The sequence below is a fragment of the Marmota monax genome, unplaced genomic scaffold, assembly GCF_021218885.2.
Source record: "Marmota monax isolate L192 unplaced genomic scaffold, Marmota_monax_Labrador192_F-V1.1 WCK01_AAM20220418_F8-fsc00053, whole genome shotgun sequence".
Taxonomy (NCBI): domain Eukaryota; kingdom Metazoa; phylum Chordata; class Mammalia; order Rodentia; family Sciuridae; genus Marmota; species Marmota monax.
Genome location: NW_026693153.1, coordinates 9,464,274 through 9,525,221, shown reverse-complemented (window position 1 = coordinate 9,525,221; position 60,948 = coordinate 9,464,274). Strand labels below are relative to the sequence as shown.

The 60,948-nt window shown below is 33.7% G+C and overlaps 2 protein-coding genes and 1 pseudogene across 2 annotated transcripts; all 3 read left to right on the top strand.

Annotated features, from left to right (window-relative positions):
• The first annotated feature begins 8,425 nt into the window (after nt 1-8,425).
• LOC124100058 (olfactory receptor 5AC1-like) lies at nt 8,426-9,349 on the top strand. Its single transcript, XM_046455368.1, has one exon. It carries the CDS (start codon nt 8,426-8,428, stop codon nt 9,347-9,349), a length of 924 nt encoding a protein of 307 aa, XP_046311324.1.
• A 13,322-nt stretch (nt 9,350-22,671) lies between these two features.
• LOC124100037 (sarcolemmal membrane-associated protein-like) lies at nt 22,672-26,233 on the top strand (annotated as a pseudogene).
• A 32,341-nt stretch (nt 26,234-58,574) lies between these two features.
• On the top strand, nt 58,575-59,498 carry LOC124100065 (olfactory receptor 5AC1-like). Its single transcript, XM_046455377.1, has one exon. The coding sequence runs from the start codon at nt 58,575-58,577 to the stop codon at nt 59,496-59,498; it is 924 nt and encodes a 307-aa protein (XP_046311333.1).
• Nucleotides 59,499-60,948: the final 1,450 nt, after the last annotated feature.

Sequence of the window (60,948 nt, the reverse complement as noted above, 5' to 3'; positions counted from 1 at the left end):
TTTTCCCCACTTCTGACTGTTTGCTTCGTTGTTCAGAGCTTTGTATGTTGAAGCAATCCCACTCATCTAGTTTGGTTGTTGCTGTCTATGCTGTAGCTCAGGTCCATAAAGCCTTTGTAAACGACATCAAAAAGGTTTTCACTATTGTTTTCTTCTAATATTTTAATGTTTTTAAAAATTCATATTTAGTCTTTAAACCATATTGAGTTTGTTTTTTATATGGTATGAAATAATGGTTCAATTTCATTCTTTCGCATGTGTATATTCAGTTTCCCTAAAACTTTTTGGGAAGAGACTGATCTTTTCCCATTGTATGTTCTTGGCACCATTGTTGAAAAACTAATTGTTATAAATACTTGGGTGTGGGGACAAGTACATGGTGTACTGCATACATGGCATACGTTAAGGGAATCTGAGTGGTAAACCACTCCCTCATGCTAGGTGTGTAAGCAGCAAACCCCTTACCCCGCAGGCACATCACTGGGTGAGAGGCTGCATGTTGCAGTCCCTGCACTTGCTCCATGGCCCACTCCTTAATTGGTTACTACAGGGACAGTTGGCCAGAAATTGTATTGGTGGCTGCTTGTAATCTGCTTAGCTACTGCCTGAGTAGACATACATGGTAACTGCAGCAATAAAATTAGATCTGCTTCCTGCTTGGTCTCTGGAGGTCTTGAATAGCAACTCCACAGCCACACTCTCCTCTACCCAGTTCCGTGGACCTCCTCACTGGACGAGAGAGAGCCCAGGCACTTGAGTGTATTTCTGGGACTTCTTTTTCTTCCATTGATTGATGTATGTGTTTTTCTGGCAGTACCATTCTGCTTTGATTACCATAGCTTTATTAAATGTTTCAAATTCTGGGAGTGTGGTTACTTCAACTTTATTCTTTCTTTTTTTTTTTTTTTTTCTCAAAAGTGCTTTCACTCTGAGGTCTTGTTGGATTCCATACAAATTTCTGGATAGTTTTTCTATCTTCCTGAAAACTGATTGAAGTTATTTTAGAGATTGCACTGAATCTTTAGATTATTTTTTATAGCAAGATCATTGCCATAATATTAATTCTTCTCATTCATGACCATATAGTATCTTTCTTTTACTTCTGTATTTTTCAATTTCTTTCATAAATGTTTTATATTTTATAGTATTAAGACTTTTTAAAGGTTAAATTATTCCTAAATATTTTCTGCTGTGATTGAAAATGGAGTTATTTTCTTATTTCTTTTTTCAGCTAGTTTATTGTTAGTATATAGAAGTGCTACTCATTTTCATTGGTTGATTTTGTACCCTGCAAGTTTACTGAATTGCTCTATGAGTTCTAATAGTTTTTTATTAGGATATTTAGTATTTTCTCCTTATAAAATCATATTAGCTAACAGAGATAGTATCACTTCTTTCTTTCCTTTATGTATTCCTTTTATTTATTTTTGTCACAGTTTTTTACTGGAGCATTGTATTTGTACATAATGATGGAATTTGTTGCCATGTATTTGTACATGCACACAATATAAAAATAGAATTTTGTTAGTATCACTCCCCAGAACTTCCCTCCTCCCTTCCCACCTCCTCTCCCTTAGTCCTTTTCCTCTACTGATCTCCCTTCGATTTTTAGGGAGTTTTGATTTTCCCTCTCTAACTTTCATATATGAAAGAAAACATATGCCCCTTGACCTTCTGAGTTTGACTTATTTCACTGAACATTATGGTTTCTAGTTCCATCCATTTTCCTGCAAATAACATGATTTCATTTTTCTTTATGGCTGAATAAAACACTATTGTATATATACTACATTTTCTTTATTCATTCATCCATTGATGGATACCTAGACTGGTTCTATAGTTTTGCTATTTTGAATTGTGTGTCTATAAACATGGATATGCAGGTATCACTGTGGTATGATGACTAGTTTCATTTTTTTACATATGGATAACCAGTTTCCCTAGCACTGTTTGTTAAAAAGGCTGTCTTTTCTCCAATGTATGTTTTTGGTACCTTTGTCAAGAATCAAATGACTATAGATGAGTGATTTTATCTCTGTGTCTTCTATTCTATACCATTGATTTTTGTGTCTGTTTTTATGCCAGTATCATACAATTTTTACTATAGTTTTGTAGTATAATTTGAAAACAGGTATTGTGATGTCTCTAGAATACATTTCTTGGCTTATAATTGCTTTGGCTCTTTCTTTTTTGGCTTTTTAAATTTGTTCTAATTAATTATACATGACAGTAGAATGCACTTTGACATATCATACATAAATTAATTAAAATTTGTCATTCTTTTGGTTGTACATGATGCAGAATCACACCAGTCATGTAATCATATATGTACATAGGGTAACAATGTCTGATTCATTCTAGTACCTTTACTACCCCCATACCCCCTCCTCTCCCTTCACTCTCCTCTACCTAATCCAAAGTAATTCTATTCTTCCTAGACGCCCCTCCCCCTCTTAGTGTGAATTAGCATCTGCATATCAGAAAAAGCATTTAACCTTTGGGTTTTTTGGGGATCAGCTTATTTCACTTAGCATGATATTCTCCAGTTCCATCAATTCACCAGCATATGCCAGCATTTCATTCTTATTTAAGGCTGAGTAATATTCCATTGTGTATATATACCACATTTTCTTTATCCATTCATATGCTGAAGTATGCCTAGGTTGGTCCCTTAGTTTGTCTAATATGAGTTGAGCTGCTATAAATATTGATGTAGTTGCATCACTGTAGTAGGCTGATTTTAAGTCCTTTGAGTATAAACCAATGAGTGAGATAGCTAAGTCAAATGGTGGTTCCATTCCAAGTTTCTGAGGAATTTCCATACTGCTTTCCAGAGTGGTTGAACCAATTTGCAATCCCACAAGCAATGTATGAGTGTGCCTTTCCCCAACATCTTCACCAACACTTATCATTGTTTGTATTATTAATAGCTGCCATTCTGACTGGAGTGAGATGAAGTCTTAGTTTTGATTTGAAGTTCTCTAATTGCTAGAGATGTTGAACTTTTTTTCATGTATTTGTTGATCTATTGTATTTCTTCTTCTGTGAAGTGTCTATTGAGTTCCTTAGCCCATTTGTTGATTGGATTGTGTGTGTGTGTGTGTGTTTTGAGAGTTTAATATATCCTTGAGATTAATGTTCTATCTGAGATGCATGTGGTAAATGTGTTCTCCCATTCTATAGGTTTTCTCTTCATGTTATTTATTGTTTCCTTGATGAGAAGAAACTCTTTAGTCCATCCCATTTATTGATTCTTGATTTTATTTCTTGCACTTTAGGAGTTTTGTTAAAGAAGGATCAACATGTTGAAGATTTGGGCCTACATTTTCTTCTATTATGCACAGTGTTTCTGTTTTAGTGCCTAAGTCACTTTGACTTATGTTTTGTGTAGGGTTAGAGGTAGGGGTTTTAATTTCATTTTGTTCCATGTAGATTTCCAGTTCTCCCAATACCATTTGTTGAATAGGCTATCTTTTCTCCAATGAATGTTTTTGTGTCTTTGTCTAGTATGAGATAGAGAAAAATAACCAAAACTCAAATGTGTTCTGTTTGACTGAAGTATTAGAGGCAATGCACCTAACCCTTTCAAAAGTGTGTGCTCTCATTCAACTTCATAATGTCTAGAAGCAGGTGCTCAAATTTTAGTGAATTGATACCCAAAGCATTCCTTGATGAGTTGAAGTGTAGTTGCAATTATTAAAGCTAACTTTATGACATTAAAAAATCTTGCATAAAACCTCTGCTTTGTTTATTTCTAAACAATGTTGGGTTTTATTTATTTATTTTAGTTCATCTTCCTTCCACATAAGTTCAAATTTTCTCATTAAATTATCTCCATATAATTTTGTTTGAAATTGTATCAAATTTATATATTAATTTGTTAAAAACACTTTATGAGATCAAGCTATTCTAAATGGTAAAATTAAGAATTTTCACATATGATACCTCTGAGTATCATATGTGAAAACAATCTGTCATATTTCTTGCACAGTTGAATCATAGCATCTCTGCATAGATACAGATATAAACATATTAGTACCTGAATAATTAATTCTCTCATATATAAACATAGAATATTTTTCATTTATTCATGTCCTCTCAATTTCTCAAATGTTTTATGTTTTTCAGTGTTCAGATTTTACCACTTGGTTACATTTATTCTTAAATTTTTTCTGATATGATTGCCAATAGGGCTATTTTCTTAACTTCTTTTCGTATCAGAGTATATTATCTTTATATACACATATATGTGTAGATGTATAGGTACCTCTCTCTGTCTCTCTTCCAGTTCCTTATACACTTGCCCATTCACATAGATACATATTTTCATTTCTTTTTGTTAATGTAAAGTTTGGGATATATGCAATGTAAATTGGTACAATTTCCCCAGAGCGTACACTGCAAATTTGTAACAAATACCTCAATAAGGTGCACATACTTTGACAAATCATGTGCAAATTTAAGAATTTGCATATTTTTAAGAAAAACCACCAGATTGGGTTGGTGTGGTGGTGCATGCCTGTAATCTCAGCGGCTTGGGAGACTGAGACAGGAGGATTGTGAGTTCAAAGCCAACCTCAGCGACATTGCTGTGCTAAGCAACTCAATAAGACCCTGTCTCTAGATAAAATACAAAATAGGGCTGGGGATGTGGTTCAGTGGTTGATTTCCCCTCAATTCAATCCCTGGTAACTCCCCCACCCCAAATCACCAGATTGGAAAAAAGAATCACATTTGCAAACAAAAGATTTAAATGTGTAAAACCTGTATTAGCAAATAAAGATACTTTATGAAAAATTATGAACAGTGATATAAAAATTTTGTTTTTTAAACGCTATGTAAAAACAGTACAAATACATACATAAGTAAAAGTGGAATAAATAAACATGAAAAATTTTCTATTTACCAGGGATTTGTGAGATCATTTCCTTTTATTATGTTTGCACTCTTCTAAATTTTCAAATTTTCTACAATTAATCTGTAGTGCTTTTGTTTTCAGAAGAAAGAAAAAGAGTTATAAATTAATAGTTGAAAGTAGGTAATGGGTATCAGAAGTCATTTGTTGATTAGTCTACAATGCCCAATAGATTGACCTTATCCTACAGGGAAATTTTAGGTGGCATTGAGGGACTTTCAGCATTAAAATCACAATCAGGGTTGAAGATGGAGAGAAATAAATACCAGTTACTCCAAATGGCATTTGTAAAAACAAAATAAAACAAAAAAAAATAAATGTGGGAGGAGCAATTATATTTGATATCTTTGTTCTTGAACCTTAAGAGTTCTTCATGAAAATTTAAATCTTCTCGAATTCATGTATCTTCTTGTTGGAATTGGGTGAGTGTAAAATGCTTTATTCATTGTCACTTTATTTCTTTTAAAGTTATATCATTTCAGCCTCAGGGTTTCTAATGAACTATTAAAATATTAAATTAAAAACTATTCCAAATAATTTACCTATCTCATGGAACAGAGAACAGCTCTGAACTCAAATACTAAATAAATATTTTAATCAAATTCCTCTGAATCCTGATAAAAATACAGCTCTATATTTGTGTAATGAAAATTTGAATTTGTGATTGAGTTTCTGAATCTGTATGTTTAAACACTATTTTATGTTGTTTACTTAATAGCAATGAAGAATCACTGTCTCACAAATGATGGGTAGAAAAGAACTTTGGGAAATTCGGAATTCCAGATGCAAACCTTAAAGCCAGGTTGGAGTTGAAATTGAGACTTAAAATCTAAAATTTTTAAAATTTTGTTTGACAGTGTTCTTATTCATGATAATTGTAAGTTATACACTGAAACACTGATTATTTTATTTTTGTCTTTAAAAAATGAATTTCACTCTGAATTTAGCTTTAGAAACCTCACAGAATCAAGATTTTCTAGAAACTGGCAATGGCAAGGATTTTTGGTAGAAAAGGAGAGAGTTCTTTATTTTCCTCCTCATATGGTTCTTGTTTCTAGATATCCTAGAAATATGCAGAAAGGAAGAATTCTCCACATCTGCAGCAAACATCATCATTGTATTCTTTGTAGATATAAAATAAGGATAATCTAATACTGCTGAAGATTCAAGAGAAGCACATTTTCTCCATGATCACTGCAAACATTCCTGGCTCCTCTGTTGGTACATTTTACTAATAAAAACCTCAAATGAAATTTCTTGTTGTACTCCCATTGACTATGAAGAACTGGTTTCCACAGAATAGGTCCTCTTCCTAAGGATGGGATGGGGGCAGGTACTTTTCTGTATGAAATATCTCACTTTTGTATATTTTTACTATTCTGAGATTATTATTCTCAGAACTGGGTTTTCAGCGACCTTCTTTTTGTGCCTTTTTGAGTTACAAGGAGGGTCCTGTAAGATATTAGTTTTATGCAATCACAAACTCAAGGAATGAAGTGTTAGGCTACATTTATACAGAGCTGGTGACTAAGCCATAGAAGTGAAAATATTTTTCAGTATTATACACATTAGTTGGATCTGTACTATGAACCTGGGAGTTGTGAATCCAAGCATTGTAAATAATATTTTAAATAGTTGTAAACTTAGACTTTCTATTTTTCATAGGTTGCTCCTATTTTAGGTCATCAAGATAGAGATTGGGCATATAAAACACATATTTCTAGAATCATGCATAATTTTTCATTAAGAAAATGTACTTCTGTAATCTCAGCTACTCTGGAGGCTGAGGCAGGAGGTTTGAGAATTACAAGTTCAAGTACAGCATGGGAAAATTAGTGAGAATCTGTCTCAAAATATTTTTTTAAAAAGTATATGTGTTGTGGGGGGAGGTTACAGGTATATCTCAGTGATTAAACATCCTGGGCTCAATCCCCAGTACAAAAAGCAAAACAACAACAATTAAAAAATCCTTGGTATGTTGACTTAGACCCCCACCTCCCCACCCCAGTGTTTCTGTGGGATCTTTTCTTCTCATATATTTCCCTCATTTATTTAACTTATGGATATGTTTCAGCTTTTGTGGTTTTTTTTCTCTTTTTTTCTGCCTTTCCTGTCTTTATGTTCATTATTGTCCTTTGGTTTAATCATTCTGGTTTAATCTTTCCTCCATTTTTGATTTCGTATTTAAATAAAAGTTATAATTTTGACATTTAGATTGAAAAAGATGGATGTTGTTTCTACTAGGGTGTCTTCTGTAATGCTTCATTCTAATTTGAATGTGATAGTCTCATTCACAATGTTAAAAAAAGAGGGAATAAAAAATTCTTACAATTGCTTTAGTATTTTGTTCCTTTGAAATATTAAGACATTCTTAGTAAAGGGCTGAATACTGTCTACACTGATCTTTAATGATACTCATAGAAGGATCCAAAGTCTACAAATAAATTGGCTAGAGTTTTTATTTTTAGTTTTTCTTAAAATAGCACTTATTCTAGTATTGCAAGGTTAACATCAGAGTTACAAGTCTGTGAGCCTGACCTAAGAATGACAGTGCTCTAACTTAAAACTACTAAATAGATATTTGTTAACCAAATGAGTAAGTAATTGTGTTCACCTATGAAGGTATTTGGAGGAAACTACTAAAAATTGTGTTAGGAATATGGCAAGTTTTGAGGAATTTATAAGGTTAATTTATATGGTTTAATTAACCTTCTGGGATGGTTTTTGGGGAACATATAATCAAGTAACATAAAGTTAACAGACTGAAAAGCATGAAAATAGAAACTTAACTCAGTGTCTATTGTTTGGCTCATTCATATCTTGGAGAAAAGAATGATATATCCTTATTACCAAAGGAGAACCCTTGTTTTATTGATTAGGAAAGACATGAAAGAGTTCCTGGAAAGAGAGATAACATTCACACTTTGAACCAGAGTCTTGTTTTCATAGATTTTAACATAAAAAGTAAATTGTCTTTTTTATTCTCTCTTTTTTGGGGAGGGATACTAGGAATGAACTAAGGGGCACTCACTAAGCCACACCCCAAACCCTTTTTTGTATTTTATTTAGAGACAGGATCTCACTGAGTTGCTTACTGCTTCACTGTTGCCAAGCCTGGCTGAGATTACAGGCATGTGCCACTGTGCCCAGCAACTGTTTTTTTAAGTCTTAATTCCGTAAAACATTTCCTCGTTAATACATTCAATTTTAATGTATTTGTGAATGACAAGTTTTCAGACCAAATCCCTTAGTGTTTATAGCTTTTTCCACAATTGTTTTAAGTAACCATATGCATTTAAAACACCTTATTTCAAAAGTTATTTATAAAGTACATAAGAGCTTTCCATGTGCTCTTAAAAGAAGCATTGAAACTTTATATTTCATTATATTCATTTTCATGAGCAAATTATAGTGGAAACAAAGTAATTCCATTTGCACTCCATATCATTTTGTATAAGGCTTGATTAATGTTTTCAACCTCTCTCATTGCAGTGATTAGCCTGAGTAGATATGATGGAGACAAATGAGACACAGGTGACTGAGTTCGTTCTCACAGGACTCACAGACCATCCAGGGCTGCAGGTGCCCCTGTTCCTGGTCTTCCTTGTGATCTACCTCATCACCATGGTGGGCAACCTTGGCCTGATTGCTCTCATCTGGAAGGACCCCCACCTTCACACCCCCATGTACTTATTCCTCAGTAGTTTAGCCATGGCTGATGCGTGTACTTCATCCTCTGTGACCCCCAAGATGCTTATCAACATTTTATCTAAGAATCATAAGATATCCTTGGTTGAGTGCTTCATCCAGTATTATTTTTTTTGTTACAGTGCAACCACAGAAATTTTTCTCCTGTCAGTGATGGCCTATGATCGCTATGTAGCCATATGCAATCCCTTGCTTTACCCAGTGGTGATGTCGAACAGACTCTGCACTTGGCTGATAAGTATGTCATATGTAATTGGTTTTCTGCACCCCATAATTCACGTAGGATTATTACATAGATTGACTTTCTGTAGGTCCAACGTAATAGACCATTTCTACTGTGAAATCTTGCCACTGTTTACAATTTCTTGCACTGACCCATCTATTAATGCATTAGTGATTTTTATATTTGCCACTTCCATACAAGAGTTTTCCCTTCTGAGTATCATAGTCTCTTATGCCCGTGTCCTCTTTGCCATCCTGAAAAAGAAGTCTGAGAGGGGCAGAAGCAAAGCCTTCTCTACCTGTGGGGCCCATCTTCTTTCTGTGTCTTTGTTCTATGGCACTCTCTTCTTCATGTATGTGCGCCCTGGGTCAGGTCCAGATAAATATCAAAATAAAATGTATTCACTGTTCTACACCATTATAATTCCCCTGCTAAATCCTTTTATTTATAGCCTGAGAAACAAGGAAGTTTTAGGTGCATTGAGGAAGGTGATGAAGAAATAAATATTATTCAGGAAACTTTCCTTATTCTTTCTATTTTACAATTTTAAAAAAATAAATCCCAATATATTGTAATTTTTTGGCTCACAGTAAGAACTTAAAATGTATTGTTCAATGAATGAATGAAAAAGTTAGGCTAGACATGTTTGTCTTAATTATAAAACATTATGATCATTGTACTTTAAGAATAGATCTGAATTGTGGTTGTTTTAAATCCATACTCAAAGATGAAACTGAGATCACTGCATCACAAGTCTTTGTAAGATGAATGAACTATTTTGTTTCTAGATATACATATTTGATACTCTCTTGAACTTAACATTCTTTTAAGACTCAGCCTGTTTATGTCTTTCATTTATAGAGTACTTATGTTCTCCTAATTCTTGAACAAAGTATTTTTCCAGTTCTTACTTTAATAGATCATCGTCATTGCAAAGACAATACATAAGTAAATTTGTTGAGTAAAGATACCAAAAAATATCCCTTTGAATAATTTAGAATGAACATTTTTATGTGATTTAAGTATGATATTGAAAAGCAACTTGTATTTTATGACAGTCATTAAAATATATAAAATAACTAAGATACTTATGATAATTTAGTTATATTTGACATTATTCATATAAATAGGTTTGAGTTCTTTCAATACTTCTACCTGTATTTTACTTAGTAAACTTGCTTAGAAATCTGTTCCTGAATTCAGTTATTTTTTTTTGTTAGAGTTGTCAGTTGTCTAAAATACCAGCTATATTTGATCATCTGTCAGTTAAATAAGTGAAATTGATATTTTTCCCTTAGAAAAGCTTTGTTTTTTTCCAGTCTTCTTGAACATTCTTTAATATCCTGACTTTATTTTATGTGACCTTTTCAATATGTATAATAAAAGGGAATGTTTTGCCTCATATATGACACATTCTTTTAATCCCTGGAGTTTTAAAAAAAATTATCAGAAGGAATAGCTATTTGTTGATTGCTTTAACCAGTGCCCAAGGTGGGGCAGGCTGGCTTCAGACACAATTCCTTTGGGGATTATTTCTTCAGAATAGGGATATCACTACATCTGTACTGTGCCTTGGGCTGTATGGTATCCAATCCCAGCGGTTCACTCCTTGTGGTTACAGAATCTCTCTAGAAGCTCCTGTCTTCTCTTCTTACTAGTCAAGCTCCATTGCAGAGGCTACTAATATTTTTTAATGTGCCATACAGACAGATTCATCTTGGATATACAATTATTATGTATCAGCATATAAACCCTCTGTGACCTCTATACCTTCATTATTTCAATAATAATTTCTGTTTATTTATGGTGTGACCTGAAGATTATAGTATTACATGCTATATGTCTTCTGCAGCCAGGATCATATAAAGCAAGCTGTCAACCTCATATCCTCCCTGAGTAAGATAGCTACATATAGTTCTATAGTTAATGGGGAAAATATCTATGCATATGTTCAACAATGGAAATTTAATTTCCTGTTTAAACAAGCTTGTTTTCATGGTTTCTTGGGTGGGAAAAAACTATCTCTTGATTTTTTTTTTTAACAAAGACAGTCTTAGGAGTGACTTTCTAAATTTATTTATGTCTTCCTAGTTATATCTTTCACTGAGTTTGGGGGACTGACATCTGGTCTTTCTAGTTATGCCTTTCTTGGCTTTAAACTGGTCACTCTGTTAGAAACAGGATTTGATACTATAGCATTGGTGGGAAATGTTTACCTCTGGTGGTAGAGAGATTATGATGGCAGTAGTTGGGAGGAACAGGGTTGTGGGTTTTAATTTCACTTTGGAGATTTTGAATTGGAAGAGGCAAATTAGATAGGTATAAGGTAGTGTGTTTTCTGTTGCTACTGTTATAAATTATCAAATATTTATTGACTTAAACATCACAAATTTATTATATTACATTTCTGAAGTGCTTAGTTTTGAACTGGATTTCACTGGGCTCAAATTAGCATTGGTAGGGACGTATTCTTCTCTGTAAGTTCTAGGAAAGAATTTATTTTCTTTTCAAGATTCTAGTGGCCAAGTACACATTTTAACTCCTGAACCTCTTAATCTGTCCTCAAAACCAGCACTGGTGCATCTCCTTGTGCCTGTCTTCTGTCACATCTCCATTTGATCCTGACTCTTCTACCATCATCTTCCTCTCTATGGCTCCATGTGCTAACACTGAACCTTCCTAGATACTTAAGAATAATCTGTGAATTTTAAGTTTACTAGCTAACAATATTAATGGCACTGCAAATATTAATTCCCCCTTTCCATGCAGCCTAATGTATTCCCAGGTTATCGAGATTTAGGGTGTGTACATCTGTGGGTGGTCAGTTAGTCTGACCATCATAGGTAGAAAAGAACAGTATTTTCTAGATTCCAAATTACTGGACCAGAGAGAAATAATTTCTGTCTATGCTCCTTCCTTTCCTGACTACCTAAAAATAAACTTGGTTTCACAGAATGTGTAGGGGGAGATCGTTGGATTTAGCTTTGGAGCTGTTCCCCTTCACATTGCATGATAAAACCCTGGAAATACCTCAAGATGAAAAGCAGCCATGAGACCCACTTGTTCAAAGAATGAGAAGACTGCATAATAGTGGGTGGGTTAGATCATGTAGGTGGAGGACATATTAGAGACCCTGGAAAATGGACTAGAGGAATGAGGACAGAGAGACGGAAGAGTCTTGGAGGGCAGCCAGGACTTATCCCAATCAAGAAAGGCCAGATCACAAGTTCCAACATGACTGACTTTTGTTGGAAAATTGAGCAGCATGCCCAGTCCATAGGAGTCAAAGAGCGTTAATAGGGTAGAAAAAAAGATTGGACTATAGTATTTTACTGAGTGCTGAGAGGAGAATATGGAGATACACAGAAAACCAAAGTCTTAAGGTTACTGTGTTCCAAGTGCCCACTAAATATGAATATGAATATAAGTAGGTACACATATACATATATGTGTGTGGGTGTTTAGACATTTAGAATGTCTCCAAAAAACTTGTGTCTTAGGCAGAAATATTTAGAGGTGAAAAGACTGAATTATGGGAACTCCGATTTCATCAGTGGATTAATATAATTCAATGGATCAATTATTTGGTTAGATTTCTGGGTGGTGGTAAAATCTCCTGGCAAGTTGGCATGGCTGGAGGAATTAGGTCACTGGAGGCGTGGCCTTGGGGAATATATCTCCCTGGTTCTTCCTTATCTTTCTCTCTGTTTCCTGGCTGCTGTGAGCTCTGCATCGTCTTCCATGTGATACTTCTACTCAGGCCTAAAGCGGTGTAGCCAGCTGATCATAGACTGAAACCTCTAAAACCTTAAGCCAAAATAAGCCTTTCCACTTCTCAATTGTTTTTGTCAGTTATTTAGGTCACAGTGGTGAAAAGGTGACTAACATGATACACAAAAGCCTAATGTCCATAAGAATGTATGCAGGAAAACATAGATATTTACATTTTTTTTTGCAATGGGGAATGATTCAATATCTATTAATGAGCAAATTTTTAAAATATGAGGGATATAATTGTATATTATATTTATATGCATAAATGTGAATCTGTTAATGATTATACAGTGAAAATTTAAGCATGGAAGCCAAAACACCTGAAAACATCCATCTAAGTATCTATGGTTTGATGTAAAATCAGCTGTAGGAGTTGGGTGAGTGTAGGCTTAGCACAAAATTTTGGGTGGGGCTAGAGTTAGGGTTAGGTAATAAAAAGGTATTATCAGGAAACATGAATATTTATAAGAATGTATGTGTGAAATCATTTAGGGAAACATATAGGAATGTACGTTTTTTGGAATGAGGAATAATTCAATGTTGTTTTACAAACACATTTCTCAATATGAGGTATGAAAATGTAAATAATATATATGCATTAATGCGAATCTCTTTATGAGTATACAGTGAAAATTCAAGCATGAAGCCAAAACATCTGAAAATATCTATCTAAGTATCTAAGGTTTTATGTAAATCAGCTGCAGGTGTTAAGATAAATGTAGCTTAGCAGCAAGTTTCAGGAGGAGATAGGGTAAGAGTTAGGGAAAAAAGCTTATACCAGGAAACATGAATATTCATAAGAATGTACGTGTGAAAACATCAAGGAAAACAAACAGATAAGTAGATTTTTTACAATGAAGAATGGTTCAATGTTGTTTGTACCAATACATTTTTTAAACAACTGTAAATTATATGCATATGCATAAATGTGAATCAGTTTATGATTATACAGTGAAAATTGAGTTATGGAAGCCAAAATCCCAATAAATATCCATCTAAATAACCTTGGTTTCACCTAAAGTCAGCTGCAGTCTTTGGGATAAGTGTAGGCTTAGCACCAAATTTTGGGAGGGGCTAGAGTTAGGGTTAGGAAATTAAAAATTATATCAGGAAACATGAATATTCATTAGAAAGTACATGTGAAAAAATGTACGAAAACATATAGAAATGTACATTTTTGGCAATGGGAAATGGTCCAATGTTGGTCACACTAACACATTTTTAAAAATAGTACGTATGCAAATGTAACTGCCATATATGCATCATCTGAAACTCTTTTTATTATGTAGTGAAAATTCAAACATGGAAACCAAAACGCTTGAAAACATCCATGTCAGTATGTATAGTTTCATGTAAATTCAGCTGTAGTTGTTGCGGTAAAGGTAGACTTAGCACTGAATTTTGGGTGGGGCTAGGGTTAGGGACATGGAATAAAAACGTATATCAGGAAACATGAATGTCTATAAGAATGTTCACATGACAACAAGTAGGATAACCTATCGAAATGTACATTTTTGCAATGGGGAATTGTTGGTCATATGTACACATATTTTCAAGACTTGTTATGAAAATGTAAATGACCTATATGTACACATATGAATCTGTTTATGACTATACAATGAAAATTCAATCATGGATATAAAAATGCACAAAAACATCCATCTAAGAATCTATGGTTTCATGTAAAATTGTCTGTAGGTGTTGTAACAGGAGGATTAGCACCAAATGTCTTATGGAGCTAGGATTTGAGTTACAGAATGAAAAGATATAAGAGGAAACATGAATTACATAAGTATGTTCAAGTGAAAGCCTGTAGGAAAACACATGAAAATATCCATTTTTTTTTGCAATAGGGAATGGTTAAATTTGGTCTTCAAAACACGTTTTTTTTTTTTTTTAATATGAGCGATGCATATGTAAATCATATATGTGCATACTTGTGAATCAGTTAATGTTTAAACAGTGAAAATTCAGGAATGGGAGTCAAAGCACCAGTAAACATCTATCTATGTATATATGATTTCATGTAAAATCACCTGAAGGTGTAAGGTTCTGCTTAGCACCAAATTATAAGTGGGGAAGGGATAGGGTAAAGGAATTAAAAGAATACCGGGAAACATGAATATTCATGTTAATGTGAATCTATGTGTAAAAACATGTAGGAAAACACATAAAATGTACATTTTTTTTGCAATGTGAAATGGTTGAATGTGTTCATTTTTTTCAATAGGAGGTATGCAAATGTAAAAAATATATATGTATACATGTGAATCAGTTTATGGTTCCACAGTGAAAATTCAAGCATGGAAACCAAAATGTCTGGAAACATCCTTCTAAGTGTCATGGGTCATGTAAATTCAGCTACATATATTCGGGTAAAGGTAGGGCTCAGCACCAAAACTTGGATGGAGCTAGTTATGATTAGAGAATAAAAAGTTATATTAGGAAAAATGAATATTCATAAAAATATTTTCGTGAAATTATATAGGAAAACTTATAGAAAAATACATTTTTTTGCAACGGAAATTGGTTCAATGTTATTTGTATGAACATATTTTAAATATGAGGCATGCAACTATGTGTTATATTTACATGAATAAATCTGAATCTGTTTATGGTTATATAGTGAAAATTGAATCATGGGAGCCAAAACACTAACATTCACCTAAATAAGCTGTAGGCATTTGTGTACGCATTTGGGTAGCACCAAATTTACTGTGGGGCTGACGATATTTTTAGGGAATAAAAAGTATATCAGGAATAGTGAATATTCATAAAAATGAATATTCAGCCCAAACACCTGTAAACATCCATCTGTGAAAAATAATGTAGAAAAACTTATATAAATGTACATTTTTTACAATGGGGATTGGTTCATTGCTGGTTTCATGAACATATTTTTTATATGAGGGATGCATCAATTATATTTACATGCCTAAAAGTGAATCTGTTCATATTATATAGTGAAAATTGAGTCATGGAAGGAAAGTGCCCATAAACATCCATCTAAGTATGTATGGTTTCATGTAAAATCAACTGCAGGTATTGGAGTAAGTTTAGGGTGAGCACTGAATTTCTTGTGGGGCTAGGATTGGGGTTAGGAAATGAAAAGGTATATTAGGAACATTAATATTCAAAAGTATGTTCAAGTGAAAAAATGCAGGAAAACATATAGGAATATACATTTTTTTTTGCAATAGGGAATGGTTAAATTTGGTTTTAAGAACACATTTTTTAAAAAATACGAGGAATAAATATATAAATGATCTAGGTGCATACTTGTGAATCAGTTAATGATTACACAGTAAAAATTCAGGGATGGAAGCCCAAACACCTGTAAACATCCATCTGTGTATCTATACATATCTATACATCTATGTATCTAAGGTTTCATATAAAATCCACTACAGATGTTTGGGTAAGGGTTTGCTTAGCACTGAATTTCAAATGGAATTAAGGTCAGGGTTAGGGAATGAAAAGGTATACCAAAATACATGAGTATTCATAAGAGTGTGTGTGAAAACATGTAGGAAAACACATAGAAATGTATAGTGAAAATTGAATCATGGGAACCATGATGCAATGGGGAATGGGTGAACATTGGTCATATGAACACATTTTTTTCCAATAGGAGGTATGAGAATGTAAATAGCACATATGCATACACATAGATCTGTTCATGACTATACAGTGAGAATTCAAGCTTGGAAGCCAAAATGCCTGAAAACTACCATCTATGTATGTATGGTTTCATTTAAATTCAGCTGCAGTTGTTGGGGTAATGTAGGCTTAGCACCAAATTTTGGGTGGGGTTGAAAAACCAGCCTCTACCTCAGAGCAAAGCCTGTCCAAGGAAGGGACATGACCTTTGTTCTTGAAAAGACCCCACAGAGCACTCCTAGGCACATTCCCACCCTGCTAAGTTGTTTATCTACAAATAACAGGAGAGATCTGCTGCACCAGCTGTCCCTGACTCAGTCAGGCTAGGTGGAGACCCATAGTAACCCCCTAGCAGCCACCAATCAGCATGAGACAGGGAAATACCTGGGATGCCAGATGACCCTCCCAGTAGTTTATGGTGGTTGATAACGTGTTGGGAAACCATGTAGTTCAGCAGGAACACTCCTTTTGGTTTAAACCAATCAGTTCAAACGAATCCCCCTCTTGTAGTAACCAATCACCCCTACCCAACTTGTTCCAGCCAATGAATGTGCTAATCATGTTTTAGAGTTGTTATTTGATTTTCCCGTGGTGTGTGATGATTTGCTAAGAGATGCTATGATGTCTGTGAAGTCCCTGCCTTCCCCAAAGAGTGTATAAAACTACTGCAAACCCTGGGCTCCGGCCTCTCAGCGTCACCAGTTGCTGTGTGTGGAGGACCCAGCTAGCTCGCAATAAAGGACTCTTTGCTGTTTACATCGATCTTGGTCTCTGGTGGTCTTTTGGGGGTCCCTAATTCGAGGATAACAGGGTTAGGGTTAGAGTTAGGGATTGGAAAGGTATATCAGGAAATATAAATATTCATAAGTATGTCTGAAATCATGGAGGAAAACTTATAGAAACGTCATATTTGGCAATGGGGTATGGTTCAATATTGGTTTGAACAAACACATTTTAATATATGAGAGATGCAACTGTGAAGTATATTTAAATGTATAAATGTAAATCTGTTTATGACCATTCAGTAAAAAATCATGGAAGCCAAAACACCAGAAAACATCTAAGTATCTATATTTTCATGTAAAGTCAGCTGCAGGTGTTGGGGTAAGGGTAGTCTTAGTATCAAGTTTCAGGTGGGGCAAGGGTTAGGGTTAGGGAATGAAAAGGTATTTAGGAAAACTATTCATAAGAACCTATGTGGGGAAACATATAGAAATGTACATTTTTTTTGCAATGCAGAATGGTTCAATGTGGTCATATGAATACATTTTTTTTCAATAAAGGTTATTCAAATGTAAATGATCTATATGCATACACATGAATCTGTTTATGACTATACAATGAAAATTCAAGCATGGAAGCCAAAACGACCAAAAACACCCATCAGAGTACCTCTGGTTTTATGTAAATTCAGCTGCTGAGTTTTGGGTGGGGCTAGGGTTATGGGTAGGGATTGAAAAGGTATATTAGGAAACATGAATATTCATAAGTATGTTCAAGTGAAAACATGTAGGAAAAATATAGAGATATATAGTTTTTTGCCATGAGGAATGGTTCAATGTTGGTTGAAGAACATATTTTTAAATATGAGGGATGCATATATAAATGATATATGTGAACACATGTGCATCAGTAATTATTTTACAGTGAAAATTCTGGGATGGAAGCCAAAAGGCCTATAAACATCCATCTATGTATCTAGAGTTTCATGTAAAATCAGCCGCAGGTGTTTGGTAAGCGTTTTCTTAGCAATGAATTTTGGGTGGGGGTAGGGTTAGGGTTAGTTACTGCACAGTTATATCAGAGAACATAATATTCATTAGAATGTATGTGTGAAACCATGAAGGAAAACATATAATAATGTACATGTTTTGCCATGGGAAATGGTTCAATATTAGTTGAAGAAACACATTTTGCAAATACGAGAGATATTACTGTATATTGTATTCAATGCATAAATGTGAATCTGTTTATAATTATACAGTGAAAATTGAGTCACGGAAGCCCAAACTATCAACATCTATCTAATCGTGTATGGCTCTGGTACAATCAGAGGCAGGTGTTTGGATATGGTTAGGGTTAACATTGAATTTTGTGTAGGGCTAGGGTTAGGGTTAGGGAATGAAAATGTATATCAGGAAACATGAATATTCATAAGAATGTATGTGGGAAAACATGTAGGAAAACACTAGAAATGTACATTTTTTTTTGCACTGGGGAATGGTTCAATGTTGGTCGTATAAACACATTTTTTTTTCAATACATGAATCTGTTTCTGTCTATACAGTGAAAATTCAAGCTTAAAAGCCAGAATGCCTGAAGACTTCCATCTATGTATGTATGTTTCATTTAAATTCAGCTGCAGTTATTGGGGTAACCATAGGCTTAGCATTGAATTTCGGGTGGGGTTAGGGTTAGAATTAGTGATTAAAAAGATATGTGAAGAAACATGAATATTCATAAGTATATATATATATATATGTGAAATTATGTAGGAAAACATAGAAATGTACATATTTTGCAATAGGGGATGGTTCAATGCTCATCAAACAAATGTATTTTAATATATGAGGGATGCAACTGTAAAGTATATTTAAATGTGTAAATGTGAATCAGTTTATGATTATACAATGAAAATGTAGTCATGGAAGCCAAAAGTCTGATGAACATTCATCTAAATATGTATGGCTTCATGTACAATTTGCTGCAGTTCTTGGAGTAAATGGAGGCTTAGCACTGAATTTTGGGTGGGGATAGTATTGGGGTTAGGGTATAAAAAGTTATATCAGAAAACATGAATATTCATAAAAATGTTCATGTGCAAATATATAGGAAAACCTATAGAAATGTATATTTTTTTTGCAATGGGGAATGGTTCAATGGTTGTCTTATTAACAAATTTTTTTCAATACAATGTATGAAAATGAAAATTATATATATATAATTCATATATATATAATTCATATATATATATATATATATATATATATATATATATATATATATATATATGAATCTGTGTATAAATACACAGTGAAAGTTTGAGCATAGAAGCCAAAATTCCCCTAAATGTCAATGTAAGTGTCTTTGGTTTCATGTACATTTGTACATTCAGTTGCGTGTGTTGGGGTAAAGGTAGGCTTAGTACTTAATTTTGGGTTGGTCTGTGTTTAGGGTAGAGAATGAAAAGGTATAACAGGAAACATGAATGTTCATAAGAATGTTCACTTTAAAACATGTAAGAAAACACAAAAATGTACATTGTGTGCAATCAGGAATATTTGAATTTTGTACATACAAACACTATTTTAAAATATGAGGGATGCATACGTAAATGATATCTATGTATGCATGTGAATCTGTTAATGATTATACAGTGTAAATTCAGGCATCATTAAGCATTCATCTAAATATCTGTGGTTTTATATAAAATCAGCTGTAGTTGTTTTGGTAAAGTTTGATTAGCACTGAATTTCAGGTGGTCTAAGGTTAGCATTACAGATTGAAAAGGTATATCAGGAAATTGAATATTCATAAGTATATATGTCTGAAAACATAAGAAAACATAAAAATGTACAAATTTTGCAATGGAGAATAGTTCTTTGTTGTTCAAACATTTTTTTAATATGAGGGATACAACTGTAAATTATATTTACACACATAAAAGTGAATTTATTTATGATTATACAGTGAAAATTGAGTCAAGGAAGCAAAAATGCCCATAAACATCTACCTACGTATCTGTGGTAGCAGGGATTGATGGCACAAGCCTGTAATCCCAGCAGCTCAGGAGGCTAAGACAGGAGGATTACGAGTTCAAAGCAGCCTCAATAACTCAGTGAGACCCTGTCTCTAAATAAAATACAAAATATTTTTGTATTTTGGGATGTGGCTCAGTGATTGAGTATCCCTGAGTTCAAAACCTGGTACCCCCAGCCCTCACAAAAAAGTACCTATGGTTTCATGTAAAATCAGCTGCAGTTGTTGTGGTGTGAATAGGTTTCTCTCTGAAGTTTGGGTGGGATTAGGGTTAGAGAGTAAATAGGTATATCAGGAAACATGAATATTCATAAGAATGGATGCCTTTAAACCTGTAGGAAACTTACATTTTATGATTTGGATGTTTGGTGTCCCCCAAAAGCTCTGTGTGAGACAAGAAGGTACAGAGGAGAAATGATTAGGTTTTAAGAGTCTTAACCCAATCCGTGAATTAATTCCCTGGTAGGGATTAACTGAGTGGTAACTGAAGTGGTAGGGCCTGGCTGGAGGAGGTGGGAATTTGGGCGTGGGTTTGGGCTATATATTTTGAATCTGGTGAGTGGAGACTCTCACTTTCTCTGATCATCATGTGGACTGGTTCCCTCTGCCACACTTTTTCACCATGCTTTTCTGCTTCACATAGAGCCCTGAGGAACGGAGCTGGCCTTCTATAGACTAAGACCTCTGAAAACTGTGAGCCTCCAAATAATTTTTCTCTTCTACAATTAGTGCTTGTTGGGACCTTTAGTCACAGAAGCATAAAAGCTGACTAAAACAATATAAAAATGTACATTTTTTGCAATGGTGAATGGTTTAATGTTGGTTATACGAACACATTTTTTTAAATATAAGGGATGCAAATGTAAAAGATATATATGAGAAGAAATATAATTGATCAAGAAATATATGAAAAAATGTTCAACATCTTTAGCAATTAGAGAAATGCAAATCAAAAATATTCTAAGATTTCATCTCACCCTAGTCAGAATGGCAATTATCAAGAATACAAACAACAATAAATGTTGGAGAGGATATGGGGGAAAAGATACACTCATACATTGCTGGTGGGAATGCAAATTGGTGCAGCCATCTCCATATGGAAAGCGATATGGAGATTCCTCAGAAAACTTGGAATGGAGCCACCATCTGACCCAGCTATCTCACTCCTAGGTTTATACCCAAAGGACTTAAAAATCAGCATACTACAGTGATATAGCCACATCAATGTTCATAGTGATTCAACTCACAATAGCTGTGGAACCAGCCTAGGTGCCCTTCAACAGATGAATGGATAAAAAAATGTGATGTGTGTGTGTGTGTGTGTGTGTGTGTGTGTGTGTGAGAGAGAGAGAGAGAGAGAGAGAGAGAGAGAGAGAGAGAGAGAGAGAGAGTATTATTCAGCCTTAAAGAAGAATGAAATTATGGCATTTGCAGGTAAATGGATGTAGCTGGAGAATATCATGCTACGTGCAATAAGACAATCCCACAAAACCAAAGGCCAAAATTCTTTTTCTGATATGCAGATGCTAATTCACAATAAGGGTGGGACTAGGAAAGAATAGAGTTATTTTAGATTAGATAAAGGGGAGTGAAAGGAGGGGAGGGGGTCTGAGGGTAGGAAGGATATTACTTTATGTATATATATGACAGTATAACCAATGGGATTCTACAAAATGTACAATCAGAAAAATGAGAAATTATACTCCATTTATGTATGATATATCAAAGTGCATAAGTGTATTCTAATGTCATGTATAACTAATTAGAACAAATAAAAGTTTTTTTAAAAAAGTGAATTCTTTACTTTGGATTAGTGGCAGGAACGTGCAATATTAATGTTCTAACTATGATTCCTGAAACATATTTAAGATAAAGTTTATTAGCATATATTGGGATCAGATGCTTAGGCTTATCAAAATCTAAAAATCAGGTATAACGAAAAATACGGATTAAAAGGGTTAGAAACACCTAGGATTTAGCACAAGTTTTGGCTCCCTAGATATTTTGGAATGAGTGAATATTTTAGCAAATGATTAAATACCAGACACATAAATGGATGAATGGAAGGACGTGTGGATGATGAAATGACTATAATTCTTAATTAGTTTCACATAATACTAGACTCCTAGAAGATGCAAATTGGTGGTGGGAATGCAAAATGGTGCAACCATTATGGAAAGTGATATGGAGATTCCTGAGAAATCTGAGGGAAGAATGAAAAATGAGGGAACTTTGGATTGAAGGGAAGAATGAAGAGAAGAATGAAGGAACTTTGGATTGTGCAGAGGGGAATGAGGGGAGAGGAGGAGTTGTGGGGATTGGAAGGACAGTGGAATTAGATGGACATTATGTCCATATACATGTATGATTACACTGCTGGTGTGACTCTACACCATGTTCAAGCAGAGAAAGGAGAAATTGTGCTCCATTTGTGTACAATGTGTCAAAATGTGTCCTACTGTCACAAATAACTAATTAGAATAAATTAAAAAATAAATCCCATGAAGTTCAGCCCTATTATCACTGTTCCTCTAGCCAGGCTCCTTCTAGCCCTGACTTTCTGCAATCATCCTTTAGGACATATTTTACTTCAAAACTTTTCAGTGCAGATAGCTTACATTCTTTGAGAGTTATGGCCACATCAGGGAACTGTCAATGTTTTCTTGAAGGTGAGTGACTTAATTTTCATTGTGCAAGCATAGGGCAGCTTTCTGAGAACAAAAGTTTAGATCAGGTATCTGGGAGATAGTTTCAGGGTGCATCTTTATCCACCAAGTGAGTAAAAGTTCACATAAAACATTCATCCAATGTGGCTTTCTAAGATCATCCACTCTGGAGTCAATTCTTTGAATTCCAGCTTTTACTGCTTGCTTAGATAAGTCACTTAGTATGCCTCCACTGCTCAGTGTTTAATCTGTAATATTGGGGTAATAAAGGTAGCTTTTTATAGATAGAGTTTCTACCTAGATTAAATGCTTAAATATGTTGAAAGCCCAAGAGCTGTGCCTTGCACATATTGACCATTATTTTTATTATTGTTTTGTCTTAGCCAATAAACCAACTCAGGACCTCCATCCTCTTAATGGAGCATTTGCTTTGTGCTCTGAAGGATTCAGAGTAAGTCAATATTGCTGTTTTTATCCCAGGACATTTGTGAGGAAGTTAGGGTTAGTTAGGGCTGTTGTTTGCGACCAAGAAGCTGAGAAAAGTAATGGTAACACTTGATGATGGATTGCATCAGGGCTTACCTGTTCCCTTATGCCTCTCCTTATAGCTGACCCCCGTCAGAAGGCTGTGTATTACTGTAGGAGCAATGCTGATCCGGGCAAAAGGAACTTGACCAGATCTTGTCCAACATGCTGAAAATGAATGAGCCATCTCATGAATATCCTGTCCTGATGATCCACACCTGTGCCCTGTTCCCCATGTCTGTGATCTTCCTAGATCTGGGTTATTCCATCCCTGCTCCTACCTCACCCTGTTCCTATCCCCCACTCCTACCCTAGTCTTCTTAAATACCTCTTGGCTCACTAGGTCTCTATGGCTGATCCCCCAAACTCTTCCCACTTCCATGGCTGACTCTGAGAACTTTTCTCATAGGTTGTATGTCCCTGTGACCATTCTGTTCTCTAGACACTTTCCTACTCCAATAAGTCTGCCTCTTCTGCCTCATCTGTGGACTATCTTGTCCGCCTATGACATTGGACTTTCTCCTTGCCACAGTCTGGCTGCAGCAAAATAACCGGCGGGGGGGGGGGGGGGGTGACGAACAACTTGTGTAGATTGATACAGCAGGAGTAGGAGCCCTTTATTGTAGGACAGGAGGGGTATTTATACATTCCACACAGCTTATCTTAATTAACATAAATTAGATACAGCAGCCAACCAATAAGAAATCTCCACACTTAATGGCTCGCTGGCATTACTTCACAAACCACTCCCTCTGGCAAAATGCCAGGCGCCATCCAGACTTGTTTACAGACCTTAACACTCCTGATGTCTAAAGTAATGTGTCTTCTTCCACTCCCAGCTGCTTCCTGGTATTATTGCTTCTTTTAAGCCTAATGTTCAAACTTCAACATGTGAGGGAGCAGAACTCGTCACCAATAGCCAGCGGTATCACTAGCTACAGCAAGTAAACAAAAATGCTTTGATTTAAATCTCTTTTGGAAGAAGAAGTAGAAGAAAAAAGCCTATAAAAATCAAGTTGAGGAATCTGCTAAACATATACAAGTTCTTCAAGCCTATCTGCAGAAATTACACATTGGCATAGAGAATCTCCAGGAAGAGAAAGACTGTAAAATCACAAGCACTAGAGATGAATTGCTTAGCTCCCCAGATGAAATTTTGCTGCTTCGTGAGGCAGCTGCACAGGCTGCTTCTAAGCAGGACACTGACATTACTTCTTTACAAGATGAGTTTAAGTAGGTGGTGGTGGTGGTGGTGGTGGACAGTGGCACCTGAGTATGAGAAGGAAACTCACAAGTCTGCAGAACAGTTTTCAGCTTTGGTGTCAACAGTATGAAGACCAGCAGAGAGCAGAAGCAACAAGGTTGCAAGGTGAACTGGAGAAGTTGAAAAAGGAAGGGAATGTATTGGAAACAGAGTGCCCTTCTCTATAAAAGAAAAATGTTTTACTATCATCAGAACTGCAGTGGCAAGAAAAAGAAATACTCAATTCTGAGAAACAGAGTTTAGAGTTTACCAGTGATCACAGCATCCTTCAGGTGACTAGGAAAGAACTGGAGAAGTTCTTCAAGTGGGGTCCTTGAAAGAGCAGCATCTTCAGGATTCAGCTGATTTAAAAACTCTTCTCAGTAAGGCTGAAAACCAAGCAAAGGATGTACAGAAAGTCTGAAGAGACACAGTCTGCACCCTCAGAACTGAAGTGAAAGTTTGAAATGATGGAGCAGGAAAAGCAACCAATCACACACGAACTCAAACAACGTAAAGACAACCTGAAGCTGCTCTGAGAGAAAGGAAATAATTCTTCCATATTACAACCCCTCCCAGCCATATTCATTGGCCTATTCCTGGCTTTCCTGTTTTGGTCCATTGTGGTAGAGAAAGAAACCCTGGCTCTGGATGTGTGAGGGTGGCCTTAGGCCTGAGCCTAAGCAACTCCATTTTAAAAACTCTAGTTTGAAACCTGCAGTCTCACCAGTCTCACCTAATGGAGCCCTCCAGTATGGCCCTCAGACATAAATAAGTCACTTCCCCCCACCCTGAGAAGCCTCTGTCAGGTTGTCCTCACCTGATAAGAGGAAAAGATGAAAAGATCAGGGTGGGGACCACCCCAGGGTAAATGATGTTACTGATAAATCTGGTGGTAGCTGATGAGGATTGAAAGGGGGGCAGTCAAAAGCCCCCAAATTTAGTATAAATAATAGAGCAAATGAACATATATTCAACCAGCTGACACTGATTCACACAAGGTTGAGAGCCTGATGAGGACCTGGATTGACATTCCAACTCTTCTCATCTGCTTTGAACCTCTGCGTTGTTCTCACCACTCTCAAATTCTGCAGCCACATCTTGATCCTGGTGAGAGGCATAACTTCTCCCTAGGACCACCTTATCAGTTGTCCATCAGCTCCACCCCAGGAGAAGCCTGCCTTGGTTCCTGATCTGATCACCAGGGTCTGAGTGATTGTGCATCTGCTGGACCTAGAGTCTAAGGCTTGAGACTTTTGATCTGGCACTTGAACTTAGTATGCAGAGGGAATGTCTGTTATGAGCCTGTCATGATTAGGTGTGTTTGCAATGCTTAGAATTAATCTAGAATTGATTATGTCTATTGCAGTGCCTAGCATTAAGAATTGTCATTTTCTTGATTAAGAACCTATAGAGTGAGATTGTATTGAGTGATTTGAGTGAATAAAGCATGGAAAAGGGCAGAAGCGCATGGACATTATTTATTTTTCCCCCGGACTACATAAGTTGCACCTTTTGCCCATCACAAAGGGATGCCCAAGTTGGCTGCCCTGTTTGTGGTGACAGCCATCGTGCTGTAAGTGCCAGATCTGTTCAGAGCTTCAGGAGAGCGTTTCTTGAATCCATACACCATCCTCCGTTTAAAAGCTGGCATCACACTCATGCTGGAGACAAATAGAACCATCACACTCATGCTGGAGACAAACAGAAGAATCCTCTTTTACCTCCTAAAACAGAAGAAGTGCAAGTATACAATGTAGGGTCATTTCTTTAAATTATATAAAATGTATCTGTTTATAGAGAAAATATAAAATTGTTACTTTATTCTACCATAAGCAATAATTTGTTTGCAATTTTTCGTGTAATTTTTAAATGAGTATGTTGAGATTCCTAATATTATGGTGACCAAATGTAGGCTTCCTGGTACATCGAATTATTTATACCATTAAATTTATGAGTATTACTGCTGTCATGTATTAAAAAAGAAAATGAAAGCGAAAGAAGCATTAAAATTAGAAATAAGGAAAAAAAATTATGTATATTTTACTTTGAATTCTAATGGCCAGATAATTTACTTTTATGATTTGATAACTACCCAAACCAAACATGCATAGGCAGAGAGGCCCTGTGTACTCAGTACCTATAGGTTTGAGGTGTGTGTATATGTGTGTGTATATGTGTGTGTGTGTATTTTTTAACATATTTACACTATTTTTAATTGTTATAAAACCACTGAGCTATTGGGAACAAGACATAGAGACAACTTTCTGTGGGTTTTATTTTAAGGAAAATACTTTTGAAAAATATTCCATTTTAATGATAATTTTGGGGACATGTGCACGCTTGTTCAGCTTTAATGTGAATTGAAGACGTGGAGGACAACAACTCTGCAAAGCTTTCTATGACAATGTGTATTTTCTTGAGCAACCTGAAGTATATCTGAGAATGAAACATAGTAATTACACAATTTCAGTGCAGTCAACCACACTGTTATGTCAATTGGAATGTAATTTTATTGAACCTCATGTGTTTAAAGAGATATTTTCTTTTCAAGTCAAGGTAATTTCTCATATACAACAATTTAGAGAGCATGATTTTTTTCTATCATTTGTTCCTCCAAGCATGTTTCATTGAAGAAAGAATTATATTTCTTTAGATAAGCTTTTATTGACTTAATTTGGTTATGATATTTCAGAGCTAATTCATGTTCAAGGTGAACTGTTACTGAACATCAGCTTTCCTGGTTGTGAATGCAAGTGGTTATTTTCTTTTCATTGTTATTAATTGGAACTTTCTGTTAATTAGAAACGTTATTCTCAAGATTAATAGTCTCCATGTACAGTGATATACCTAAATGCTGCTTGATTTTATATATTTAAAACACAGAAGTCAAAGTTTCGCTATGGTTTTGTGCAACACCATAGTTACTTCAGTAAAGTTTATTTGGGTCATAGGATACCTAAAATATCACATAGTTAGAATTTTCAGTCAGTAAAGACTGGGAGGGAAAGTTAGTGAATTGACTTGAATGTTCTGTGGGAATACACAGGTCTAGCCAAATATTGAAATAGGAGTTTAGGATATAATTTGCCTTGTGATGTTTGACAGTTATTGTTTATACTTAAAGATTATATTTTAATTTATTTGTGATTGTTGTGAAAATCACTAGATTTATGGAAGAATTAGTCACAAGTGACTTGTAGAAAATACTGTCATATAATTCATTTCATCATTTTTTTGTTGTTGTTGCAGGAAGCCACTTCACCACAAAATGCTAATATGCCAGTGGTACCCAGTACCTCTTGTATATAGGTTATTACAAATATTGTTCTGAAATCCTTCACTTCAGAATTAAATTTTTAAAATAAATTATTGTTTGACATTTATTTTGTAAAGATATAAAGTGCAATAGAATTTCTGAGTACAAATTAAACTATTTGCACTAACACATTTGATGTGCATGATTTAATAAAATAACTTTACTCTCCCTATTAAAAAGTGTGGTTTGCACAAATTATTGGGTATTAGAATCACCTGGGGAGCTTGTACAACCAGATAAACCACCAACTGCATCTATTATCCAAAGTAATGATGTCAATTTTCTTGGTTTGAGATCACTTTGTTTAAAATAATTGTAATACATGTATGAAGATGTGAGAAAAAAAGAATAGCATCACTCTAGATTAAGTAGATTGTGTATATATGTGACTGCATGACCAATGTGATTCTGCAACCTGCATACTCAGAAAAATGAGATATTATATCCCATCTGGTTCAAATGTATGATATGTCAAGATCACTGTACTGTCATGTGTAACTAAGCAAAACAAACTTAAAAAAATAATAAAATAAAATAATTGATGAAACAAAATTTTTATAATGCAATACATTTAGGGAATACCATGCTCATAATCCATGAATTGCTTTCCTTTAAAATTGGAAAAAGAACAAAGTCTCTCATCTATCTTCCCAGGGCCTTGGAGATCTGATGGATGCTGACTTCCCTGGCACCACCTTCCACTTTCTGACTTTTCCCTTTGCAGATCAGCCCATATAGAGTTTTTGGTTTGTCTCATGATCAAGTCCCTCTCATAATCATATCCTATAGTGATGTAGGCCATATAGTTAACAAGCATCCACTGTCATTACTTTTTAGAAATAAAAACTCCAGGGCCCCAAACCAGAACTTCTGAAATAAATATACATTTTAAAAATATTTATATGAAATTTATTGTCATTGCTGTTTAGGAAGCAAGACATGGATCAAATCCAATTAAAGTACTGATCTTTTGTTTTCTTTAGCTACTCATTCTAACAATTGCCGAATAAGTGTCAGATTGAAGTGGGGAAGCTAGTATGTCTGGAATTTAAGTTGCAGTTTGCATGAGGAGGACCCCTTTATTTGAGGTTAGCTCCTGAAGGGAATCTAATTCTTGCTCTTGTTAAAATGATGTGCTGATGAGCTCAGATTGCAACATACTAATCAAAACACTCAGAATGGTATTTTTGGTAAATAAACTGTAGTTTCCATAAACATGTTTTAAGTATCCTTTGTGAGATAAAATAAAGAAATAAAGTGGAATTTTTAAATTAAAATTAGAACTGTTACAATGACTGATGTTTATAATTACATCATTCTCATGCTTGTGGAACAAACTGAACTTCTTATACATATCCAAATCCACAGGCTCAGTAGAACAACTTCACTGGTCCTATAGGGAACTCTCAGGTAATTTTTAGGGGACGTAAAAATCTTTACTCCTTGCACTTATGGATAAAAATGTCAGAGTTATATAACTGGTTGGCTCTGTGTACAAGAAAACCCACATAAATAGAATTTTATTGAGGCTGGGAAATTAAACCTCTGAAACAAATGAGTAGGCAAAGAATTGTATGCTCATTATTTTCTATTTTGTGCTATTGTCTTTTTTTTCTGTTTTATAAAACCTAATACTTTTAAAGGACCTTAATTCTTTCAATTTATTGGTAAGACAGAAATATTTTCTGTAGTTTTAAAATTCTTTGTAGGAAAGGTAAAAAAAAAACCTGTGTAACTTGTAACAATTTAGATTGGGTTTGAAAAATAACAAAAAGCAGGGTCAAAATTGGAAAACAGTGTGCTCTCTTTTATATTTAAATTCATGCTGACCTTTGGAGAAGCAAAAATGCTGTAAGACTGATTTCTTCTCTGTAGTGATATGTTTATTATCTAGTTAATCTAAATATAATGATTTTATTTCAAGATCTTGAACTTTAAATAATTTACATGTGGGTTTAGAGTTATAATTCATACTAATTCTTATATAAGAAATATTTTGAAAAATTCTAGTAAAATGATCCATAGGGTTTAGTTAATCATGCATGCTGATTAAAATGTTCAAGGTATCACTTTAATATGAGTTCTATGCTATCACCAGAATGTAAAAATATTTTGTTGAGTACTTTATATGTATTTATCTGGAAACATGATGAAAATGTTCTTTCATTGCTCTTTTCAGTGTGTGTGATTTAAGAAATAACTACATAAAAACTGAATTTGAACATTTTGAATTATCAAGTGAAAAGGAATTGTGTGGAGAGTATTTTGCTCCAAATAGAGCACATCATACTGTAATTATTGGTACTTTTTATTTATATTGCCTTTTCCAGGATCCTGTAATTGATTACCATGTATTTTACTAAATATGCTTGTGGGGGATCAAAATGCTATCAATTTAAAGAAGCAAGATTTCTAGAGACAGTTTACTTCAGTCACTGTAACAATAAAGATTAAGAAACTTGAAAATTTTTATTGTTTTTATTTGATTTTTACCACATGATGTTTTGATATACATGTATGTAGTGAAGTGATTGATCAAGTCAAACAAATTAGCACTCAATCATATTCATAGAGTTACATTTTTTGTAGCTGTTGGTGGTGAGAACACTTAAAACCTACTCTCTGGGCATAATACCAGTATTTAATTAAATATTTTTAATCACTAAATTATAATTTTCATGTTGTGCTCATATTAAAGATAAAGCAATTTTTAAATTTGGTAATACTAGTTTAATTATGAAAAACAATTTTCTAGCAACATTTTAAATCAAATATCTCTTTTGTACTCAAATTCCTTGAAGGAAAAAACAACTGCATTTTGCATAGAAGAAAAAGTTGATTGACAACTTTTAATTAATTTCAGAGAAAAGACAATCACCCTCATAAAAATCTCTGAGCCTTTCCCTTTATTTCATGTTCAGCCTTTGTTGGATACTTCCTCTTTCCCCTCTGACTTTTAAAAATAGATAGTTTGAAAATTTTTTCGTCTTAATTGAGGCATTATAATTTTACATAATATTGGGATTTAAGAGTTATGCACATGTATCTCAGTTATTTTCTGCCTTTTTTCTTCCTTCTTCTTGTTTTCTTTTCATCCACCTGAAATTCCCATTCTACTTGATTTTCCTCTCTTCTCTCTTTTTTAAACTTTTATAGAAGTGGTCTACAGGAAAATATATTCTCATGAAGATAAAAATGCCAACTGTTCTCTAATCACTTAGAATGAGTGATTCATTTTCTTCACTGTTGTTCTACTTGCTTCCTATGCACTTAAAAAAAATGGTTACATTCTGGGCACTGTGGTGCATTCCTGTAATCCCAGCAGCTCCAGAGGCTGAAACCAGAGGATGATAAGTTCAAAGCCATACTCAGCAAACGTGAGGCAGAAAGCAACTCAGTGAGACCCTGTCTCTAAATAAATACAAAATAGGGCTGGGGATGTGGCTCCCTAGGGCCCCTGAGTTCAATTCCCCGTATCCTAAATGAATAAATAAATAAAATTATTACATGCTTTTTAAAGGGACAGTCAATTTCAGTCAAATTTTGTTTAACTACCTCTATGCTTCATATTGTTAACTCTTCCTTTGTGCAAAGTATTCATTTCATCTTTGCTTTTATATGCCGGTGATCACTACTTGTTTCTTTTCCACTAGCAAAATTCTAACCAGATAATTGATTATTGAATATTCCAATAGAAAATATGAGCTCCATTATTGAGACTAGAGGTTATCAATATAATAACAACAACAATAAATTTTACAGTGTAGGTATTTATATATCACTGTTTAGAAATCCAATCTAAATGCCACCATAAGAAAACTCTTCTTTCCTGAGTGGTTATTTATTATATTATACTGCTCATACTCAAATAGAACATCTGAGTGAGCATGTGGATATCATGTTAAAAACTCTTCACAATTTTCCTCTAATAATAAAAAATGAAGTCCCCAAACTAGCTTTTTTAAATCCTGTGTAATCTTACTTGCCTTTCTGGTCAATTGTGTCCCCTCCCTGCCTCACTTTTTGCAGGTAAATCACACAACTTTTTATTTATCCACAATCCAGATTACAATATCACTTGCCTGTTTCAGGAATCCACAGACATCACCAGGTTAGAAATAAAGACTCCTAAGCCCTAGCCAATAACTACTGAAACAGAATCTGCATTTAAACAAGATCTCCAGGAAATTTATAGGTATTGAAGTTTTTGAAGCAGAGTTATGTGCTACCCCATTGTCTTTCTTCTTCTTTGGTCCTCACTTTAACCTACCCTGTTACAATTTCTCTGTAGATTTCTGCAAAAACTGGTAGAGCTATATTTAAGGCTAGAGATTTAGGTACAGTCTCATGTACACAACTTTATTTGGGGTCAATTTCTGAAGGAAATATAGACATTTGGTCTTATTAAAATCATTTGTTAAGGGAAAAATAGTAGAGTGAATTATAAGAACTTTCTAGCTTCTTTGTGATTTGGAATTAAAACAGAAAAAAAAGCTAGTCAGCAAATGAGGGATAATGTGAAGTTCAATATTGGCAGTTAGATATCTATAGAGCTCCAGAGATTCTGGTCTTTGCAGCGGAGATTGAGAAAGTGCATAAGTGCTACGACTACAGCAGTAGAGCCACAGCATGGCAGAGGGGTTACTTGAAGGGAAAGAGAGGAAGACATAGAAGATAAGTTGGGTGTGGAAACAGCTGCAGAACAAAAAGGAAATCTGAACTTAGCTAATCTGGTACTTCAGAAAAGCTGTATAGCAGACTGGTACTTAAGAAATGTTCCACATTTCTCAATTAACAAATGGGGTACAGTGGTTGAGGTCATACCTGTGATTGCTATTTTGGAAATATAAGTCTCTGTATTTTTCTTCCCTGGAGATCATAGCAAACATTACTACTATCTTGTCCTTGCCAGAATCTACCTTGTGGCTCAGCATAGTGCTAGCAGAATGCCAATGAAGGAGGCACAGAGAAGAATGCATGTGGCAAAATTTTAATCAAAGATGTAAAAGATTGTAGCTTCCTCTTCCTCTGTTTCTGGAGGCTCAGGAGATCCGATGAAGGCTGCCAGGAAATATGAGGAGTAAGTGTACGCATCAGGGGACTGGAACTCCCTTAGCCCTATTCGTGGGCAATAGACTCTCTGGTACCTCCTATGCAGCTCCACTCATGGTGATTGATTGTTTCACCCTGCAAGGGTGTTTTGGGGATATTACTAAAACCCACTTGGGAATGTGTTGATCTCATCTGCCAGAGTAAACTCCAGGTGATGGAATTTCCTATTCTGTGCTACCATATACTTATAAGCAGGGAAGCTGAGAATCATTTCTACCAGCTCTGGTCCCAAACTAGTCCAGTGGTGCCTACAAAACAACCCAAAGGAGGAAGGAGGAAATAAACATAGCTCTTGCTCTCTGTAAAGGATGTATAGCCCAAAAAGACATAAAAAGAAGAAATGATTGGTGAAAGTAGTGAATGTCCACACTTGTTCACAATTTTAACTCCCTTACCCGAAACAAATTCTTTCATTTTTCTTTAAGACCTTAATTGTATTTACAGATTGGTGTGTGTGTGTGTGTGTGTGTGTATGTGTGTGTGTGCGTATGTGTGTGTTCTTTTTTCTTTTATTATTACTTTTTCTGATCTATTGTGGTTTTTTGTTTGTTTTTTACTTTCTGTTTCTCTTTTTTTCCTCTTTCTGATAAATGCTCAATAACGAGTACCTTGTAAAGAGGGGGAGATGAATAACAGTAATAATAACAAATAGCAATGAACCAGATACACCATTAAAATTAGAAGCAAATATTCTTTTACTCTTAGCCTCTCTTTCTTTATTCTTTTGTTTTTCATTTTACCATTCTTTCTTCTTCGTTCCCTTTAATTTTTTTATGTACTGTAATGTTTCCTTTTGCCTTCATCCTCCCATTTTATTTTCCCTTAGTAATCATATTTTTAATAAATTTTTTTTATCTCATGTAATTTCTGCCCTCACCATTCCTGTGTTTGATGTATCAATATTGTGGATGTCAAAATTGATACTTGAATTTTACTTTAATGCTGTGTGTGTGGTTCACTGCTATTAGTTATTATTGTTATTCATCTCCCCTTTTCTGAAAGGTAAAGGGTATTCACCATGGGAATTTTGAGTTTGTGTGGTAAATGTTATCTTACTCAGCTATACATGTAGCCCAGATTATGTACAGTACACATTGTTCCAGCCCAAACACAATTAAACTTCAATGAATACTATAATACAAAAAGGAGGGGATATAAAAGCCCCAGATGGTTACCAGTTTACAAAAAGATATGACTGTTGAGAATCTGTAGACATACTCCTGGATATTCACCCATTTTTACTTCAGAGAGAAACAACATAGTCTATGTAGAGCATATCTATGAGTGGCTTCAGGACAGATGGCTCTCATATGTGTTCTGAACTGTGCACTTTTCATAATAGAAAAATAGTGACACAGGTTGGGCCAATATACTCTACTGTCTATAACATATATGCCTTATCCACTAGAGGTACTCCATGTCCACCTCACTCAAGACAGAATGGCGATTATCAAGAACACAAGTAACAATAAATATTAATGAGGGTGTGGGGAAAAGGGTATAATTATACATTGATGGTGACTGCAAATTGGTGCAAACACTCTGGAATGAAGTATGGAGATTGCTCAAAAAACTAGGAATAGAACCACCATTTGACCCAGTTATACCACTCCTCAGTATATATCCAAAGGAGTTAAATCAGCATACTACAGTAACCCAGCCACATCAATGTTTATAGCAGCTCAATTCATAACAGCTAACCTATGAAACCAACCTAGGTACTCTTCAACAGATGAAAGGTTAAAGAAAAAGAATCATATATACATAACAGAATATTATTCAGCCATAAAGAAGAATGACTTTATAACATTTACTGGTAAATTGAAGGATCTGGAGACTATCATGCTAAGTGAAATAAAACAATCCAAAAAACCAAAGTTCAATTGGTCTCTTTGATATGTGGATTTTAACACACAACAAAGGGGGAGGAGAAGAACAGAAGTTGATAGGCGATAGGTAAAGGGAAGTGATGGGGGATAGGAAAAACAGTGAAATAAACCTGACATAAATTTCCTATATACACATATGAATAAACCACAGTGAATCTCAACATTGTGTTCATCCACAAGATAGGGGCCCTAATTGAAATAAGATATACTCCATGTTTGTACACATATGTCAAAATAGACTCAATAGTCATCTATAACTAAAAAGAGGAGCAAAAAAAAAGAGATCCCCAAGTCTATAAAACATACAGAGAATATGGGAAAATCAGGTTCTGACATAGCATCCACTGTCAAAACACACTAAACATCACCCAAGAAGTAAGACGGAAACTGTACCATGAAACCCACTTGGAAATATAGTCAACATTTTGTAATAATCCAATAAAGCAGGACACATCATCAACACAGGGTGTGTTCTAAATAGGCCCTTAAATAAAAGTGAAGGAGAAGCAGAGATTTCAACATAGAATGCCAACTAATATGACAAACCAAGTAACCTGATACCTCCTAAATTTTATAATTTGTTAGCAATGTGCTCCAAATATGTTGCATAGGATGAAATACTGGAGAAGGCATTTAAAAAATAATTATAAAAATATTAATGAATTCCAAGAGATCAAAAAAACAAACAAACAAACAAACTACTGAACAAATTAAGGAAGGCAATACAAGGTATGAATGAGAAGTATAATATGGAGAGATTTTGAAAAAGAACCAAAAGGAAGCCTGGGAAATAAAAACCTCATAATGTTAAATAAAAACCTAAGTGGAAAGCATAAGCAATAGACTGGATCAAAAAGAAGACAGAATTTCTTGTCTGGAGACAAGGTGGATGTGCTAGAATACTTAGACCAAAATAAAGAAAAAACAACAACAACAACTAATAACACAATATGCAAGAGTTCTTGGACAATAGTAAAAGACCAAACTTAAGACTCATAAGTCTTGAACAAGGAGTGTAGATATAGGCCAGGGTCATAAAACAAATCTATTTACTGAAATTAAATCAGAAAAATTCCCAAATCGACAAATAGACATGAGCAGAAAAGAACCTCTAAGTGACATACTATAGTTAAAATGTCAAAATTCAAAACAAAGAAGGGATACTAAATACTGCAAGAGAGAAACCCAAAGTTACTTACAAGGACAAACCCATCAGAATGACAACAGAATTTTTAGATCAGATGAATCAAACATTCAGAACAATACATGTTTTGTATAAATGAATGTCTGCTAAATCATATCAGAATTGTCACCTGTGGTACAAAAAAGTGGCATATATTATAATCCCCATTGTTAAAATTAGAACTGCCAATATAACTTAATATTTATGATCCCAAAGTTTGAAACATCCAGTGGGAAAAATAAACTTCTCTGTAGTGTCCAAATAGAAAATGCCCATTAGAAAATTCTCACATTGTCCTAATGGGAATCTACTGACTTGCTTGAGGGATTTAGTTCACCACTCCTCCCTTTGGCAAAAGCACCTAGTCCTATAATTGGCTGATTCTATCTGAAGGCAAATTTATATACATGATATTCCTCAGTTTGGGATATTAAACCTCCAAAATGAATCTGTGTGAGCAATTTCTATCCCTATTTTTTTGGTCACTCCTGTATTATAATTTCATTTTTTATAGAATATAATTCTTTTTTATTAGTTGCTCATGACAGTACAATGATCTTGATATATCATACATTTGAATCAAATGGGGTATAATTTCTCATTTTTCCAAGTGTACAGGTTCAGAATCCCATTGGTTATACGGCCACATATATACATACAGCAATACTAGGGTCTATTTTATTCTGCTGCCCTTCCTATCCCCCCTTCCCCACCCTCCCCTCCCATCACCTCTCTGTACCCAATCTAATGTGACACATTTCTCTCTTTTTTTCCTTCCCCCTCACATCATCATACATGTATTTTGTATAACAATGAGGATCTCCTTCCATCTTCTGTGCAATTCCCCTTAATTGCATTTTTAAAAAATCTTATAAAGCTTAAAAATGATCTCTACAATGTCTTTCAAGGCATGGATATGAGTTAAATAATTTCTATAGTATTCATTGTTTATTATGAGGAAAGTTAAAAATTTTGTTCAATTTAATATAATTTATGATTGGGTTTTCAAGATGCTCAAATGGACAAATGGAAATGAAAAAATTGTAATTGAATAATCAGTGTATGACATTTTCATGACTAAAGTCTGGATAAGCAAAATAACTAGCTTATTATCTTCATAACGTAACCATAATGACTTGATGAGATACATAGACCAGAAATTTAATTTAAAACTGAGCTTCAAAAGTCGATCGTATTATTTTTTATGTAAATTACCTCTCTTGACTTTTATAACAAGATTCACTCTGTAATTAAATATATATTCTGATTGAAATATTCAGTTATCAAATATTAGTTTCTCTATTCTTTCACTGACTTTCAAAATATTTTTATTTAATATACATATGAATACATACATATATTTCATAATTATGTACATTATATACATGTTCTAATACACACACATTTTCATAGGAAAAAATGCATAAATTACCCCTTCAGTATTCTTTCCAGCATGAATTACTTCAAAAATATGCACAAACAAAACTTGAGAATTTTCAGGTATTTTGTGTTTTGAGATTATATTAAAGCCTACATCAAATTAAAATACATTTAATTGCCAGGTATGGTGGCACACACCTGTAATCCCAGCGGCTCAGGAGGCTGAGGCAGAAGAATGGCGAGTTCAAAGCCAGGTTCAAAAAAAGCAAGGTGCTAAGCAACTGAGTGAGAACCTGTCTGTAAGTAAAATACAAAACAGGCCTGGAGATGTGGCTCAGTGGTCAAGTACCCCTGAGTTCAATCCCTGTCTCCCCACAAATATATTTAATCACTGGAATTATTGGTGTTAGTTACTTATACAGCTTGTTTCTGCTTAATGTCTTCTCCCAATATTATTTGCTAAAAGAAAACTAATTTTATTTATTGGCAATGAAAGCACTTTCAAGTAGAGCTGCTAAGTAAAAAAAATACAAAGAAGGCTAAAATATAAGTAGAGATTTTCTTCAGTGCAGATTTCCAAATCAGGAGTTGCAAGATCAATTAATTTTAGATTAGGTAGAGGGGAGTGAAGGGAGGGGAGGGGACAGCTGATAGGAAGGATAGTAGAATGAAACACATTATCACCTTATGTACATATATAACTGCATGACCAATGTAATTCTACAACATGTAAAATCAGAAAAATGAGAAGTTATACCCCATTTATGTATGATATATCAAAGTGCATAAATGCATTCTACTGTCATGTACAACTAAATAAAACGAAACAAAACAAAAATAAAAACAACAATCCACTGTTCCACTGGAGGCAAAAGAACAAGATCTTTAATAACTTTATAAGGAGAAAGGACATATGTATAGCTGCAACACTATTTGAAGGTAAGCAGGATGAAATTAATACAGCTCTTTGGAAACTGGTACAGATTAGGGTGGTTATAAACGTTGCAAATCCTTTGAAATGTCCTTGTCAAAGGCAAACTGGCTACTCAGATAACTTTTAAGCTTGGCAGGGTATTGGAAAGTTGTTCCACTTGGCTGTTTCAGTTCACAGTGTGATGTCTATGAGGCAGCACACTTTTCCACAAATATTTAAGACTTGAAAACAATAATTTTCTCCTTTGACTTCCTTACACCCATTTTGACATTTGTATTAACAAAACCAATAACATTTCTAGTGTAAGTTGGTTCTAATCACTGGAATAACAAAGAAAAGGCAGATTTAAATACAGAAAAAAACTTTCAGACAGTGTTAGTATATTAATGTACAACAGAAATCTTGCATATAAAATTTAAAGTTGAATCTTTCTTTCATACACAAATTCCCAAGGAAATTAAATTTCGAATTTTGAGTAAGAGAGAGAATTCACATCTTTGGAATGCAAGGTTAAGACAGATACATATTCTAAACCCTCTGAGCTCTGAGGCTTTCCTCTTCTTTCCTTGGCTTATTGTTTTGACACTTGTTATTAAATGAACATACTTTGCATTCTCTTCCTATTTTTTCCCCTTTTTTCTTTCTTTTCAAAACTCAAAATTTTCCTTCCAATGCTTCTGTTCTTTTTCTCCTCTCCCTGCCTTTCTCTGTTATACTTTGGAATACTTTTACTAATTTTTTACCAAAACATTTTATAGTTGACCATGGCAATAGAGAAATGCCATCTAAGTGTGAGTGCTTGCTGCAGTGCTACCTGCTTCCCCCAAACTTTTGACCTTTCTCTAGCTATTTGGGTATATATACCCAAATTTAGTCATCTCACTAAAGCCATTACAGATCTTTCATTTTCAAAGTTAGCAATCTCTGTTTCCTCCATGTCTCACTGGAACTTTTGTTTTGACATTTGGCACTTTACTTCACTTTCTCCTTACACTTCTCTCTCTTTATGTTCAGGTCAAGTCATTCAATTTTTCAGTTTTCCTACTGCTTCCCTGATCACTCTGCTCAGTACTTTTTAGATGTTTCTCCCTGGTCTCTTTCTTGTTTGAGCGAGGACTTGTGGGTATAACACAAATTGAGTTTATTGAATAGATATTGTCTCTAACATAGAAAACATAGGGAGACTGGAGGAATGAACTGTAAAAATAAGTAGAAACAGGATGAGGCAATGCAGCCAGCCAATCCAAAATCATTTCCCTACACGAGCTCAATGAAACCTTCTGTTGCTGCTGTTGAATGTCATGGCTCATGCTATCAATTCCATTGTTGAGTGCTGAACACATTTGTTGGAGCCTTAATCTCTTTTCCTGCAGCTGCAAAATGTTCTTTGGTCCCTCTTCTTTTGTTTCTCACTCTTCAAATTCCAAATGAATTGTGGGTTGATTTGACAGGCCATACCTGGAAAAAGCCTCTTATTCTAAGAGCTACAGTTTTGGAAATGTAAGTTTCTTCATTTAGGGGGACAGAGTACCAGTCCTTCACCAAGATTTATGGGATACAAAAGTTTATCAACCCTGGTCAATCTCATAAGCGACACATGCATATTTTAAAACCCAATTGATTTAACTTTTTCGGGTTTATTTATTCTCTCTCCACTTTCATATTTGGCACTCTCTTCAAGGTATAAGACACTCATAAGTACACCATTACCCCAATTACACCTTTATCTATTTTTTAACAATAAAATTGCAGTACTACTAATTACATGTCACCTAAATTTTCAGTGGCTGTTTCTTCCACATATCTGCCAAAGAATCTGATCTCTTAATCTCATTTTAAGTCACTTCTTCATATCTAATATGTCTTAGAATAATATGAATTGCTTGCATAGTCAGAATTTATTTTTTGAATTAATTTACCTCTGCTCTTCATCAAAATCTTACAACATGTGGATGAGCCTCTTTCCTTGCAATGTGAACCACTTGAACAGTACTTGAAACATATGCATTCCTAGACCTCAGTTTTGAGCTAAAATTTCCAAACGTACTGTAGTTGCTCACAGTCCATGTTTTGATAATGAATGAATCTCACCAGATAATTCTGATAAGTAATCTGATTGGCATCTCTGGAAAATAGAACTTCTTAATCAATATCTCAGACTCCAGTTTGTTCCCTTTGTAGCCTATTTTCATTCAGAATAATTATTTAAAATGCAACATACATGCCACTGGGTAATCTATAAATTTTTAGTGTATGAGTATAGTTTGGTGAACAATTTAATGTTTTCCACATGGTTTTGAAGGCATTTTCTAGTCCCAAACTTACAATGATTATTTTCCTAGACCTTGCATTCATGTGTGAGAATTGGGATTTTCCCAGCACACTCCAGAGTGTCTATATACATTTAGCACACACTTAGAATAAGTTTCCTTTTTTTTCTAAATATCTTTATTTTTGAATATTAACTGAACTGAGATAATTTCTTTTGCTCATTCCTTCAATTCTATCCAAGTGGTTTCTGTAAATCATTGCATAGTAAATAAATGAAAGGGCAGGCTTATAAATGTAGAGTATTATTTCAAATCACATCAGATATTTTCACTTTACAAATACTTCAAGTATGTTCTTTTTGCATCTATTGAATTTCTTTTCAGATGATACCCAGTGAGAACATGGGAATGGAAAATGCAACAGTGCTGACAGAGTTTGTTCTCACAGGATCCCCACATCCTCCAGAGTGGCAAATCCCTTTGATCCTGATGTTCTTGGTGTTCTACCTAATCATGGGGAATGGGGAATCTTGAGATGGGGAATCTCGGCTTGATTGTCCTCATCTGGAGGACATCTAAGTTGAAAAGAAATTCTTTCAAAGGAGTAGAGGTTGCTTCAATTAAGCTTATTGAAATGAGGAAATGAGTTTTTGTTGTTTTTTGTTGTTGTTGTTGTTATTATGCCAGTCATTAATGGCTTCCAGTTAAGTTTGTGAAAGACAGAGATATATTGTTGAATTCTGCCCCCACCTTCCAGAAACAGGGAGGCAAATCCACAAGGAAATGTGGAGTCCTCACAATATTTGCAGCATGCAATTGAATAAGGAACATATGATTTATAGAACTCCATTTGTACTGCTCTCTAAATATGCTGAATTGTACAAATTTTGTTTCACTGATTATTTGTAAATAGCAGCCTTCTGAGTTTGCTCTTCCACCAATAACATTACTAACTGTGACTCAGAAACTAACAACAAATCAAAATAATCTGCATGTTTGACAAGCTGCTTTGTTTGGCCTGTGATAGATTTCTGCCTGAAATCTGTCTGTCTGGGTGCTTCCTTGGAAATCTAGATAAAGGTAGACAAGTCTTCTGGCCTAATAACCTCAAATTAAGGTACTCAATCAAACTCTGCCCCCATTATATAAATCTAAGGAACAAAAGTCACATAGGGGTGTATATATGTTAATAGCGTGGATATTCTGCTATGTCCTGGGAATAAAGTGGGGAGCAATAGTAATGAATAGTAATGAATCCTGCAGACACTGAACTTTGAGTTTAGTGGGGTGACCAACATTTGACAAGTATACTAATGTCATATAATTTTAAACTTAAGGGAAATGATGTGGCTTAGTGAATGTATACAATATTTTTAACAAATATTTATTGAATGAATTATTGGGCATAGATCATGTATGGGAACTGGTAGAATTTGTATGAATTAAGATGGTCATGTTAAGATTCAGAATTTTCAAGAACCTGGAGGCTAGATTTTAGGTTTTTAACAATAAAATATATCGATAAATGGAGACATTAAAGATTGTAAAATGGAGAGAGAGAGAGAGAGAGAGAGAGAGCATGACACTACTTATGATTTGGGAAAAAAGATTTGATAGTAGTAAGTAAAAAAACATGTTTGGATATAAAGTTGCATTCAAGAAGATCAGTTTTCTGGTAATGTAATGGTCAAGGCAAGAGATAATGAGGGTCTGAACACAGGTAGTGAGAGAAATAATTTTTTAAAAAATTTATTGATTGATTTATTTTAATTAGGTATTTATGGCAGCAGAATGCATTTTGATTCATTGTACACAGTGGCAGCACAACTTTTCATTTCTCTGGTTGTACACGATGTAGTGTTGTACCATATGTTCACTCATACTTGTACCTAGGGTAATGATGTCCATCTCATTCCCACCCTCTTTCCTGCCCCCATATCCCCTCCTCACCCTTCCCTCCCCTTTTCCCAAATAGAATTCCTCCATTTTTCCCATGCCCCCTTCCATTATGGATCAGCATCCACTTAGCAGAGAGAAATTCAGCCTTTGATTTTTTGGGATTGGTTTACTTCCCTTATCATGATATGAGAGAAATGAATTTGAAAGACATTAATTACTTTTTGAAAGCATTCCTAACAGTTTTATTATTATCCCTCTGCTTCATTGTATTCTTTCCCCAATTACTCCCCAAATTCTACAATTTCTTACTAACACCTTCTTACTGTGAACCCTCATTTTTCCCTTTGGTATTCATTCTCCCTCACTGAAATAAATATTAAATTTGTTATGACATTGCAGTGGGTCTAATACAATGTAATCCTGAAGTACTTCTGAGGGTATAAACAACAGTTGGTGTAGGGTACAGTGGCTCACACTTGTATTCTCAGAAACCCAGGAGGCTGAAATAGGAGGAGTGCAAGTTCAAGGACAGCCTCTAAAATAGTGTGGCTTTAAGCAACTTAGCAAGACTGAGACCATGACTCAAAGTAAATTTTACACATGTTTGGAGCTGTAGCTCAGTAGTAAAGAGCCCCTGGTTTAACTCCCAGGACCAAAACAAATAGACAACAACAACAACAAAACTAATGATTCATTTCAAAGACTCAGAAGAGGAAAAAAACAAAACAAACCCAAAGTTAGTAAAAGGAAAGAAATAAGAAAGATCAGAGCAGAAATAATTGAAATAGAGACTAAAAATTCAGTATGAAAGATCAACAAAGTGATATTGATAAGATAATCAAAACTGAACAGCCTTTAGCTAGACTAAATAGTAAAAGAGAGAGAAGAATGAAATAAGTAAAATTAGAGATGAAAAAGGGCACATGATAACCAAAACCACAGAAATGTATTGAGGATTGCTAAGATGAATTGTATGTTAATGAATTGGAAAACCTAGAAGAAAAAGAAATTTCTGGACACATTTTACTTGCTAAAGTGAACCAGGAGGACACAAAAACCTTAAAAGATCAAATAATTAATGAGATTCAATTAGTAATAAAAGTCTTCCGACAAATAAAATTCCAGGAATGAATAGTTTCACTGCTGTATTTTCCCAAACTTTTAAAGAAGAATTAACACCAATTCCTATTAAATGATCTCAAGGAATTGAAAGAGAGAAAACACTTCCAAACTCATTATATGAGGCCAGAACTATTCTGTTATCAAAGTCACAAAAGGACACTTCAAGTAAGCAACAGGAACTACAACAAAAATATAGCCCAATAATCCTGATGAACATAAATACAAACATTGTTAACAAAATACTACACAAATCAAATTCAATAACATATCAAAAACATCTTAACCATGATCAAGTTTGATTCATTCCAGGCTTGTCAGGATGGTTCAAAATATACACATTTGCAAGCTTAACGTATTGCATCAACAGAATAAAGGACAAGTGTCATATAATCAACTCAACAGGTGTAGAAAAATATTTGATGAAATTCAAAATTCTTTCATGATCAAAGAAAATAAGCAAACTTGATACAGAAGGATCATACTTAAACATAATAAAGGCTACAGATGACAAACCCATGGTGATTGTCCTATTGAATAGGGAAAAGCTGAAGGAATTTTCTCTAAGATGCAGAATGAGACACAGTTTCTACCTCCCTACACTTTACTACTTTTATTAAATATAGTACCAAGAGTTTTATTCAGAGCAATTAAGCAAGAGAAAGTCATAGCAAGCATTAAAATAGCAAGGAAAAATATCAAACAATTCCTGTTTGCAGAAATAATTTTATGTATAGGAAATCCTAAAACCACTAGTAAAATAGTGTTAGAACTGATAAAAGGATTTGATAAAGTAGCAGGATAGAAAGCCAACCCCAAATCTAAGAAATTTCCAAATAAATAATGAATTTGCTGAGATAGAAGTCATAAATGGACTCTTTTTTTGACAATATCTTCAAATAAATATATAGGCACAAATTTAACTAAAGAAGTGAAAGACCTCTAAAATATAAGTTACAAAATACTGATGAAAGAAAAGAAAGACAGTGAAATGAATCTGACATTTGTTACTGTGTACATATATGAATATGTCACAGTGAATCCAACCATCACATATATCCACAAGAAATTAATTTTAAAAAGAAAGGGAAGGAGAGGTCCTGGAGTCTGAATTAGAACAAGATATATTCCATGCTTGTGTAAGTATGTAAAAATGGACTACTCCTCTGTCGTATAAAACTAAAAACAACCAATAAACAAAAAAATGGAAGAAGCAAACATGTTAGAGTCTGTAAACAAGTCAGGATGGCGCCTGGCATTTTGCCAGAGAAATGTTAGAGTCTGTAAACAAGTCTGGATGGTGCCTGGCAAAATGCCAGAGGGAGTGTGGTTTGTGAAGTAATATCAGCGAGCCATTAAGTGTGGAGATTTCTTGCTGGTTGACTGATTTATCTAGTTTATGCTAATTAAGATAAGCTGTGTGGAATGTATAAATACCGCTCCTGTCCTACAATAAACGGCTTCCACTCCTGCTGTATCAATCTACACAAGTTGTTCGTCACTCCCCCCCCCCCCCGCTATTTTGCTGCAGCCGGACTGCGGCACAAACACACACACACACACACACACACACACACATCACACATGTTAATGTATTGGAAAGATTAATGTTGTTAAGATGACAATACTTTCCAAAGTCATCTACAGATATATAAATGCCTATCAAAATGCCAGTTCCACATCATGTATATCCACAAGAATGGAATACTAATTAGAATATGTTATAAACCATATATATATGTAGGCAAAATACACTCTACTGTCATGTATATGTAAAAAGAAAAAAATTTTAAAATTATGCAAAAATAAATAAAAATGCTTGTCAAGGGAAAAATGCCAATGGCATTCTTCCCAAACTAGAAATAATAATCTTCAAATTGGTATGAAGCACAAAAGACACCAAATAACCAAAGCAATTCTGACCAAACAGAATAAAGATGGATGTATCATAATTATCTTGATTTCAAGGTAGTTTTAAACTTCAGAATAATGAAAATAGCACTCTACTGGCATAAAACCAGACACATAGAATAATGAGACAGGAAAGGGACACTGATGTAAAACTATATATATGTTTACATATATGTATATAAATTAGCCGATTCTCCACAAAGTCTCTGGCTTCATACATTGAAGAGAAGATAGCCTCTTTAATAAATGGAGCTGGAACACTAGATATCTACATGCAGAAGATTCAAACTTGACCATTTGACCTTTATCTCTTACCCTATTTAAAAACAAATTCAAAATGAATCAAACACTTAAATGTGAGAAATGAAAGTAGGATCCTATTTGAACAAAGCATGGGGAAAACACTTCAAGATGTTGAGCCATATTTTCTGGATATGAACACAGAAGCATTAAAACAAAAGCAAAATTGACAAATGGGATTTTATCAAACTACAGAACTTCTGTGTAGCAAAGGAAACAATCAACATAGTGAAAAGTCAGCAAACAAAATGGGAGAAAATATTTGCCAATTATTCATCTGACAGAGGATTAATAGCCAGAATGAAATGAACAATAAAACAATTCAACTAAAAATTAGTCATCTTGAATAGACACAGAAGGCCAACAAATATATGAAAAGATGCTCAGTATCATTATTTATCAGGAAAATGACAAGCAAACTATAATAAGAGATCTTTTCACCCCATTTATAAAGTTTATTACCAAAAAATATCATCATTAACAACAAAATAACATGCTGGAAGGATGTGATTAAAATGGCAATGCCTATACTACTCATGAGAATGTAAAGTCATGGGAACAGTAAGTAGTTTCCTCCAAAACCAGAAAAAAAAAAGATCTACCATAGGATAAATCTATCCTACTTCCAGGTAAATATTCAAAAGTTTTGAAGTCATCATTTAAAAAGACACCTGCATACCCTTGTTTATTTCATCAGTGTTCACGATACCTGAGACATGGAATCAGCCTAATTACCAATTAGGAGATGAATGGATAAAGAAAAAAATGTTAAGTATATATACACAATGAAGTATTATTTGACCATAAAGAAAAAAGAATTATATCATTCACAGTAAAATGGATCAAACTGGAGGATGTTTTATTTAATGAAATAAGCCAGACACAGAAAGACAAGTACCATTATGTTCTCTTAAAAGTTAACAGTATAGAAATGAATGTAGATGTAGAGTAGTAATTTCTGGTGGCTAGAAATGGTGTATAGGGGGAGAGGTAGAGAATGAAAAAAAGGGTGGTTGAAATTGATAATTGAATGCCATATGCATTTAGAGAAATGTCCCTCTAAACCCTACCAGTTAATTCTATTAATAAAAAGATAAAATTCAATAACAAGAAAACCTAACAATTGAATTTAAAAACTGGTAAAATCTTTGTAGACACTTTTCCATAAGATCTATAGATTTCAAACAAGGACATTAAAAGATCCTTGAGATTTGAATGAGGGTGTTATGGTTTGTATCTAGAAATGTCTTCATAAAGTTCATATTTTGAAAGTGTGATCCCCAATGCAATAATGTTCATAAGTGAGATGATCAGTTTATAAAAACTGTAACCTAACCAGTGTATTAATCCATTTGATGGCTTAAAAAAATTAAATGAACTAGTTGGTAACTGTAGGCAGATATGGTGTATGGCTGGAGATCTACTTCTCCAGTAGATCATTGGAGGCATGGTCTTGGACTGTCTCTTATTCCTGACTCTTTTCTCTCTGCTTCCCACATGCTATGAGCTGAACAGCTTCCTCCTCTCTCTGTTTTGCCATGATGGTCTACCTTTTCTAGCGCAGAGAAAATCAGCTGTTCAACTATGGACTGAAAGCTTTCAAACCATGAACCACAAACAAATTTTGGCCCTGCTAAGTTGTTCTTTTCATGTATTCTGGTTACAGCAGTGGAAAGTCGACTAATGCAGGAGGTAAAGCAGTTGTTGGTCAAATACAACTCAGTGATCATTTCCCTGCAGCAACATCAACTGGTTCAATTATTCACACATGAACACTTCATAAGAGCTAAGGAAACCAACTGAGAGATAAGAATACCTGGTTATAGCACAGTAATAAGAAACCACACTTTGAAAAGGGTGGGATAAATTTTACATTATCTGTATCAGAATTTCCCCAATTCTAGACATACATTATTAAGAAAGACAATATCCCTTTGAGGGAAGAAAAGGGAAGTAAGCACCAGGTTAGGGAATAAATATATACATTGGGAAACATAAATAGTCATTAAGAATGTATGTGTGAAAATATGTATGAACACATATATCAACATACAGGAATTGAAATAGGGAAGGGTATAATGTGAGTCATATGAATAAACATTTTTGTCACTTGGGGATGCATGGATAAATTTGATAATGAATATGTAATAAGATATATACAAAAATGCCATTGATAATTGAATAGATAAGTCAAAATACACATAATTATTCTTATTATTACATATGCTTTCATGTAAAATTAGGTTTAGGTATAGGTGTAATTCCAGGGTTAGTATAAAATTTGGGGTCGGTTATGGTTAGGATTACAGGATAAACAAGTATATCAGGAAACATGAAAATATGTATAAAAGCATATAAAAATATGTGTTTTGAAACAGAGAAGGGTTTAATAGGAGTCATATAAATAGATTTTTAAAAAAATTTCAGGGTGCATGAATAAATTATATATGTATGAATATATTAGGACATAAAGATATATACAAGTATACCATTAATACTTCAATATATAAGTCAAAGTACTCATAAATATCCATATCAGTATATATGTTTTTATGTAAAATTAGGTTTAGGTAGAGGGGTAAGGTCAAGTTTAGTATTAAATTTTGGGTTTGTTTATGATTAGTTAGGATTAGAGAATGTATATGCATATTGGAAATGAGTATTCATAAGAATGTATTCATGAAAATATGTATGAAAACATATAAATATATATATTTTGAAATAGGTAATGGTTTAATGTGAGTTGTATGAATGTACTATTTTTCAATTTGGGAATAAATTATATATACGAATATATGATTATAAATACAAATATATCATTAATCATTGAATATTTAAGCCAAAATACACATAAATATTTACGTTATTATTATATGCTTTCATGTGAAATTACACTTAGGGATGGGATAAAGTCAGGGTAGTATTAAATTTTGGGCTGGGTTAGGGTAGGGTTAGCAAATCAATAAGTAACATGAATATTTACAAGAATGTATGCATAAATATATTTATGGAAATATATATAAATATATATGTTTTGAAATAGAGAACGGTTTAATGTTTGTCATATCAATACATTTCATTTTTAAAAGCATATATAATAATATGGATATTATGTGTATTTTGACATACATTCACTTAATAATGGTATATTTGTATATATTATTATATATTATATCCCCAAATTAAGAAATTTGTATTCATATGACTAACATCAAAGACATATTATATATATGAGTATATACATTGCATAGAGTTGAATATATAAATATGTAAGTCAAATAAGTATTAATATCCATATAATCATATATGGTTTTCTATGAATGTAGGTTTAGGTTTATTGGTAAGGTTAGTTTAGTATTAAATTTAGGTTTAAGAGCCAGGCACAGTGGTGCATGCCTGTAATCCCAGTGGCTTAGAAGGCTGAGGCAGAAGGATTGCGAGTTAAAAGCCAGCCTCAGGAAAAGTGAGGTGCTAAGCAACTCAGTGAGACCCTGTCTCTAAATAAAATATGAAATAGGGCTGGGGATATGGATCAGTGGTTGAGTGCCCCTGAGATCAATCCTGAGTACCAAAAAAATAAATAAATAACATAAAAATACATAAATAAAATGAAATTTAAAAAAATTTAGGGTTGGGGTTAAGTAATAAATATGTATATTAGTATATATGAATATTTATATGAATGTATGCATTAAAATATGTGTGAAAACACATGCTTTTTTACATGTTTTATTACATAGATCAGTTTAAATTAAGACATAATTACATTTTTTAAAATATTGGGATGCATAAGTGAGTGATATATATGAACATATATAAATGTATATACAAATATACAGTTGAATACATAAATATATTAGTCAAAGTATACATTTATATTCATATAATTTTATAGTGGTTCTATAAATTTAGATTTAGGGGTAATGAAAGTGGTAGTGGTAATTTTAGAGGTATGTGTAATGAATATATGTATCAGAATATATATCATATGAATATTTATATGAATGCATGTGTAAAATGATACCTAAGAACTTATATAAATATATATATTTTTCAAATTAGGATCAGTTTAATGTTTTTCATATAAGTAAGTTTTGTAAAACATTGTGGATGCATATAAATGATGTATAATTCATAGATTCATATGACAATAAGAATATTAATACATATTTTGACTTAAATATTGACATACTCAAGTGTATTCATATATATATTTATACATATAGATGTATGTCATTTATATATACATCCCCAGTATTTAAAAGAACTATAATTATACCAAAAACTTAAACTGATTGATATTGAAAAAGTATGTATTTATATCTTCTTATATATATTTTCATGATGCATTCACATGAATGTGTATTTTGACAAATATATATATTTATTCTTTAACCATAAACCTAACCATACTCATAAAATTGTTTGTAACCTTAACATAACCACTAAACCTAAACCTACTTTTATATAAACACTATATTAATATTATTGCATACTCCCATGAAATATTTGTATTCAGCTTTATATTTGTGTACATATTTATATATACTTAAATACATCATTTATATATGCATCCTCAATATTTAAAAAAACTGCAAACTTATGCCTTACTTTAAACTGTTCCATATTTTAATTAATTCATTTATAATGTATTACATATTTTCATGCATACATTCATAAATATTCACATACTTTGATATATATATTAATTTCCTAACCCTAACCATATCCCTGATCAGATGTGTGAATCTATTCAGAAATCTGGTACTAGTCAGGGTTCTTTAGAGGAATAGAACCAACAGGAGATTATATATATAATGATTTATTTATTTATGTTTGAAAATGAGACTCTTGTGCAAGACAATGCAAGAATTTTTAAGAGGTGAAATGATTAGATTATGATAGTTGCACTCTAATCTGTGGATTAGTCCGTGGATGTGGATTAATTGGCTTGTAACTATAGGCAGGTAGAGGAATTAGGTCACTGGTGGTGTGCCTTTGGGGTTTATATTTTGTCCCTTTTTTTTTAAAATTTTTTTTATTGGTTGTTCAAAACATTATAAAGCTCTTGACATATCATATTTCATACATTAGATTCAAGTTGGTTATGAACTCCCAATTTTACCCCAAATACAGCTTGCAGAATCACATCGGTTACACATCCACATTTTTACATAATGCCCTATTAGTAACTGTTGTATTCTGCTACCTTTCCTATCCTCTACCATCCCCCTCCCTCCCCTCCCATCTTCTCTCTCTACCCCATCCACTGTAATTCATATCTGTCCTTGTTTATTTTCCCATTCCCCTCACAACCTCTTATATGTAATTTTGTATAACAATGAGGGTCTCCCTCCATTACCATGCAATTTCCCTTTTCTCTCCCTTTCCATCCCACCTCATGTATCTGTTTAATGTTAATCTGTTCTTCCTGCTCTTCCTCCCTGCTCTGTTCTTAGTTGCTCTCATTATATCAAAGAAGACATTTGGTATTTGTTTTTTAGGGATTGGCTAGCTTCACTAAGCATAATCTGCTCTAGTGCCATCCATTTCCCTGCAAATTCCATGATTTTGTCATTTTTTAGTGCTGTGTAATACTCCATTGTGTATAAATGCCACATTTTTTTTTATCCATTCATCTATTGAAGGGCATCTGGGTTGGTTCCACAGTCTAGCAATTGTGAATTGTGCTGCTATGAACATCGATGTAGCAGTATCCCTGTAGTACGCTCTTTTAAGGTCTTCAGGGAAAAGTCCAAGAAGGGCAATAGCTGGGTCAAATGGTGGTTCCATTCCCAGCTTTTCCAGGAATCTCCATACTGCTTTCCAGATTGGCCGCACCAGTTTTTGAGTGGAGCTCCCCCTTCTGCCTCCTGGTTGCCATGTCCTATCTTCTGTTCTATGCTACACCCTTCTGCCATGATGTCCTGCTTCACTTTAGGCCCAGAGCTATAGAGTTGGTTGACCATAGTGTAACCCTCTGAAATTTTGAGTTAAAATAAACTCTTCCTCCTCTACATTGTTTTTGTCAGGTCTTTTTTGGCCCCAGCGATGAAAAAGCTAACAAAACACAGACTCTTTGTGTGGACTTTTTACTAGGATGAGAGAGTAATGTGGCTAAAAGAATAGAAAATATTAAAATTTTTGTCTATTTCCTTCCTTCTCAGACAGCTAATTTCATAGTTAGCCAACATTTTCTATGCGTTTATGGGTATGTTTGGATTTGTTATATAAACAGTACAAAGAGAATGAAGGAAAGAATATTTACTAGATTCCTTTAATTTGTTCTTAGCATATTAAGAACTAATTCTGGAAGATTGAACTCATGCAGAATTTTCTAAATTGTAAATATGTTTGATAGGCTGAGGGTTGCTTTATGATACAAAAACGATATGAAATAATAGAAGTAAAAAATAAATCTGTTTTTTTAACCTCAATGATGAGAAGAAGAAGTATAAAGATATATATAGGATACAGAAGCCCTTAGATGACTATGTCCTGATTTTACCTTGCTAAGCCCCCCTCAGAGGCAACATTTGAAGTTTAAGAGAGTTGTTGTGGAAAATACATTTTTCCCCAGGTGTATCATTTGGTATTTTTTTTTGTGTGTGTAGTCCAGTTCTTTCATATAGCCAAAGCATTTTAGATAATTGTAGCACTAGGTTTTTCCTGGTGTTCAATGGACTTGCATACTCTGATGACATTTAATAGCATAGCCTTTTTCAGAACAAGAGCCTCCCTAAATAGTCCTTTGGAGCTTTTGTATGATAATGATCAAGTCTGATATCTTTAGTCACTGGAGGAATTTGTATTTCAGAAAAATATATCAGGGATTTTCATGTGAATGGAATGTCAGTGATTCCAATGTTGGTGATAGAGTCACTCTCAGAGCCTCAAAGGTTGCAATGATAGTGATTCTTATTATATCCTTATTTATTTTTCCATTATATTCTCTACAAAAACCATGTAGGTTATGGATGATGATGCTAGACAGTCACACACTTAGCCATGTTGTAGTGTGTATTGTTATTATGCCAGATGTGCTACATCTACTAGTATGCTTCCATAAAATACCTGGTATGAGATATGAGTTTATTGATGTCAGAAATATATTATTTTAAGTGCAGATAATTAATGAGGATATGAAGTATTTTATATTCCCCCAGGATGGGCAACAGTGTATATAAATGGTACTGCCCTAGGTTTACACTAATTCTTCTCTTTATGTGAAGGAAACTTTATACTTTGGAAATTTAAAGTGCAGTAGACTTATCCATTGTATTGATGATATCATGTTCTTAGACCTGATGAATACTTTTGACACCATTGTAAAGTTCATGTGTACAAAAGGGTGATAGATAATATTTTTAAAGTGTATAATTATAAAAATAATATACTATTTATAATAATATGCTATAATTATTAAAGTAATATGCTTAAAATATATTATAAAAATAATATGCTTTAGGTAAACATCAGGTACAGTCACAATTTAGATTTAATGGAGATAATGGGGGTTCATCTAGAGATCTTAGTATTTTTTTCTTCATATGGAGATTTTATGGAAATTGGATTTTATTTCTTTGAAGTGGCAACTCCTTTGAAAGAAGGCAATTCCTTGGAAGGGTGGTGTCTTATGTTTGATCAGGAGGGGGAAACAGGTAAGAGATAACCATAGAAAGTACAGTCGAAGAAACTAATCTTATTGCTAAATCCATTCTTCTCTTTCTGAACACATGATCTCTCATTGCAGCTAACTGTGTTCATATGATTGAGTTTAGGATTGAGAGTGATGAACATCACATACATTTCTGTCTAATAAAAACTTCACGCTTGGAATCCTTTGTGAACTTTTTCATGTAGCTTGATCCAGATGAAAACCAACATTGAGGGGCTGGGGTTGTGGCTCAGTGGTAGAGTGCTTGCCTAGCATGTGTGAAGCACTGGGATTGATTCTCAGCACCACATATAAATAAATAAAGGTTCATCAATTACTAATAAAATATTTTAAAAAAAGAAAAAGAAAACCGACATTGAAGAAAGTCATGTGTGGAAAACGCTTTTGTGACAAGACAGAAGGAGTCTAGGACTATGAATCCTCAAGTGGAGTTGAATAGTCTTAATTAGGAATGTGCATTTTATATTTTATATGAAGGAGAAGTAAACATCTACTGTGTCTATTCACTAAAGTATTGGGGGTTATCTGTAAATGCAGTTAGTTTTACAGTAAATAATGTACAACTGAATAGCAAAAGACTTTTAAATTGTGTACAGTTAATTACTGAGTCTCTCATTATAGAGACAAGATAATCAGGCTTAAGAATATTCACTGTTTTTTAAGACTTTTCAATTGTGTACAGTTAATTACTGAGTCTCTCATTATAGAGACAAGATAATCAGGCTTAAGAATATTCACTGTTTTTTTTATGTGGAATGAGAAGCTAAAAATTGTAAGTGAGGAGATTATATGTATGGGGTGGTAGTGAAAATGTGTCTTAAGATCAGTCTGTCTGGTATCACTGTGGAAAGAGAATTAAATAAATCCCAGGAGATGAATATATCTTGGACTTTGGGGTGAACTGTGGAAATGGAAAGATATTTCTGTATTTAAGACATCTTTAGCAGACAAATCTAGAAAACTTGGTAATAGTTGAAACAACAGAGTTGAGGTGAGGTTAAGGTCAGGGATGTAGCCCTGCTTTATCATTTGCATCTGTGCTTGTTTGGTTGCATTGTTCCCTGAGATAGGAAACCTTGGATGAATACCAGGTTTGGGGGTGGATTAAGAAAAGAACTTAATTTCAGATTTGGACATGTCAACTCTGAGGAAATTTAGGGATATTTAAATGGAGATCAAATTTATTTGGTAGTTGGGTTATGACAGTAATAAAGGAAATAAAAGGAATGAAAACTAGTCTATTCTAAACTCCATTTAGTGTTATTTTATAAAGAATCCATGATGGTGAACCCTGAGGACACAGTGTATAGTTTTAATTGTTAAAACTAGTTGTTTGGATGATTTAATGCTTAGTTACAATGCCTATTAGGACAACTTTCACGTCATCTACTGGGAATTTCGGGGAAACCTTCAGAGAATTTTAAAAAAAATTTAAAGAATGGATGTGCAATATAAGAAAATAAATATTATCATTGGAATTTCTCTTGACAATTGTATTTAAGTACTATTGCTTCTTTCTGTGATTTTTATATTACTTTCAGAAAATGAGCCTACTTCCAATTTTCCAATATTTAAAGGAACTAGGTGAGAGTGCAGGGATTTTATAATTTAATTATCATTTTATCAAAAGAGATCAAAATTTTAGGTAATAAATGAAAATCCTAGACATATATTTTAAAGCAGCAACCCAAATCTAGGCAGATAAAAATAAATGTCCATCGGAACATGTGTATTTCAGTTATCATTTTGCTGTTACAGTAACAATTGCTGGGAAGTTTTCCATTAATGAAAAAAAAATTCAGCACTAAACATAAGAAAAATATATTCAGTTTTGTAATATGAGAAGTTTTCTTGTGATTATGTACAAATATCACACTGTAACTTTCCAGAATGAGAAATTGTGATTTAAGATTTGTATGACTGAGTACAATAAAAATTCCCTAATTTCATGGAATCATGAGATTTTGGGCTAAAGGTACAGAAAAGAGCCTCATTATACTTCTTTTGTTTCCTTTTACAATTCATAGCTCTTGAAAAATTCACTGTTTACTAATTTTTGCTAAGTTTTACACTGCAGAATCTAAAACTAGGAAAACAATAATTTAGTCATTTGGCTTTAAAAAATGTTGGAACAGTTCTTTCAGGTCAAATATCTGATTGGTTTTCATTTTAATCAATATTTTTGACTGGCTCTTTTTCATACTGGTGCTCTTTTATGACTATATATTTGTAAGTAAGAATTTTAAAACTCATTCATTCTTCATCTATTTTTGTTGAGAATAATTGAGCAGTCATTTCTCATGCTAAAATTAATTTTCTGAGCTATGTGAGCTACATCTCCAGCCCCTCTACACCCCTTATTTTTAATTTTCATACAGAGTCTGGCTAAATTGGTCAGGCTGGCTTTGAACTTGATGTCTTCTTGCTTCACTATGCCAATTGCTGGGATTACAGGTATGAGACCATATCTGGCTTTAACTATAATTCTTAAAAAATAAACTTTATTAACATTTTAAAATTGTCAAACACAGTTTTCCTAATATTTTCCAATAATAAAATTCTTAACGTATTCTAAATATATAATGGTCTGATTATAAAATTATGGAAATGTTTTAACAGATAGGAAATACCATTAAAATCCTTTAAACTCAATGTATTTATTTCTTTTTTCACAGTAACCTAAAACAGTCTGTAATAACTAGAAAACTTCTCTTTATAATTCTTCTAGAAACTATTTATAAATCATGAAAAAACCAAATAGACGTATTTCATGCAAGCATTAAATTTTATATTTATAGTGGTGAAAACAAATGAAATATATAAAAATAAATTTAATAAGAATGTTACTGAAATTAGATAAAAACTCAAAGCAACTTTGTTTTTATATTTGAATTCCTATTGTGTAGAATTACAGATAACTTGACGATGTTAAAAACTCACACCTAGTTTCAAAACTCAAAAAATTGTTATCAATTGAAAATGTCCAAAAAATATGCTAACTTCACTGAAGCCCATTTATAAGTTTAACTGATATTTAGATGCACATTTTAAAAATTATAATCTCCTAGCTTTGCATTAGAATGTCTGTTTCCAAAGTCTCTCCTTTAAAACAGAACAGGATTTTACTTTTCCTGTTTCTGATCTCCACTATTAATATGTTAGAGACTCTTTCACAAATATTTTATGTATGTACACATATAACTAAATACATAATTGTATGAAAAAAGCATCATAACATATGCATGATGCTCTTCTTGTAGAATTCTTATTTTGACCTCTTGATTTTTTCTTTCCTATTCCCTTATTCCTACCTCTACTCTCACACCAGAAAAAAAACCAGTGGCATAAACTTAAGAGTTAGTATTCATGTTTTTCTTTAGGTGAAAGAGAGATTTCTAGATGCATTGCTTATTTTATAGTAGTGAGAGTATAGCATTTGTAATTCTCTGTATCTTACTCTTTGTAAGTTCTTTACATTGTGGTAATTCTCAATTCAATTTGTTATAACTCTTTCTCTAATAGCTAATATATTTTGTTGCATAATATGAATGCACTGCTTTATCCAACCATTGCATTTGGAGGTGTGTGCTCAGTGCCTCCTTGACTAATAAGGCATGACATAGTCCTTGTATATGTCATGTCTATGTAGCTGTGCTTTATTTATAGTGTATATATAAAGGAAAATGTTAAAACCAGGGACATATTATTTTTAAAAATTTAATGTAGATTATGTAAAATTCCTTTTCAAAAAGTTTGCTGCAATTAATATTTTACACAGGTAGTATATGAGAGTACTACTTTTCTCAGCTCATTCAACATTGGGTATTTTTATACACAATAATTTTTGCTAACCCTAAACAAGAAAAAAGAGATTTCTGGGTTTTTTTGTATGTGTGTGTCCATGTGTGTGTTTATTCATGACATGTAGAAAGTTGAGGTTATTTGCATTTGATTTATTGGTCATTTTGATTTGTTCATTCGTAAATTTGTTTATTCACCTCCTTCATCCTTTTTAATCTTCTTTTAGATTATTTACCCTGTTCTAATCTGTTTTAATAGACAATTTTGTTACAGGCAAAAAACTACATAGTTTATATACATGGTAAACATATTTCATGACCTATTATATATCCTTTGACTCCTTTGCTTTGCGGTAAGATTATGTTGTACTTGAGATGTAACACTGGCTTTCTTTATTTGGATAAACACTTCTTAACATCTATGTAACATTATTGTCTCCTAAATTTCATATCTATGGTATGAGTTAGGAGTCTAATTTACTTCCAGACAAATAGCCAACAACATATCACAATCCATTAAATCATCATCCTTTTCCAACTAAATATTTTATTTACTTAAGCCACAGTCCTGAATGTATTGAATTTGATTTCTTAGCTCTCTGTATTCTATTACACTGATCCTATTGTGCATTTTTATGCAATTATTTTAATATTTTGATAGATGCCTTCATAGTTCACTGTCAAGTAAGTTAATCTTGATAATTCCTACTACTTATATATTCCTGGGAGTTATTTCTGTGAAACAATTCTCTTCACGTAATTGTTATGGTGATTTTATGTAGCTTTAAAATCTTAGATTGAGCAGGTGCTATGGCCCAGGCCTGTGATCCCAGTGGCATGGGGAGTCTGAGGCAGGAATATGAGATTTCAAAGCCTCACTCAGCAAAAGCAAGGCACTGAACAACTGAATGAGACCCTGTCTCTAAGTAAAATACAAAATAGGCTGGGGAGATGGTTCAGTAGTCAAGTGCCCCTGAGTACTAAAAACAAACAAACAAAAAAAACCCAAAAAAAAAACCCAAACAAACCAACCCCCCCTCCTTAGTTCTTAGTTTGAAAAAGATTTTCATTAAATTTACATATCCCTTTAGATGAATAGATGAATTACCATGTTAAAACTATTTATTATGAAGAATTTTGAATGTACATAAATTTTAGACAAATAAACGTAAAAATGTAAAACTATCATTTGGATGATAGGAATTGATTAGGCATATATTAGTCACATAAAAATATAAACAATTTTGTGATTCTATTTTGACTGTTCCTTACCTTTTCTTTCATTTTGGTGATTGTCCAGATCAAATATGGCAGAAGGAAATATGACTCTGGTGACTGAGTTTCTTCTCACGGGACTTACAGACCGTCCAGGGCTGCAGGTGCCCCTGTTCCTGGTGTTCCTTGTGATCTACCTCATCACCATGGTGGGCAACCTTGGCCTGATTGCTCTCATCTGGAAGGACCCCCACCTTCACACCCCCATGTATTTATTTCTCAGCAGTTTAGCCTTGGCTGATGCATGCACTTCATCTTCTGTGACTCCCAAGATGCTTATCAACTTTTTATCTAAGAATCATAAGATATCCCTAGCTGAGTGCTTAACACAGTTTTATTGTTTTGGCTCCAGTGCTACCACGGAATGTTTCCTCTTGTCAGTGATGGCCTATGACCGCTATGTAGCCATATGCAATCCCTTGCTGTATCCAGTGATGATGTCCAATAGCCTCTGTACTCAGTTTATAGGTGCTTCATATTTTGTTGGTTTTCTACATTTAGCAATTCATGTGGGTTTGTTTGTTAGATTAACTTTCTGCAAGTCCAATATCATACATTATTTCTATTGTGAAATTTTACAACTATTCAAAATATCTTGTACTGATCCTACAATTAATATTCTTGTCATATTAATCTTTTCAGCCTTTATGCAAGCCTTCACCTTTGTAACCATTATGGTCTCGTATGCCCAGGTCCTCTTTACCATTCTTAAAAAGAAGTCTGAGAAAGGCAGACACAAAGCCTTCTCTACCTGCAGTGCCCATCTGTTCTCCGTCTCCTTGTTCTATGGCACTCTCTTCCTCACTTATGTTGGTTCAGGGTCTGGACCAGATGAGGATAAGGAAAAAATGCTTTCTTTATTTTACACAATAATTATACCCCTGTTAAATCCTTTTATTTACAGCCTGAGAAACAAGGAGGTTATAGGTGCCTTGAGAAGAATAATAAAGAAATAAATATTTGTCATACAAGTTTCAAACTCTTTCTTCTTTACCTTTTATGGAAAAAACCAAAACCAAAACACAGGAACAAAAAAGCAATCTTTTGGATTAGCCACTATTCTGCCATTTTACCCAAGGACTAATGGTCAGAGTGATTGCCGAGCTCTGTGTGAAGAAATTCAGTTTTTTTTTTTTTTGGGGGGGGAGTCCAGTGCTAAATAGGCTTTCTTAGTTATGGGTTCAATGAAAGAGTGGTCACATTAGCCATATGAGCTTATTTAGATACATTGTGTTCCATTTTATCTTTGCATTTGCTTTTGCAAATTAGGTATTTGCTTTACCCTTGTAAAATTACAGGTAGTAATTAGTAATTTTATGGTGCAACAGTGAGAAAAATTTACTAGTAAATAGCTATAATTGAGGGTGACCTGTATAGGCAGTTACTTACTTGAATAAACTTAGTTTATCTCTATGAACCTGCAAAATAATAAGGTTTTGCTCTCTCTCTTTTTTTTTTCTTTTCTTTTTTCCCATATTCAGTAACACTGCAAGACTGAGTAAAATAAAACTTTGGTCATATTTATAACTTCATGCACTAGGATATTGAATATAACAAGATATTTGATAATATTTAAATTTAAGAATGATTTATTTAAGTAGAAAGATATTTCAGTTACTAGCTGTATGAATGTATTACTATTTTTATCAGTTTTACTAGATGCCCTCAGGCAGAATGCAAGGGAACTAGATCAGAGATAAGAAAATGGTTTATTATTTAATAACAGGAGCAAAAAATTGTTCTAATGAATTCTTAATATAAATATTAATATAGTAAACGTAATAGATGAGTGCATAAAATATCTATTATATAATATATGATATGTAATTATATAAAAGTAATATGTAATTATATGGCATATAATTATAGTATAAATATATATATATGATGATCATGTTCCTGAATTGAATGTAAATTAGTGGTTGAGAACTCATGGGCTAATTTTATACTTATAGAGAAACATGACTCAACTCTTCTTTAGTAAGACAGTTATATGCCTTGATCAATCTCTTCTCGGTATATTTACTTAGAAAAAATGATATAAATAAAGAAATGAATTTAAATTTGAAGTTGTTGAAGTTTGAAAATATATCTTTTTTTCTCATACTTAGGAAACACTTCATATTTTTTTCAAGCCAATACTTTCAAAAGTATACCAAAAGTTTTATCTAAAGATTTAGGTGTATGGGCCATGTGGGTTGACATAGGCCTGTAATCCCAGTGGCTTGGGAGGCTGAGACAGGAAGATCTTGAGTTCAAAGCCAGCCTCTCAACAAGGGAGGCCCTAAGCAACTCAGTGAGAACCTGACTCTAAGTAAAGTACAAAACAGCGCTGGGAATGTGGCTCAGTGGTCGAGTACCCCTGAGTTCAATCCCTAGTACCCCTCCCCCCCAAAAAAAAGATTT

Excerpts from the sequence above, each read along its gene's own strand:
- LOC124100058 (XM_046455368.1), top strand. The coding sequence starts at position 8,426 with ATGATGGAGACAAATGAGACACAGGTGACTGAGTTCGTTCTCACAGGA.
- LOC124100065 (XM_046455377.1), top strand. The coding sequence starts at position 58,575 with ATGGCAGAAGGAAATATGACTCTGGTGACTGAGTTTCTTCTCACGGGA.